Source organism: Magnolia sinica, chromosome 1 (assembly GCF_029962835.1).
Source record: "Magnolia sinica isolate HGM2019 chromosome 1, MsV1, whole genome shotgun sequence".
NCBI lineage: Eukaryota > Viridiplantae > Streptophyta > Magnoliopsida > Magnoliales > Magnoliaceae > Magnolia > Magnolia sinica.
In genome coordinates this window covers 135,457,058-135,517,399 of record NC_080573.1, presented here as the reverse complement: position 1 = coordinate 135,517,399, position 60,342 = coordinate 135,457,058, and the positions used below count along the sequence as shown (strand labels likewise).

The following is a 60,342-nucleotide window of genomic DNA, read 5'->3' as shown; positions in this document are numbered from 1 at the left end:
TTTTTCAGAATTACCCGTCTACACGATGGCCCAATCAAGCGATCGTCCTGATCACTGCACGTATAGTGCCACGGACATATACGGTGGAGATCTTTGGGTGTCCCTTCATCATACTCGCCGTGGTTCCTGTTCAAAGTTGAGGTTATACATCCAGTGGGGCCATGGACTATCCTGTAATCTATAAAGATGGATGCTCCACCGTTCTCAAAGGATCTAATAATTAATAGTGCTCCTAGTTGCATCGTTCTATTTGGAAACTTGATCGACTAATATGAACCGTCCATTAAGTCCAAAACACATTTTATGCGCTACCATGAAAAAATTGCACTAATTGGATGATCCAATCCATCCTTCTTTTGGCACTTTTGTCTGTAGCCTTCCGTTTCCCACAAATGAAATTGTTAAAATTGTCTAACAGAAGTCATTCTTTAGAATAATAAGCGGTCCATAATGGGTCCACCAAAAATTGGATTGCAAACTATTGATTTGACATATTTTTGCATCAATAGTTTTCACTGTCATATTGAAAGTTAGGATGATTAATATTTGTTAGATTTGGTTTGCATGCTAGCTCATAAAACGTGAGGTGGCCAAAAGCTACCTTATTAATTGAAATAATTATTATTTAACTACCTTTAGCCATGTGAGCAAGTGTGTCAGTTACTTGGGTAGACCTCACCGTGATGTATATGTCAAATCTACCTTCACCACCAGGGTGTGTCATTCTCTATTAAAAGGCCCGAAAGTCAGCTCCATCCGTGAGCCAGGTGGACCACATGATTAGTAATAGTACACAGGGCACTGATCGCCCTCTAAACTGTTCCATCATTGTGGCCCAAATGAATTTCGAATGGTATGCTTTTTGGCCATAGGTCTAATTATTTGTGTGAAATCTGATAGTTGGAATGACTTTCATATAATTATCACGGTGAGTCTTGTAAAATCAAGGGTTAGGTGGCCCCAACTACTTTTCCAACTATTTCTTTAGCATGGACCACCAAATTCACAAGCATCTTCCATAAGCGTACCCTGTCAAAATCAAAAGTCAACCCATTTTATCTAAGGCTGATTCCATCCGGAGTTAAAGAAATGTAAATTCCATACTATACATCAATTAGCTTTTTGAAAACTTTTAGAAAAAGTTAATGGATTGTAAATTTTATATTAATTAGGTTTTTTTTAATTTAAATTTTCATAAATTTTAAATTAAATTATCTAAATTATGGTCCAAGTTTAAATACATCATGAATAAAAATTATTCACATCTGATTCTCCGAGACTTAGATTGGTGGACATTTATTAGACGGTTAAAAATGAAATACATTCACTGGTCCTATTTCAAAAAAACACGTGTTCCACAAATTCAGCCGTTTTAATTATAGTTGATCCAGGCTGTACGGTTTTAAGTGGCTGCGTGTCAAGCATAATATGCTGAGTATCAAATAACTCCCATAACAGAAAACTTTGATACGGAACGCAGCAAAACCAACGAAGATACCATGCAGGGAGGATCGGAATATCTTTGGAGCCATCTTTCTTTTGGTTCAAGTGGCAGATTATCCTTCTCTCCAGTCCATTCATTTAGCGGGCCCTGGGATGGATAAAACACGTGTGAAAAGATCACAACGGTTGGGAAGTAACAGTGGAAAATGATGGACCTTAACTGGCATTGTCTTGGGCTAAAATTCATGGCAGTCCTATAATTGGGGTGGGCCACACATGCATGAAAACTGGATGGTTGAAACACATATGACAACGGTCTACGTCGGACACTGACAGTTCTCCAACCTGATGTTTTCCGCTCATCTGATTTCCGGGCCTTGCAAGATACATGGTGCGTTCACCAATGAACGGCTAGGATCCCTTACACGCCCGCCTGGGGAAAGGACAGGACTCGAGCTACATACGGCCGACGGGTCTTCGGGACCGGAAGCGGATAGGGTGCTGACCCCAACTCCAGATCTCCCCGGTGGTCCTCTGTGGGTCCCACCGAGATGTATGTTTTCATCCACGCCATCCATCCATTTTTCAGCTCATTTTAGGCATGAGCCCAAAATCGAATTATATCCAAAGCTCAAATGCACCACACCACAGGAAATAGTGGGATGATGATTTCTACCACTGCCTAGGGCCCACAGTAATATTTATTTGTCATCTAAACTGCTCATAAGGTTACACATATCTGGATGGAGGGAAAGCACAATTATCAGCTTGATCCAGAACTTCGGTGCCCCTCGAGAAGGTTTCAACGGTAGGCGTTCAATCCCTACTGTTTCTACGGTGAAGTTCACTCGAGCTTTGGAAATGCTTAGGTTTTGGGCTGATGCCTGAAATGAGCTGGAAAAACTGACGGACGGCTTAGATGAAACATATACATCACGGTGGGCCCACGGATCCCGGTCACATGGGATGTCGGTGGTCCTCTGGACCCAGCTCCTACCCGATCTAGGCTCGTTTTTCAACGTTAAAAAATGGTGTTGACTCGTACATTGGGACTGACGTAAATCTGTCTAGACCATCCAAATCGTGGGTATCATCGTCGATGACGCACATATCAAAGATCATGCAATCCTAACCATCAAATTAGTGGTTATTAAATGGATAATTATAAGGAAAATAATGAGTGGTCCAAATTAGGAGAGTTAAATCAGACGGTCAATATCATATTTTCTCAATGTAAATGTAATGATCGGTTATACTCCCATCTCCAGATGGGTCAATGATTTGGACGGTCTGTATTGAAGAGTAACCACCAAACTCTTACACTTGCACAAGCATTCCGTACGGTCCCGGGCAAACGAGGCCTTGGCGGACCGGCCGGTATCCTTTGCGATCCCTTTTGTAGGCGGCGTGCACAACATGCAAGCTCTGTATGACATCGACTCCGTCCATCAGGTGAGAACCATTATTTTGATCGAGGATATGAATTATAATACAGATTCAATTCTCTTATGGTCCACGCCACTTGGGAAATTGCAAGAGTGTGCCTAAAACATGTAAGTTCATGCGGTATGACCCGAATGAGTGTTGGATCAGGATGATTTATTTGTTTTCACTTAATTCTGGCGATTCAAACACGATCAACGGATTGGATCATGTTATGGTGAACCCGGACGAAAAACTACAATTGGCGTGTCATCCAAATTGTTCCATTTGTTATGGCCCACATGAATTTTAAATTAGGTTGATACTTGGCTCTTCAGACTATAGTTGAGTTCGATAAAAAGGTGGACCCACAGAGATTTATTATTGTACGCGCTGCGTGCAGCAGCTGTTGCAGACTCTTCCAGTCCGGCCTTGTCCGGCCCGTGTGTCCCAACTCCCAGCTGCCTCCTTCCCACAGTCGCAATCGCGCCATTGCCCGTTCCTCGCCAAATGACCAAAATGCCCTCGGATGTCAAAATGACCGAAATGCCCTTATTGTCCACACCAGCCACCCCCAACAAAATCCCACTGCAAAGGATGACGAAGTCATAATCAGATGGAGAGCTCCTCTCGTCTCTCCCCATTCCTACTCCCACGCTGCGTACCAAACCCTAGATCTCAAATCTCCAAACCCTAACCCAAGATTCTCCATCTCTCTCTCATGACATCTTCTTCCCAAACCCTAGCGGGCCCTTCCCGCCCTGGCCGCTTCCTGGGCCCATCCCTCGACAAGATCATCAAGAACGTTGCTTGGCGCAAGCACTCCGCCCTCGTCTCCGCTTCCAAATCCGCCCTTGATCTCCTCGCCACCCTGTCCGATTCCCCCTATCCAATCCCCTCCTCTTCGATCCCTTACATCTCCCCCGCTGATGCTAATGCCCTCCTCCACCCTCTCATCCTGGCCATCGAATCGGCGTCCCCCAAGATCACCGAGCCCGCTCTTGATTGTACACAGAAGCTCATCTCCCATGGCCTCATTCGCTGCGAGATCGCCCCCGTGGACCCTGCTGATGCTGGCTCATCCAATGTGGCCTCCCGCCTCCTTGACTCCATCTGCCGCTGTGGCGGTGTTGGCGACGACGCAGTTGAGCTTGCCATCATCCGTGCCCTGCTCTCCGCTGTTCGGTCCCCATCGCTGCTGATTCGTGGGGAGTGTCTAGTCCAGATCGTCAAGAGCTGCTACAATGTGTACCTCGGCAGCCTCAGCGGGACTAACCAGATCTCTGCGAAGGCGGCCCTGGCACAGATCGTGGCGATTGTCTGTGCGAGGGTCGAGGCTGATTCGATGGTTGCCGAGATCCGGACTATCTCAGTCGCTGAATTGCTGGAGCTCTCGGATAAGGGGTTAAATGAGCCAAGCTTTGTTCAGTCTGTGCAGAATTTCATCAGTGAGGCAGTTGATGGATATGAAGGGGATCCCATCATTTTGAATTCAAGCCCACAGTCAGAACCACGGGACGGCTGTAATTCAGGTGTGAATGGGACGGGTGAATGTGGCAATGGGGAGTCAAATGATGGGGGCGATTTGGGTGGTGGGAGTACAATTAGGGAAGATGGGTTCTTTCTGTTCAAGAATCTCTGCAAGTTTTCGATGAAGTTCTCAACGCAGGAGAATCCGGAAGACCATCTGATCTTAAGAGGGAAGGTTCTGTCCCTGGAGCTACTGAGGGTTGCAATTGATAATGCTGGTTTATTATGGCGCACCAACGAGAGGTAAATGCACTTGTGTTAAATTCCGAGTTGTTGTTAGTATTTTCTGATTTCATCGTGTTTTGTTTGAATTTGAATTTTCATGGGATTTTTGTTGTGAATTGCACTATGCTGGCATGTGAAGTGTGTTTTCTTGAATATGGGATTGGATCAACGTCTATAGAATTCTTTTAAGCTGTCCCTCAATGCATCAATTCTCATTGGGGAGAGAGATCTGATAAAAAAGAAGCGTCAATTTGCTGACAGAAAACAGCTGCTGTTGCTAATTCAAACATGGACAATAGTGAGTCTGCTAATTACATGACAATCTCCCTTGATTTTATCGATTCTTGCATTCTATGTAGGATTTAAAATGATTCTGCTAATAAGCTGAGATACATGATAGGCTTGACAGATCTAGGTTGACACTAGTCAATGACAAAATATAATGAGGGAGCCATATTTCCTTTTCTACAGACACCCTTTAAACTTCAAAACTTCCTTCCGGCCCGTATGAGTTTCACTTCTGTATGAACATTTGAGTTTGTCTTTTTTTAAATTTTTTTTTTTTTTTAATTCGTTGGAGTATGTTGGGTAAATGAGTACAGATGGCCATGATCTTGAGACAAAAGATGAAGGGCTGCTGCTGTAGTCTACCTCCATATCCCCATCACAAATGCATGAGACCCACCAAACTTCTGTTAACATCATGAAAAATCTCTAAAGTCACATAATGTGGGTTCTGCCAGTACAATAAGTTTGTCTTTTATACCAAGCAATAGGAGGTCCCAGATGTTCAGATCTCAGAGCATTAAATTGTCCCATTATCCAGCATAAGATAACAACTGATCGCGTAGAGCTGCTTTCACAACTACTCGCCTTAAATAATGAGAGAAGGTGCCCTCTTTGCCACCTCTTTGTGTCATGCCCCGAAATTTGGGTATCCAAGTAGAGTAACTCAGATCCGAATCCCAGGCCCATGAGGTATGAGATCCGTATGATTTGAATTGTACGTATCCATTGACATTTCTAACAGACCAAGGTTCATCAAACAACCATCAACATCAACCAATCACTAAATAAGATTTACATCTCATCATGCCAAATTAGATAGGTAATTCCAAATCTGCACAAAAATCAACTCAATCTTTAACTATAACAATCCAAATATGAAAAAGAACATAATCCATCGAGTCCATCCGACTCTACATGAACTGAAATAGTCTAAACTAGATTTGAAACGAAGAAATCCTAAGGGTAAATATGGATCTGGCTCATCAATAATAGCCCACCTCCTCAAAGTATTCAAATTTGGCCCCTGTAATGTTTTAAAGACCATGAGTGTGACAACTCAATAGGATCACTTCTATCCCAACTGAGATTTGCATGTTAGTACCATAACACAATTTCATGATAATAATTTGAGATCAACATCAATGAAACCTAAATGTTCATAAAACATTTAAATTTAAAGGAATATACTCCATAAATGATCAACCCAATATCCTCATCTGTAAATAAATCCAAAATAAATACCCGCGACGATATTTTAGGGAATGACCCCGGGCAGAACATTGCGTGATATCTTTTAAGGAACAACCTTGGGTAGAGCACACGTGTGTGCATGTTTTTTAGGGAATTACCCAGGGTAGAGCACCCATGCTGATCTCTTGGGAGTGATCTCAGGCAAAGCACCCGTGTGTGCGTATCTTTTAGGAAATTACCTGAGGCAGAGCACCTGTGCCGATCTTTTGGGAGTGACCCTGGGCAGAGCACCCATGTGTGCGTATCTTTTAGGGAATTACCCAGGGCAGAGCACCCGTGTCAATTCTTATTCAACACACCTTTGAATTCTACAAGATCTGTGTATCAGAGATGACTAAGTCACACATATAATCCATCTATATATATTCTCCCATGGACTCAATGTACCACATTGGAAAATCGATATTTCTTTGGAGACTAAATGCAATGACAATATCATGCCACCAGAATTATAAAACTCCTAACCATCTGTTGGACATTTTAACAATACACACGTAATACAAAAACAAAACAGATGTACACCTATAAAATGCTTTGCATACACAATATAAGAATCAACTTGTACATTATTCTAACAATGCATGCAACACAAAACAGTTATGCACATATATGGGATTGGCATTCACAAACGTGAATCAAGGTGTACATTATTCTATCAACACATAAAATACCAAAAACAGATAAGCTTATATACAATGCTTTGCATACATGAACAACGTATCAACATGTACAGTGTCAATGTGTAATTCACGGTGTGGGGTAGATCGCCTACCTTATGGGTGATTTCTAACCACAGAAGAAGGATCCGTTATCTAACATAGCTGATCTGTGAGTCATCTAACTTCTACTGCTCTGATGCGTTGAGTACAAAGGGAGTCGATTTGATTTGCTAATGGCAGGTCCGGTTGTGCATAACTCCTGGAATTTCAAGGGCAACAGTATGGTAGATACCGTACAGGTTCTAAGTCGCTGAACCGATTCTCTGATTAACAAAGAAGCTGACTCACTGATTCAACTCAGTGAGCCACGCTAATGCGGTGCAAACATGTGATCCATGAATGGGTAGATGCAAGGTCTGGCAAAGAGAAGTTTAGCTAACCTGGAATGGTGCGGATTGAATAACGTGAGAGGAAATTAGTCGATGTCAGGAAGGGCTGCTGAATGGTTTCAACTCAATGCTTGCATGCACCAAACCTATGCTTGTAAATAAGCGATCCTACACATGGAGCGTTCTATATCACTACAGATCCGTTTCTTAAACTTAGATACGAGATTTCAGCGTGTTTTGGGGACATACCTGGTGTGTGCCTTGAATCAAAATGGGGTCATTAGGTGGCACTATGGGTATCAGTCCTTGACGGAGAAGAATATCTCCTCCAATGGCGGTTTGCAGATTGGTGCACTTCAGGATGTTTTGGAAGGACGTTTACAGGTGTTTATGAGAGCAAAATCCTGGAGTCAGCATCGTGGTTTCATGGTTGAGTGGCGACGTGCAGAAACAATGCATGCCACTTATTTTTCTTCTTTCTTCTTTCTTCTTCTTCTTCTTCTTCTTCTTCCTTTTTAAAATTTTTTTATTTACAATTCTCGCAAGATGGACGGCCTGAACGCAAGCTATGTTAATTCTCATTCGTTTTTATCATATCCACTAACTCTACACTCTTATTTTTCAAAGTTCCTATGTTCCATGTGGCAAGACAAGTCCTATACTCGTGGACTAGCTTCTTCTTCTTCTTTTTTTTAAAGCTCGTGGACTAGCTTCTTTACCCGCGCGCGTTGAGAATGGCTCGAGAATCCTTGCCTACTTCTCACAACAACTGGGCATTGTTGCTTGCATTGCTTTGGAAGGGTACCCTAGCTAACCCTTGCCCATTTCACACTATAGCCGGGTTCCGATGCAACGCGTCACTTATTGGGAATGCCCTAGCATGAGTTTGGAATGTCATATTGTTCAAATTCATGATGAAAGTTTGACTCTGGGCACATACCTAATGCAACCCTCCTCTATCTGGGTTGGGGACCGGCAATGAGAGTATCCTTTATCTGGGTTGGGGACCAGCAATGAGAGTATCCTTTATCTGGGGTGGGGACTAGCAATGAGAGTGCAAAACTCCTACATGCACAATGTAATGGACTATTACAAAGGTTGTACAATCAAGAGCTATCTAATAGTCTATTACATAGGTTGATTACAATCAACAAGTTGATCATATCAATTAAAATTTTGGAGATGTTGCAAACAAACTGCATACTTGAAGTAGTTTTTCTTTCAAAGGATGTGATCCTTTTGTTGATTGGGAACAAAGAAACTAGGCATACACTTAGCGTATGTTATTTCAGATTAAGTAGTTGTAGTTTATGACTCCTCCAAAAGAAGTATTTGTATTTTATGATATTTATTTACGTCCTTATGAAACGTGCACCATTTTACAGCTTTTGGAAGAATAGATCTTATTTTATATTTCGCAAAAATCATTTGTGTCATCGATGAAGTGATAGAGCAAGCAATTCTGTAGTAGCCTCTCTGCTATTTGACTTTTCTTAGATGAAAGAATTTCTGATGTCCCTTATGTCCTGGCACAGGTTTCTTGGTGCTATCAAGCAATATCTCTGCTTATCATTGTTGAAGAATAGTGCATTGTCGGCAATGAGTATTTTTCAACTTCTGTGTTCTATTTTCATGAGCTTGTTGTCAAAGTTTAGATCAGGATTGAAGGCAGAAGTTGGGATTTTTTTCCCCATGCTTATTCTCCGAGTTCTTGAAAATGTGCTTCAGCCTAGTTTTTTGCAGAAAATGACAGTTCTCAACTTGCTGGAAAAGATCTGTCAGGATTCACAACTAATCATCGACATTTTTGTGAACTATGATTGTGATGTGGATTCACCAAATATTTTTGAGAGGTACTGGTCACACCTTGCACATGACATTTCATTCCAAAATTTGCTCATGCAATTTATACTGGAATTTTGAAAAATTACTGAATGACAAGGTGTCTCCTTTGTGGGCATCAAACCTGGTGGAATCTAATGTATTTTTATTTTCACTACACCATTTCCTTCTCGTAATTGTTTAGTAAAATGTATTAAAGCACTTTTAATTCCATCAGATATTTGCAGGACCGTCAATGGCCTTCTAAAGACCGCATTAGGTGTGCCTCCTGGTTCCACCACAACGTTGTCTCCAGCCCAGGATACAACATTCCGGATTGAATCTGTTAAGTGCTTGGTTGCTATCATTAAGACAATGGGGGCTTGGATGGACCAACAACTGCGGATTGCAGACTACTATCCATCAAAAAACCTTGAAATTGATATGTCTTCCGAGAACCAATATGCTGTTAATGGGGAAGAAGGTACTGCCAACGATTATGAGTTACATGCTGAAGGAAATTCTGAGCTATCAGAAGCTGCCACGCTTGAACAACGGCGAGCTTACAAAATAGAATTTCAGGTAAGTCAGTTAAATTTCTTTACATTAATGTGCTTTCACATTGTTTTATGTTCATTCATTTTCACTGAAAGTTAGCCTGTCTTTATGGTGACAAGTGAATGGTTTAAATGCAGAAAGGTATTTCACTATTCAATAGGAAACCATCCAAGGGCATTGAATTTCTAATAAATGCCAAGAAAATTGGTAGTTCTCCTGAAGAAGTGGCTGTGTTTCTGAAAAACACCACTGGTCTGAATGAAACAATGATTGGAGACTATTTAGGTGAAAGGGAGGAATTCCCTTTGAAAGTTATGCATGCATATGTGGACTCGTTAAATTGTGAAGGGATGGACTTCGGCCAAGCCATTAGGTTTTTCTTACGGGGCTTCAGGTTGCCTGGTGAGGCACAGAAGATTGACCGTATCATGGAAAAGTTTGCAGAACGTTACTGTAAATGCAACCCGAGTTCTTTTTCCAGTGCAGACACTGCCTATGTTCTTGCTTATTCTGTGATAATGCTCAACACAGATGCACATAATAACATGGTCAAAGACAAGGTGAGTCTTGTGAAATTGTTTCTGTTTGATATCTTTTATTTCGAGCAAATAGAACTTGACTTGTTTATTCTGACCTGCCTCAGTATTTTCTGTCCTTCTAGATGTCAAAGGCTGATTTCATTCGTAATAATCGAGGGATTGATGATGGTAAAGATTTACCGGAAGAGTATCTGGGTTCCTTGTATGATCAGATCGTGAAAAATGAAATAAAAATGAATGCAGAGTCTTCAGCTCAAGAGAGCAAACAGGCCAACAGTATCAATAAGCTATTGGGCCTCGATAATATACTCAATTTAGTCACTTGGAAACAGGAAGAGGAAAAAGCATTAGGTGCTAATGGTGTACTAATAAAGCACATACAAGAGCAGTTTAAAGCAAAGAAAGGCAAATCAGAGTAAGCTGAGTTCCACATTCCACGCAATTGTTTGATTCTTATGCGACTTTTTTTATGGGAGTTGATTCTCATTGATTCTGCAGGTCTGTTTTCTATGCTGTTACGGATGCAGCCATACTGAGATTTATGGTGGAGGTTTGCTGGGCTCCCATGCTGGCTGCATTTAGTATGACTCTTGATCAAAGTGATGACACAGCTGCTACATTTCAGTGCTTGCAGGGCTTCCACTATGCTGTGCATGTCACTTCAGTAATGTGCATGCAAACACAAAGGGATGCTTTTGTTACAACTGTGGCCAAATTTACGTACCTCCATTGTGCTGCTGACATGAAGCAAAAGAATGTTGACGCTGTGAAGGTAAGCATGTCCATTATCTGACAGGTTCATCATTCTCATTGAAAAAGCTTCACTTTGTTCTGTGCTCAGATGCTTAGAAGGTAGGGTGTACTTTTTTATTTCAGAAAATGGGAACCTTGTACACACACAGAAGGAATGAATGATCAGATATGGAGATCTGTATGGTAATTACCACACAGTTGAGCTGTTTGTGTGCCCACCATGATGTGCATGCTTCCAACCTGTGCAACAGGTGCATTCCACAACGAAGATGGGACACGCCAAAAATAGGTTGATCCAATCGTCAAGTGGCCCCACCATAGAGAACAGTGTCCTGTCGCCAAAAACCTCCAAATTCAGTTGGCATGGCCCACTTGATTATCATATTGGGGATTTTTATCCATTGCCTTAACGGGTTGTTGTATTAGCTTTCCCTTTGGCATTTTGGTAAAATCTTTGTTTAGATTAAAAAAACCTCAACCTTTGATATCTACATTTAAGGTGAATCAGGTTAGAAATCTTGCCTCTTAACATGCATCACCATAACTTGTGGATAAAAGAAGGTCCGGTTGGGGAATTTGTGTGGATGTCGTGGGAGGTGGTTTCCACGAATGATACCTATGATCATGATGAGTAACTGTGAGAACCTTCATGAACCCTTTGGGAAAGCTTTGAACTACGAGTTCTTTATTCTTCATGTACACTAGAATCACTGAAGTTATGGCCTTTAATAGGGTGGAATGGCGGAAAAGGATTCATGTAGCCAATACCAATTACTTGGGAGAAGGCTTAGATGGTGATGATGATGACACCAAAAGCACTAGCCTATATGGCGTGTTCCCATACAAGAGGAGAACCCTTTAATTTTGTGAATAATGGACCGTACTTGGGAGAAAGGAAGTTGGATAGTCCATTTGTGTTTTGACCTTCATCCTTGTGAAGGAAAGATGCATGTTCATTTGAGATAGCACATATTGATATACAACATTGAGATGTGTCTTGAATAGTGTTCATAGGATTGGTTCCTTTTTTTTATTAATTAAGGAAAATAAGACAATCTATCATCTCAAATGTTTCAAGAAGCACCTTGCTATGATGAAACCAAAAGAGGAAGCAGGGTAGCAACTAATACCCTAGCAGCTACATAGCCAAAACCTACGAGACTTCAACGACAAAATTTTAGCCTGAGCAAGGGCCCTCGACAACCGAGCATCAAATCCCAGCATGCTCCACTTGTGAACAAAGGCTTGGGTCCATGAACCGAGACGCAACATAATGTGGATAGATCTCAACTGAACATCTTTTTTTTTTTTTTTCTTTTTTTTTTCATTTTTTTTTTCATGCTTTTTACTCCTGCCTCGCCCAAGGGCCAAGACTAGGTAACCCTACAATAAGGCCCATTCCATTTGGGATAGAGCTCCATCCGCTCTTGAACACTCAAAGAACATCCACCGATCAAACCCCCCTTCATCCCATACCATGCATCAACAAAACAGAATGATCATATAACCTCCATGCCCCCCAAGTAACAACAATCCTTGCAAATGACATCATACATCAACAAACAACTGCAAACAACAGCTCTATGGATATCTCCAATTCCATACAAACATCCTTCAGCCAAGCAATACCAATCACACCACCAACAGACAACACCTTCAATCCCACAACAATGAACCCCACATAAGGCAGCATCACTAACAAGTGAAATCAACAATCCCAAAAGACAACAAGAACCTAGGAATGGCCACAAAGCAAGTGGGAAGCCCAAATATCTGGCCCACATGCCAGACTGTAGCACTAAACCAACCAAATCCAAGGATCAATTGCCAAACACCCCAATCGCCCCTAACCTTGCAATGTCCAAGGCTACCAAACCCCGAATAATATGCGGAAGCTTTGCTCTACATCTGAATAGCTTGTTTGGATTACCACTGCTCTGTTCTTAGTATTGGTATTGTTACATGTATCGTTGGTTGGGGATATGGAAACATGTATTGATATCACCGACAATGTTTTAGATATCGACGATATCGGCTGACATATCCCACGATATATCTTGTATACCACCTGTGCGATACAAAACACGCACAGGTATGATATGTCCCATATGTTCAATCCAGTGAGCATTTTCAATTTTTGATCCCTTTTTTTGTTGAAATTATGTTAAATTGGTGTCAAATGGTTATAAATCCATTGGTTCTTCATGTTTTGCATGAAAAATCATGGAGTTAGAGCTTTACTTTCGATATTCATTGGTTCTTCATGTTCTCAATGCTTTTTTCAAAAATTTCCTTCAATCAGCTATCAATTGAAACTAATTTCGAAATATTTAAGAGTATTTGTATTTAGAATTATTTAGGAGTATTTGATGAAATGATTATTACATACACTCTAATTTCGAAATTTGAGTGTAGGTGGTCCGATTTGGAAAAATTTCGGGGGAATTCAAAATTTTGCTAATTTCTCCCAAATTGCTTGCAATCAATGTTGCACTCCAAACATGAAATCAAGCATGTAAGAGTGTTGATCTAATGATTTGTTGAGTCCTTGTCAATTTTCGGAGAATGAAAATCATTTTTTAATTAAAAAACAATAATGTATTATTAAAATATTATTATTTTTTTCGAAATTTTTCTTCAACAAGCTGTCAATTGAGACTAATTTCTAAGTATTTAGGAGTGTTTGATGAAATAATGATCACATACACTCTAGATGTTATGCATTTAATTTGAATATAGTTGCATTAGTTTAGTCAAATAACGCATAGCTTAGTACCCTATACAACGGAAACCTATTATGTATGTGCAATTTTTTTTTGAGATGTTATGATTTAAAAGTATGTATTAAGGTCTTTTTTTTAACAATTCTTGAAGTTTCATTAAAAAATTCAACCATTTTCCCAATGTTTTCCCATGTTTACCAAAAAATGAGATAAATTACCCAATACAAATGATATATCCCGTGCGATAAACAATATGTATCTGTATCCCAAGGATGCGATACATAACACAATACCGATATTTCAAACACTAATAACTGATACTGGGAAATTTATTGTCGACCGAGGGAAACATTGGGAAAACATGGGGAATTCCTCAGTGAAACTGTAGGAGATGCTACACTACACATATTTGCATATTTAGGAATCAAATAATTGAAAAAAAGACACATTGTCATGCCTCAAAATTTGGAACCCGAGTACGGTAACTATGATCCCGAGTTATAAGGTGTGAACTAATATTCCATGCATTCATATATCACACTGGCATTCAAATCATCATTCATTCAAACCAAATCATAACTAAATTATCCAAACCATGATAAAAAGAACTTAAACTTTAATTTAAACTTTATAAACCCAAAACCCCAAATCCACTATTATTGATAAATCCTCATATCACTCTCTACTTTAAATCCTTTATAATTTCTCAAATAAGAGTATATACTAAAATCTAAATCTATTGAAAGTAGTTATGTAGGTATTTTTCATCTCTAGCTCCTCTCTCGTCCTGTAAACTTGTAAGAGTAATCAATTTGGGTGAGCTAGAAACCTAGTGAGATCATATCCACCGCAAATTTGAAACAGACATGATGGAGACTAGTAAACAATGGTTTAATGCATAATAAGATGAAATGTCAGTTTGCATGAATACAATCACAAGCAAGGTATTCCGTAATGGTAACGGTGACCATAATAGACACCACCATTACCTTTATGATATGGGTCATAATGGCTGTTACGGCCCCCCGTAACGGCCGCTACGATCTCTCTCTTTTTTTTTTATAAATTGAAAAAAAAACCCAAAAAACATGTATTTTCCCTATAATGTTGAAAAAAAGTATGAAAAAACTTGTATTTGCTCCGTAACAGACCATTACAGGGCTATTATGGCCTTTACAGGGGACATAACAGACTGTTAATGGAGGTTACATGTCATTTTTTTTCCATGATGGCTGTTACAACCATTACAACCTCGTAACGTGTAACGGTTGCCACCGCTACCTTTATGTAACGGCCTTTACGGCCCTGTAATGGCCTTTATGGCACACCACCATCACAAGTAAGAAGTATGATGTCATGATGCATGAATCATCCAAGACATATAGTCAGGGAACCCCCGCTTAATAATCCCACCGATGCATGCAATGCAAGTCATCTTGAAGATGATCTTCCAAGGAACCCCCCGCTCGACAATCCCACCGATGCATGAAAATGCAGGTCATCCTGAAGATGATCCTCTAAGGAACCCCTCACTTGATAATCCCACCAATGCATTAAATGCAAGTCATCCCGGAGATGATCCTCTGGGGAACCCCCGCTTGATAATCCCACTAATGCATGGGATGCAAGTCATCCTGGATATGATCCTCCAGGAAACCCTCGCTCGATAATCCCGCCGAATCAATTCATCCTTGTTACACGTACAAGGGAATCCCCGCTTGATAATCTCACCGCAATCATCTTTGTCATTCAAGCATACATTTTTAAGCATTGGCAATCATGATGCATGTAGACACAAATATGACTTTTAGAGTAAATTCAATAATGAAACGAGAGATACAATTGTTAGAATACATTCACGATTCAAGAACAACACAAGGTGCAAAGATGAATTCGAGAAAAATTTAACATCTTGAAGGTGGCGTAGAGTATGGCCGTTGATTACTCTATCCAGCAGGCCAATCATTGGTCGGTTTTTGGGATTTAAAATTAAATTTCTGAAATGTACGACAAATCTTGAAACTTAACGGCCCATCTTGAAATCCAATAGTCGGATCGTTTTTAAATTATACATTAAGGGCCCCACGGGATTTCTAGTGTTGTCTAGGCATGAGCGTATGGTCTATCTCTTGATCGAACGGTTTGATGGCTTGATCTATCCATGGAGAGTTATCTTGACGGTTGGAATAGTGATTGATCGAGCGTGTTAAGATATGTACATGTGTATTGGTAGGTACATCTATTTGTACACACGAGCAGGGTCCTTAGATTAGAATTCCGACAGTAGTTTAAGCATTTACAAGGGTGACGGGCAAGATGAATGGATCTGATTCTCGAATGAATATGTATAAGAACGGATGTGATGATCTCGAAATTAGTTTACTATGATCAGTTGGTCCAAAATCGAAGTGGACGATCATATATCTTTATCTAGTGATGATGAGTCACTTCAATGGTTGGTTTGATGAACGATCGAGTATAAGATGATATATGAGGGTTCGAAGTTCATTATAATGTGTTTGTGAGTTTAAAGGTGTATACATGTGCATTCATCTAAGCATCTCTTAAAGAAAAAAATTTACTTGCTAAATTACGCATGTGGGAGTTCACTTGTGTACCTACTCGTGCACGAAAATTTTTGGGTTATTACACGCATACATGATAAGTTTCCCTTTAATGGGGGCTTAAAAGCATGTAATGTTGAATTAGGGAAGTATTGGGGAAACATAGGGAAAATGGTGGAATTTTTCAATGATACTTCATGAGATGCTAAACTACACATATTTGCATATTTAAGAATTAAATAATAGCAAAAAAGACACATTTGCATATTTAGGAACCAAATGATAAGTTTCCCTTTAATGGGGGCCTAAAAGCATGTATCATTGACTCAGGGAAACATGGGGAAAATGCAAGGTGTTCCATATCGGTTACGAGGCGCCCGTAAAGGCCGATATGTATAGGTAACGACCATGACCGTTATGTTATATGGGCGTGAAACGGGGCAATTAGTTTTTTTGGGACCGTGTCGGCTGTTATAGTGGCCGTAAAGGGGCATAACGACTGTTACCCCTGTAACGATCGAAAAACAACCACTTTTTTATTTCTATTTAATCATTCCAGAAACTCTCATAGATCATTTTATAATAGATTTCAACCACTCTTACTATAGTTTTTATGATTAAAACCGTAAATTGAAGTGATTTAAGTGAATGGAGGCTCCAATGGTATTTTTTTTTCAAAAAAAAATTGAAAAAGTAGTATTTATGCCTTTCTTATGATTTCTGTTGTGTAAACGTTAGAGACATATAATCATATTCGCAAATTCACTAGACAGTTCAGTACAACACTCTCACCAAAGAGTGGATTGTTACACTATCATAAACATATCCAAAACAAAAAATGAATACATATTTGGAATATTTATATTATTTTGAATTTTCTAAATAATTTTTTTCAGATTTTTTGGGCAAAAGAAAATTTTCAATCGTTACGAGGGCGTAACAGTATTTACTGCTGATACCAGCATGGATAATGGTGATGACCATTATGGCAACCGTTACCGATACAGAATGCCTTGCGAAAATGTTGGTTCCATACATCCATCCATCCATGCATGCATATACATATGTACAAACAAACATGCGTGATCCATCCATCCAACCATCCATGTATTCATGTATGCATGCATACAATGACACACACACACATGCATGATCGATCCATCCATCCATTCATGCGTACACACACATATACATACATGCATCTATCCAATCATCTATCCATCCACCCATCCATGTATACATACATGCATGCATCCATCCGTGCATGCATACATATACACACATACAAAAGTGCATTTCATCATACAACCATGCACTCATAAAAAGTTTAAGAAGTGGGTTTTTTATAATAAACATATTTTTGGTGATATCAATACATTGGCGATGCAAAGCGACACTTGGAATTTACACAGTCGATAACAATGGCAATATTGATACATTGGTGATATCGGAACTTTGGCAAAAGTTGACAACATATCAGTGATATATCACCAATGCCTACAATTTCTGTTACTACCAGTGTTATCAGTATCACCGAGCTGGTGTTTCCGATAGTATTGGCAATATTATCAAATATAATATCGCAGGTACTTGGAACAATGGTCTTGAAGGTCTTGCATGACTAAGGCATTGTTTTTTTTTAATTTTCTTTTTATTTTTTATATCATAGAGATGTTGAAAGAAATTACAGACATTTAGAGAGAATCAAAACTTGTTATCATGGGAAATATGACTGGATATTTTTCTTACCTTTATTTATCAGTATTATCTTCACCTTAGATATTTTCTTACCTTTGTTTATCAGTATTATCATAACCTTAGATAGTGTTTTAGCAGAGATGTCATTGAGTGGATTTTTTTTCTCCTGGAGAAGGCTGTGACCACAAATTGAGGCGGACCCTTTGGCCATTGCGTAATTGTCTCATCCTTGGAAGATTGCTAGTTTTTCTATCAACGTAACCTGCAACAAGTTTTTTTATACCACAAATTAGCATAATCTTGTTATTCATACACGCATGGAACTAGGTGTTTTATCAGAGATGTCATGTTTATCCTTTGATCAATGATTCCAGCTTTCTGTTTCCTTGCCCTATTAATCTGTTTAGGAGATTTGGACTACTGCTCAGTTTACTTTAATCTTCAATATTCATATGAACTCTTGAAATGTTTTCACCTTCATAGTTGCCTTCTTACTCATTTTTGGTTATTATTGTTTTCTGTTTTAAATTGAGTTCTTACTTCTTTTTTCTAAACAGACCATTATGACCATTGCCATTGAAGATGGTAACTACCTACAGGAATCCTGGGAGCACATATTAACGTGCCTTTCGCGGTTTGAGCATCTACAACTGCTGGGAGAGGGTGCTCCACCCGATGCTTCCTTCTTCGCAATACCTCGCTCTGACGCAGATGAAAAACCACAGAAATCACCAGTTTTTCCATCCATAAAGAAAAAAGGAAATGCTCTTCAAAGCCCAGCTGTAATGGCTGTCGTTCGAGGAGGCTCTTATGATAGTACTACTGTTGGAGTTAATGCCTCAGGGCTGGTTACTCCTGAACAGATCAATAATTTTATTTCCAACTTGAATCTGCTAGACCAGATTGGGAATTTTGAGCTTAACCACATATTTGCTCATAGCCAAAGGTTGAACAGTGAGGCCATAGTAGCTTTTGTGAAGGCTCTTTGCAAGGTTTCCATGGCAGAGTTGCAATCTCCAACCGATCCTCGTGTTTTCAGCCTTACAAAAATTGTTGAAATTGCGTAAGATTTCCTTCTACTTCTTCCTTTTTTTAAAAAAAATTATTTATTTATTTATTATTTCCAGACAAATGTCTTATCTTCTCAAGGAGGCAGAAAATGAGCCTGGCAGATGTTCACCTAAAGATTTTTTTTTTTCTTTTTTTTCTTTTTTCCCTACAGGCATTATAATATGAACCGCATCAGATTGGTGTGGACTCGCATATGGAATGTTCTTTCTGACTTCTTTGTCTCAGTTGGATTATCAGAAAATCTCTCTGTTGCAATATTCGTGATGGATTCATTGCGACAGCTGGCTATGAAATTTTTGGAGCGTGAGGAGCTGTCAAATTATAATTTCCAGAATGAATTTTTGAGACCTTTTGTGATTGTTATGCAGAAAAGCGGCTCTGCTGAAATTAGGGAATTGATTGTTCGATGCATTTCTCAGATGGTTCTGAGTCGTGTCAATAATGTAAAATCAGGCTGGAAAAGTGTCTTCATGGTATGTTAAGTTTTTGGACGCTTGTCATTGTTTTTAGATCCACTTTGATCTTTAGAAGGTTCTTTATATATATAGAGTCATGCTCCCCTGCGCACATACGCACGTGCGCACCTTTGCACACGTGTCATGGTTGTCTAATCTGAACGGTCCATGTGATGCGGAATCCCATGAAACCCCCTGTGACAAATTTTCACCCTGATCTAAAATTCTGGTGGGCCATAGCAGAGAGAAATGCAAATCAAGGGAGGAAACTGTTTTCATTTTTCATGGCCCATCAAACTTTTAGACCAAATCGTGGGGGTCTCTCGAGTTGCTGATTCACATGAACGGTTTAGATTTTGGATCCACATCACGTATGATGGGTTCTCAAAAAAGTTCGTATGTAGTACGTACGAACTGGTTCGCAGGTGAGCGTTTCCGTGTGTGTGTGTGTGTGTATTGTCGAACTTGCCTGAGATTTAACTGAGCAGGACTTCTAATAACATGTGGCTCTAGAAACCTGAAAGCTCTCTCTTCTGCATCTCATCTTTCTCATGTCTCTGACATTTAGAAATGTCATCATATTTCCAGGTTTTCACTACTGCAGCTGCTGATGAACGCAAGAATATTGTCTTGTTGGCTTTTGAGACCATGGAAAAAATAGTTCGAGATTATTTTCCCTACATAACTGAGACAGAGACTACAACCTTCACTGACTGTGTTAGATGTCTCATTACCTTCACAAATAGCAGATTCAATAGTGATGTCAGCCTCAATGCTATTGCATTCCTTAGATTCTGTGCTGTTAAGCTTGCTGAAGGAGGAGTGGTTTTCTATGAAAAGAACAATGAAAGCGGGTCATCGATATCAGTAGATGGGGATGGTTCAGATGGACATACTTTTACAGATAAAGATGATCATGTCTACTTTTGGGTGCCATTGCTCACAGGTAATTTTCTGCTATGAATAATGTTTTTAAGCTAATGTTATCATTTTTTAACAGTTAAGCTAATATTGTCTAAGCTAATGTCATCATTTTTTAACAGTTAAGCTAATATTGTCATACTTAATGGAGATCTGAAATGCCATTGTGCACCTTTTTCCTGCAAATGCCTTTTCAGGATTATCAAAACTAACAACAGATCCCAGACCGGCGATTAGAAGAAGTTCTTTGGAAGTGCTTTTTAATATTTTAAAGGATCATGGACATCTTTTCTCCCGCACATTCTGGATAGGTGTTTACAGATCTGTTATTTTCCCTATATTCAATAAAGAACAACAAATGAAGAGACGCGTAGATTTGAATGGTGGCCAGCTTTCACCTGATCGTGACTCCTCAGGAAATGAGGAAAATTCTTGGAGTTCCGAAACGTATGTGGTGGCAGCACAATGTCTGGTGGACATATTTGTTAGTTTCTTTGATGTTGTGCGGTCGCAGCTACCAAATGTTGTTTCAGTTCTCACAAATCTTATAGGAAATTCAAATCAGAGCACAGCTAGCACAGGGGTAGCTGCGTTGTTGCGTTTGACAGGAAACCTTGGCAGCAAACTTTTAGAAGAAGAATGGAACCAGATTTTTCTATCACTTAAGGATTCGGCCGCATCGACATTGCCCGAATTTTTGAAGGTTATGAGAATCATGGATAATATTGATATACCTGTTGTTGCTCAAGCATATTCAGATGCAGAATTATATTCAGATCATGGATTTGATTGTGACGATGTGGAGGATGACAGTCTGCAAGCAGCTTCTTATGTAGTTGGCAGAATGAAAGGTCATATAGCCGTGCAATTACTCATTATACAGGTACGTTTGCACCCCCCCCCCCCCCCCCCCAAAAAAAAAATAAAAATAAATAAATAAAATTGTACTTCGTATTCCCAACTAATTGGGGTCGGCTACCTGAATAATCTGATTTTTGGCCCAATGGCCTGACATCAAAGGGCACACCTGGTGGACGGGTTGGATCTGATGCCACGACACCACAAAGGTCAACATTACCATAACTTCTGGTAGCATTGAGGCTAGACTCATGTGTGGGGGGGACTTCCCACATGTGACTAGTTGTAAATTAGATTTTGGTGCAACTAGATGCATTTAGGGCCCACTGTGGTGTCTGTGTGTGGCATGCGACATCCAACAAGGCTGCCCCATCATAAAACGGAACGCCCAAAAATCATGCTGAAACAATCATCGGGCAGGCCCCCAATTTTATTTGGAGGTTTTAGTGCAGTTGCCGATTTGTTTCTATGGCACGCCCCACCTTGTAAGTGAATTGGCCTAATTGTTAGGGCGTTCCATTTTCAAGCTGGGTGGAAGAAATGGAGGTGTGCCTTTGGAGTTTTATGTGATTGTCTTTTAACACTTAAACTGAAAGGGAAAATTTATAGGATAGCTATAATACCAGCCATTTATGGGAGAGAATGTTGGGAAGTTGAAGAACAACATGTATAGGATGAGTGTAGCTGAAATGAGGATATTGAGATGGATGAGTGGCAAGATGAGGGATAGAATTGGAAATGAGAGCATGGGAGGGAACTTGGGAGTAGCACCAATAGGTAATAATTTGAGGGAAAGTAGACTTGGATGGCGTAGTTATGTCATGTGCAGCGAAGATCAATAATTGCGCCGGTTAGGATTGAATTGGTGCAAGTTGAAGGCTCTAAAAGGGCAAGGGGAAGGCCCAAAAGGATGTGGTTGAAGGTAGTAGGAAAGACTTGATGAGCTATTTTCTAACTAGAGGTATGGCCTAGGTAATAATATGAGAGAAAGTATACTTGGATGGTTTACTCATGTGCAACGGAGACCAAGAATTATGCCGGTTAGGAGTGAGTTGGTACAAATAGAAGCTTCTAGAAGGGCAAGGGGAAGGCCCAAAAAGATGTAGATGGAGGTAATAAGAAAAGACTTGATGGGCTAGGATCTAACTGAAGGTATGGCCCTTGATAGAGTGAAATGGCAGAACAAGATTCATGTAACTGATCCCATGATGGTGATGATTGTCAAACTTGCTTAGCAAGCAATAGAAGGCCTATGTATGCAAAGTTCACAAGGACGACTACATGGTTATTTTTTCTGATTAAAAACTTAAAGAAGAACTATGATATCTCAATCAATAGTCCTTGTCATATTTTTTGTACTTTTTTGCCAATTGCTTGGAGAACTTGGAGGTGATCTTCATTCCCAAAGTTGTGGTACATACATCTAGAAGTGATTGTAATCAACCTATGTAATAGACTTTGAGTTAACTCTTGACTGTAATTGACCTATGTAATAGTCTATTATATTATACCTATGGGAGTTTTGTACTCTCATTGTCGGTCCCTAGCCTAGATAAAGGAGGGTTGTGTTAGGTTGGCACTCAGCATGTTAGGTTGGCACCCGGCATCAAACTTATGCCATAACTTTCATCATGAATCCAAGTAAATATGACATCCAAACTCATGCTAGGGTATTCCCTGTAAGTGGCGTGGTATGTCAGAACTTGGGTGTAGTGAGAAGTGGTCAAGGGTTGGTTAGAGTGTTCCTTGGAAGTGACGTGCCGCAACAACACCCGGTTGTTGTGAGAAGTAGGCATGGTTCCGATGCCATTTTGGACGTGTGGGTAAAGAAACTAGTCTAGGAGAAGTTATGGCCATGGTAGGTACGATTCAATGGAGGAGTGTTAACATAGCTTGCATTTAGGAGACTGAATAGAAAGGGGCCATAACTAGAGAAATTGATGTGTGTGTGTGTGTCTGCCTCTCTCTCTCTCTCTCTCTCTCTCTCTCTCTCTCTCTCTCTCTCTCTATATATATATATATATATATATATTCGAAAGGTAACAAAACTTTTATTCAAAGAGAATGATAAAAAAACTAAGGCGGAAACAACAACAACAACCCAAACAAGGAAGAAAAATTGCAAACATCAATGACCTTTAAACAATAGGCTCATTCCACATCTCAGTTGACCATTTCAACCACCTCTAACACCGACCCACTCATATTCCTAATGTAGTGATTGCTCTTCTACAGCAATTAAAACAACCCAAGATGTATTCTATAGACGTTGGCATCACCCACGGAATTTTAACTGACGCTGCATTATTCGTGCACATCAGCAGATGTTGCGATTTGGGAAGCACCAACAACCTTCCATCTTAGCAGTTTGGTGGGCTGTGTGGGAAGAGAGCAACAGGAGGTGCTTTAATGACACTTCCAAGTCGATAGAGGATACGATCAAAAGGGTTATTCAGTTTATAGTTGAATGGGCTTTTGCTGTTGACAAGCCAAAGGGTTGTAATTTGCTTTTTTTTAGGGTGCAATTGATCGACTATCTCAGCTGGTCAGCCCCCTTTTGTTTGTACTTTCTTTTCTTTTTATAAAATTTCTCGTTATCTGTCAAAAAAAAAAAAAAAAAACAACCTTTGGAGTTTATCAGATGTGTGCACCCTCTTCCTACTCACTAACCACACAAAAGCCACTATCTTGGGAGGGGCTCTATAGAATATAGGAAGTTTGGTCTCTTTTCTCTCCTCTTGTAGGTCTTCGAAGCATCTTGTAGAGAGAGCAAACCAAGAAGCAGCCCGACTTGTCTTTATTCCACACCAGTGCATCTCTTTCACCCAATGAAGGAGAGCAATGAATTCTTCCACACTTTAGAGGCCTAATGAAATCCCCCGCTTCCTCATCTAACAAATTCTTGCGTTAAGGGGGGAGAAACAACTAGAGAAACAAAATAAGCAATAGAAATTTTCGCTTTTGGATATAGCCGAGCTAACCTTTGAAACTTCGACTGGAATGATCTCCCTCCAATCCATACGTCCTCCCAAGAGCGAATTTGTGCAACATCTCCAAGAGAGAAATCCCCTCAAACTTCGGAGTCACCCTAGCAAGTAGCATCTGCTTTCCACAAACCCAATACCCTAGATAGTGAAGAGTTCCTTACCCACCAATCCCCTTCCTAAGCCCCGTACTTTCCTTTGTCCATAAACACCCTTTTTTCGAGCCGAACCTCCATATAGCCATTTTCCTAACAACATAAGATTTGCACGCCTCTTCCTATCTCAAAAGGTGGAATTTATTCTTTCTTTAGCTCCACTCCACAAAACGTCCCGTCTCAACTTTTTCAGCTTGTCCAAGACAGATTTCGGACATTTGAAGAGAGACATTAAGTAAAGCGGCAAATTTGACAATGTTGCTTTTAATAACTTTAATTGGCCACCCAAAGAGAGATATTGACTTTTTGACCTTAACAGCTTCTCTACTCTTTCGATTACCCTATCTCATAGATGCTTTGCCAATTTGCCAACGCAAAGGGAAAGACCAAGATACAACAACAAAGGAAAGACCTTACACCACACTTGAACACCTCTGTTGGTTTCGCAACTTCATCCTTGGACAAGAGGACACAAAACAACTCACTCTTGTGGATATTTATCTCTAGGCTAGGGATCACTTCGAAGCATCTTGCAATGTCTTTCAATTGTCCACCATATCTTTGTTTGCATCACAAAACAAGATGGTGTTGTCAACGATCTGAAGTGAAAAATCTAAGTTCCTGTATTTGCCACCCACCACTTATAAGGCCAATTGATTCACCTCTGTCTAGCATTTTACTAAGGGCTTCTATGATCACCATAAACAAGAAGGGAGAGTAGGTCGCCCTAGTGGAGGCCTCTCAATGCCTTGAAGAAGCCTTTAGGGGACCCATTAACTAAAACAGAGAACCTGGCCGACTTACAAATGATACCCTCCCAATTGCCCTAACATGGTCAAAAGCCTTCTTAGTATCCAACTTACAAATGATACCCTCTTTTCTTCTCTATGCCGAGAACCAATGCACTCTTAAGCTATGAGCGCACCATCTAAATTTGTCTACCCACTACAAATGCACATTGGGCTTTATAGATTACATTTGTTAGAATCATGCAAAACTCGGAAGCTAGGATTTTGGCTAAAATCTTATATAGACCCCCAATGAGACTCATGGCCTAGAGTTTCTTAAGCTATCCACTCCTTCAACTTTTGAAGTGATAGCAATGAAAGAAGCCCCTAACTTCAACGAGAAGCGGCCTCTCTCGAAGAACTTAGTTATAAAGTTGACCAAGTCACTCTTTACTACGTCCCAAAAGCTTGGCAGAAGGTCATTTGAGCTAGGGCCTTATCCCTACCCAAAGACTCCACCTCTACTTTAATTTCCTCCTCAATGAAGAAATTTGGTTAAATGCCAGATGATCCAACCGGGCTGCATCTGCTTGTAACCCATTAGCAAATTCTTGTAAAACCGAACAATGAGTCGCGAACTTGAGATTTATCTTCAAGTCTTCTACCATCTACAACAACACTGGTAATCCTATTATTTCTTGCCCGAGCACTAGTGATGTTGTGAAAAAAAATAATTTGTGTGTTCTCATCACTTTCTCTTAGTCATACTTCTCTGGAATGCTTCCTCCATTTAATTTCTTCCTCAAGATGGTTCATGTAGTTGAGAGATTGGTTGACCCTCATAACTTTTTTGGCCTTTGACAATTATCCATCTTTCCTGCGCATCAAGAACATGGATGTCCTTGAGAATGCTCTCAACTTTAGGCTTAATTTATCTTTGAAGTGTTTATCTTGCCATCTAGGAGTTTGAGTTTCTAACTTGATTTAAACTCTGCATATCCCTCCATCTCAAAAGACTCCCACCCAGGGTATGCCGTAATGATAACAATGGTCATAACTACCACCACTGTTACCATTATGATACAAGTTGTAATGGTCGTTACACTCTCTCTCTCTCTCTCTCTCTCTCTCTCTCTCTCTCAAAACCTAAAAACAAAAAGAAAACTATATTGGCCTCGTAAAGGGCCATTACAGGGCTGATACGGGTCATTTGTCCGTAATGTCGTTAGGACCCCACAACACGTAATGGTCGGCACCTTTACCTCCCACCATTCCCTCACCAAGATAGAAAAGCCCTCCACTTCTAGCTACATGAGCTCAAACCTAAAAAGTTTTGGGCCCCAATTGTCCTTCACAACTTCCAATGAAATCGGACAATGGTAAAACACTAGCCTCGAAAGGCCCTTGTGCTGAACTAGATGAAACTTGTCCACCCATTCAAAAGAGACCAGTGTTCGAATTATCTCCCGTATTATCGAAATATCTTCAATATTATCTTTATCTCCTGCTCAGCAATACCGATAACACTGGTAGTGATACCAATAACGCTGGTAGTATCAGAAATTCTAGGTAATAGCAATGTATCGCTAAATATCGTCAACGTATCAATATCGCTAATGTAATCGTCAATATTTTCAACTATGTAAATTCTAGGTGTCGCTTGTATTACCAATGCATCAATATCGCCAATGTATCACCAATATTTTCGACTATGTAAATTCTAGGTAATGCTTGTATCATAAGTGTATCAACGATATTTCAATAATATCTCCAAAGAATTGATATCATCAAAATTTTGTTTATTAGAAAAATTTTTATTTCAATTTTTTTTTTCATGGGCACATGGATGTATGTAGTGTTCAATTTGTCATTGATAATATTGATAATATCTTGATATTATCGATATCGCAACATGCGTGATATTGAGACCATAATCTTCCATTTCCTTTCCAATTGTCGATGATTTCTTGGTGAAATATCATGTGTTGTTGATATTTTGCAACATCGATGGAAGGTTGGATGGTTAAATATGCCGGATGGGATGGTTAGACCGATTTCTTACAACAACACATGTTTTTAAGGCCCCATTAAATGGAAACTTGTTATGTATGCATTCTTTTTGCAAATTTTTTATTTCTAAATATGCAAATATGTAAATTTTAACATCTCTTGAAATTTCACTAAAAATTCCACTGTTTTTCCTATGTTTCCCCACATTTCTGGTTATCAGCAATATTATCGGCGATATCAATATTGTTTCTGTATCCCTGGCTAGCGAAACTTGTAGCGATACCGATACTTTGAACACTGGAAGAGACTAAGAATCTGTCAAGTTTAGACATGATAGCCCTATCCTGCTTGTTTGTCCATGTGAAGTTTAACATCTTCCAATGGCATATCCACCATGTCATTCATGTCAACCCATTCTGAAAAGTCCCTCATGCATGAGCGATACGATCTCCATTCAATTTCCCATAGGTGAATCTGATCATGTTAAAGTCTCTGCCCAAGCACGACGGAATCATCCACCCATCTCGAATTGAGTTGAGCTCAGCCCACAGTAGGTGTCTCTTTGCTGCCTGGTTCAACCCATAGACTGCTGTGAACAACCACCTGTATCCCGACGCTACATCACACACACACACACACACACACACACACACACACACACACACACACACGGTCCTAATCCCCTGAATAGAATCCATCACCTTCTGATCAACTAACTAAAGTTTGGTTTCCTGTAGCGTGATGAACTGATTCTTGGCTCTGTGATAAATATCTTTCATTTGGTTCTTTTTTCCTGCACCCCAGACCCTTAACATTCTTGCTAAGAAGCGTCATTGGGTAACCATCCTTGCTCTTCTTCCCTTCTTCGTACTTCTATTACTCACCTCTGAATCATAGTTGACAAACGATTCGAGACATAGTGACATACCGGCTCTCTTTGCCCCTTGGAAGACCTCTGAGTCTTCCCCTGATGAAGAGCTTGGATCTTCCAGTCCCCAAGCTCTGCAAACTGGAATAGTGTGATGAAATCCTCCCTGCATTCTCCAGAGGGAACACCCACCTTGCCCATATGATCAATCACGTCCTTCATCCACCCGATGCCCTATCCATTACAATGCGTCCCCCTTCCTTCCCTGCTAGTAACCTGTTGACTCTCATTGGAGAGTTGAAACTTATTGCTCACCTCCTCACCACAGCCTCTTGTTGCTTGTAATGTCATGGCATCTAACACCTTCGAAAAAGTCTCGCACAATAATCACCCTGCAAAATCGAAGCCATGCACTCTTTTCCCACTTCATTCTCCGCATCTCGAGCCAACACCTCCAAGGCCTGACCTTCTTTGTTGTTGTCACCCTACGAACCTTGAGCCAGAGCTTCATCTTACACAGGACACAACACCATGGCTGTTGAAAGAAGATAACTTACACTGCCCGACCTGGATGAAGGCGATCAAAGCAAGAGGGATGAAACCCACCAAACTTGTCAAATGAAAGGGGTGTGTCCTCACACATGTGAAGAATCAAGTCACTAATCACAAGAATGAGTTCTCGCACAAGCAGAGTGGCACTTGTGTGAGAGATACATGCCTTGAGCCCCATCCAGGCCACATGGAAGCACTGCCTCCTTGCCACCGGTCCTCTGCGTCGAAAGCATCACCACATGTGGCAAAAGGCCCCTTGTCGAAGACTCCGTGCCTGCTGTCTATGCCAACACGTGACACAACCTTGCCCATTTTCCCTCTAATTGCCTCTGTCACAATGTAGGTGTCCTTACATGTGTCCTGCACTGTTTGACTATCTCATCTGAACCTGGCACAAGTCATGACATGTGGCTGGATATATGAAGCTCAAGCATTAGGCCTACCAGCTGCCAGGCATTGAAATGGACTCGTCCCACTGCCACTTTGCTACAACCAGCTATTCAGACGCATGTTGCAGGAAAGATACCTTGTTTCAACATTGAGGTCTTGGTATCGATCCCTAGTGGGGGTGGCTAACAGTGAAGTCTGAACTGACAGTGGGGTGTACTAACAAGCTAACAAACAAAAAAAAAAAAAAAAATGTTGCAGGAAAGAGTAATAATAGAAATGGCGAAGTAATAGAGTTAGATTAAGATTTTGAAGATTTAGATGTTAGGAGAGTGAGTAATGGGATTTTATTAATAAGACTTGTGTTAGGAGAGGAGATAATCAATGTTATTAGTTTATATGTGCTGCAGGTAAGGTTAAGAGGATAGAATCGAGAGATGATTCTGGGAGGATATGGATGGACTAATGTAAGAAATTCTTAACAAATAGAGAATATTTGTAGTTATTATTCAAATGGTCTTGTAGGAAAAGGAAGTAAAGGATATGGTTTTGGGAAAAGAAATGAGATGGGAATGCTATCCTTGATTCTGCTATGGTATACATTATAGTTCTAGTAAACACATACTTTAAACAGAGAAATGAGCATTTAATAACTTTCATAAATGGATCATATACAATTTAAATGGATTTCTTTCTGCTTAGGAAAGCAACACGATTAATATATAAGGATTGCAAGGTTATACCAGCAGACTCTGCTGCAACATTTGTTAATGGTTATGGATATTTACATTAAGAGATGGAAGAAACAAAGTGAAATAGGTGTCCAAAAACTAAGTGGTGGAATTTAAGAGGAGAAAACAATGTTATTCAGAAAGAAATTGATAGAAGAAGGAAAGTGGAATGTTGAGGAAGAAATGTTGTGGAATGAAATGGTTGGGTGTATTAAGAAAGTGGCAAAAGTTGTTTTGGGGGTATCTAGAGGGAAAAGCTGATCATATAAGGAAATTGGTGTTGGAATGATGATGTACAAAAAGCCATTCACGAGAAACATTCATGTCTCAAAGCTTGGCAAAGTACTAGAAATGATGAAAATTTTGCACAATATGGAAATGCTAAAAATATTGCCAAGAAAGAAGCAAATGAGGCTAAACTTAAGGCTTATGATGATCATTATAGTAAATTGGGGACAAGAAAGTGAGAAAGATGCCTAGTGTTTTCAAGCTCTCAAAAATGAGAGAGAGGAAGGGTAGGGACTAGGGATCCCGATCTTGTTATATGCATTAAGAGTGATAACCAAATGGTACTAATGAAGGACAATGGGATCAATGAAAGGTGGAGAAGCTATTTTCATAACTTCTTAAATGACATCCACCCAGAGAGCACACAGATAGAAACTCAAATGACATCAGAGACCATTGATACTTTTGTAGATATCTTTTAAAAAAAGGAAAAAAAAAAAACTTTTGTAAGATTGAGGTATCTGAAGTGAAAGAAGTTTTGAGAAAGATGAAACCAGGAAAGGTCCTCAGACTAGATGCAATGCCAATAGAGGCTTTGAAGTGTGTGGGAGATACTCGATTATGTTGGTTAACAAAGTTGTTCAACAAGATTGTAAGATCGAAGAAAATGCCAAACAAATGGAGGAAAAGTACCGTGTTACCTATTTTATAAGAATAAAGGAGGCGTATCGAGTTGCACAAAAAGTCATGGGATTGAACTTATAAACAATATTATGGAACTTTGGGAGAGAGTGATTGAACAAAGACTATAGCAGTAGAAGAATGTATGATAAATTAGTTTGGTTTCATGTTTGAGAGGCATACCACTGAAGCTATTTTCCTACTAAAACAATTAATGGAGAAATATAAGGGGAGAAGGCAGGATCTCTGGATGTTCTTTATTGACTTCGAGAGCATATGATTGGGTCAAGAGAGGGTTAATCTGGTGAGTATTGGGAAAGAAAGGAGTTGAAAGATGATACATGAACATGATTAATGATGAGCGAGCGACAACAAATGTGAGGAGCACTAGTGGAGAGACGAGTGAGTTCCCAATTAGTGTAGGCTTGCACCAGGGATAGGCATTGATCAGTACCTTTTCACATTAGTTATGGATGAGTTAATGAGGCATTTACAAGAAGAGTTCTCATGGTGTATGTTGTTTGTAGATAACAATTTTCATTGACAAGATGAGGGAGTGCATAAACATAAAGCTAGATTTATGTAAAGGTGCTTTAAAATTTGAAGGATTTAAAATTAATCAGACTAAAATAGAGTATATTGAATCCAATTTTAGTAACAATGGGAGTGAAAATGAAAATTTAGTTAAGACTGTTGACCAAGAAGTTTCCCAAAATGACTACTTTCAATACCTTGGGTCAATAATTCATGAAAGTGGAGGGATTGAGTAGGATGTTGCCATAGAATTCAAGCTGAGTGGAAGAAATGGAGGTGTGCCTCAGAGTTTTATGTGATCGTCGTTTAGCACTCAAACTGAAAGGGAAATTTTATAGGATAACTGTAAGACCAGCCTGCCTTATGGGACAGAATGTTGGGAAGTTAAAGAACATGTTCATAGGATGAGTATAGCTGAAATGAGGATGTTGAGATCAATGAGTGGCAAGAGAAAGGATAGAATTAGAATTGAGTGCATTCGAAGGAACTTATGAGTAGCTAAGATAACGGAAAGTAAACTTAGCTTCGTCATGTGCAACGGAGACCAAGAACTGCGCCGGTTAGAAGTTAGTTGGCACAAGTTGAAGGCCCAAAAGGACGTATGGTGAATTAATTCAGTAATCTCATAACTTAGGCCCTGAATCCATGCATTAGGTCCTCGGCCGAACCCTCCTTGTTGGCCCCAAATCCATGGGTTCCGCAGGCTGCCCACCCCGAGTGTGCCCCTGCATCCCACAGGACACCACTCGAGCCCGGTGTTAAATTGCCCCCGCATTAGTACTGCATCAATGTACCAGCATGGTGCCTATGTGCAAGATCCATACTCATCAAATGGGTCCCATAGTGATTATGCGCTCCACGGAGTGTTACACTCAGTGGGTGCATTCATACATGCATGTTGAATTTAGAATGTTGGTCATCTTTTATGCTAGTCCCTTTTTTTTTTCCTGTCCTGTTCTTATTCTTGAGCTAGATAATTTTCACCAGGGCCAAGATCTAACACAGAGATACTACCATGTGCGGTGGATCAATTCTTTGATCCTCGATGACTTCTTTGCCGTGGACCCTCACCCACCCCTTGCTCCATACGCATATCACCAGCCCGCTTTACTAGACCTATATTATTAATAATGTTCTGAGGACATCTTAAAAACTTAGAAGTGATTTGATCTGGAAGATTTCGGTTTTAAAAAAATATACAGAATGAAATTATTGATCGCTTTTGAGACAACAGGGTTAGTGTCAAGCTGTTAGCTAATGCAGGATAATAATGATAGCTGATCTCCTTCAGTGAGTTTAACCTGTGCAGGACTGTAATGATAGCTAATCTCCACATGAGTTTGGATGGGAGAAACTGAAAGGTTTGAAAAAGAATTGCAATGGCATGTCAGGGTGGAACCATTTTGCAGATATTCTCAGCAAAATATTGTTAGTGAGCTTGCCCCTTACCCTAAAGGGTTGAGATTCAGTAGTCAAAGAGACTGTTTATGATTCGAAAGGAAAAAAAAAAAAAAGTATAATCTTGCAGAACGACCAGGGAATGCCTGTGCCTTGCAGGTCTGGCCTGCCTCACTGATACCTTCTCTTTGAGGGAACCTAATGGTGCCTCCCATCCAAACTTGGCCTAATCAATTGTCTACTGTAAACTTCATTCTTGCTGGCCATATTGATATGTAGAGAAATTTTATTATTTGATTTGGGGAAGACTTTCTTTTTTTCAACAGGTTATAACAGAGCTTTATAGGACACACCAACACTCCTTATCAGCAGCCAACATAAAAATCCTTCTGGAGATATTTTCATCAGTTGCATCCCATGCGCATGAACTGAATTCGGAGTCCATCCTACAGAGGAAGCTGCAGAGAGTATGTTCCGTCTTTGAGATCTCGGAGCCACCTGTGGTGCACTTTGAGAATGAGTCGCACCAAAGCTACCTGAACTTCATCCAAGCTCTCGTTAAAGAAAGCCCATCTCTGTTCGCAGAGATGGGAATGGAATCTCAACTCGTAGCACTCTGTGAAAAGATCCTGCAGATGTACCTGAACTGTGCGGCACAGCATCTCCCAGCCAACCAGCTGACCCTGCATTGGGTACTCCCATTAGGGTCTGCGAAGAAGGAAGAATTGGCAGCGCGGACTCCTTTAGTTGTGTTAGCATTAGAGGTATTGGCAAGTGTGGAAAAGGATTCATTCAGGAGACATTTGTCGCACTTCTTCCCGTTGTTAGTGAATCTCATACGCTGTGAGCACAGCTCAGGAGAGGTGCAGCGCATTCTAAGTAACATGTTCCTGTCATGTATAGGCCCGATAATAATGGATTTGTGATACATGCCTCCCAATCCTGAAATGCATTTATTTTTCTTCGCCAATCTCCCTCCATGTTTTGATCTCCTTCCGTGACTGGAGCATGAGTCGTGCTTTATTTTTGTAGATTATGCAGGCAAAAGAGGAAGATGGTTTTCTGTATATACAATCATTGAGCGATATATGTTTGTGTTTTTTTTTTTTTTTAACCCCCTCCTTCAAAGCTTTTCAGCTTCAGCGCTGTTTGGACCAAGAGATATAATCAATTTTTTATCAATGTTAGAACTTTGATTGGGACAAGAAATGTGTTTTTTCATCCTTTCACACATAGGTTCTGCAGTAATCATTGAGCTATATCATATCATTCACCAGTAGAGCCACATCACATCATTCACCACCCCACATCACCCTGTATAAGCTGTTTTGGGCCGATATGTTCCCAGTTTATGGACCGTATCAGTCAATATGTACTAATTTCAGACAATAAACCTTATCAGAATACCCAAGGTAGAAGAGTAAACATTTTCTTACATATGAGATTAAACAATTGAAACATTCGGAACAATTAAAACTGAACCCATCAAGATGTGATTTTTGGTTTACTTTGGATTTGTTACAAGGTATGTGAATAAGGCCCTTGAATCCCACTTTCCCCACCTGCTAATGTGGCACCTGATTAAGGTCTATCAGGTACCATGGTAAAAAGGTGAGGCTGGCCCGTTCATCAGTTAGTTCATGCCGGTGAAAAGGAACTGGTCTATAGTAATGTATTCGATGGCCCCGCCTGAATGCCTGATAGAAAATCATGAACCTCATTTACAATACGTTGTAAAGAGACGCCTCATTTTCATTGGCTTTTGCCCATTATAATACAGTACAGAAAATTTGATAATCAGTAGTCTGGGATGTAACCACCTCTAGTCCTCGGAGGAAAAAATGATAAAATTATCTTTATCCTTCATTTGTCATGGCATCCGGTGGTAGACTCCAAGGAGTTTCAACACCTGGTCAAGGGTTCGAGTACCCATAGTTGGTGAAATCCCACTACTGCGTGAGCGTGTTGCAGTGTGTGCTCGTGTTTTTTTTTTTTTTTTTAAGTCCTTGAGGAAAATAAGATAAAAATATCTTTATCCTTCATTTGTCATAGCATTTATGCATAGCAACATCAGCGCACATGCTGACATGGCACGCGTGCAAGAAATCTGAGAGGTGTGCCCCCACTATGAAGATGACCCTACATGAAAAAACAGGCACATCTACTAACCAAGAAAAGCCCTGCAGAGGCCAGCAAAAAATTGCATAGCATCAGATAACCATCTAAAAAGAACTAGCACTGAAATCAGCACCAGTAATTTAGTCGTCTTGGTGAAAATAACTATAACAAAAGATAATTGCAGTGAACCTTCAACGAGTCAATAAAATCATCCACCCTTATTTAATTACAGGAAATTAAAATTTCCTAATCCCTGTCATTTAATACTACCATAGAACGGCCATGTCTATATAAATTATAAACAGATGCAGCCAAAAATCGACTTATATCCACAAGACCCGTCCCAGAAACCACACAAATGACGAGGACACTATACAATCAATCCAGGAGTGGACACTATAAAAGAATCGGTTTTGGATTCTACATTTGGATTTTTGGTGTGTGTGTGTGTGTGTGTGTGTGTGTGTGTGTGTGTAATTCTTATAGGTTGCCGGATCCTTCAATCTGGCATCCTTCAGCCCATGCTCTCAATCGGGACATGATCCAGTAGTGAATTGATTTACAGACAGATGATAGCTGTACAAACGGCGACACACAAGCACTCTTCTGCTTTCTCCGACTCCAACTTGTGGAGCAACTTGACATTTTGACTTTCAGGTCTCTGGTGAGCATGACTACTGATGACCTGCAACATTCAATTATCACTAAAAAAAATCAGTAAATATCAACAATCTGTTGCAAATGCACGCATGCCTGTAAGCATATGATACTCAATGGAACAAGGTATGAATTGTACATTTGACATTTTTATTTTATTTTATGACGACAGGGTGTCCCCACCCTTTTTTAAGAAGAGACTAATCCCTGCGGATGCATGCAATCACCCGCAAACCACATGCATCGGGTAATCCCAGGGAAGGGAATCAAACTTGCATTTGTGGGGAGCAAACCCACAACACTTGCCATTCGCCCAAACCCCATGTGGGTTTGTAAATTTTACAAATAAGATGCTGTTTTGCAGAAACTGGCATAAAAAACAAAATAAGTTAGGCTCCATGACTTCAAATCTTTGTTAAGGAAGCATTTGGATGCTTAATTGAATAAAATTGCATAAAAGCAATTCGATTAATAGGGAAAGGAAAAAGGCTGGGGTGAAACAATGATAGAACTCTCACTTGCAATTTCATGCATTTCAAATTGGTCTCAAAACAATTCTAATGGTTATTTGGAGCCCTAGACCTACACTGAGGGACTAGTCCAAGGATGGTCAATCCCTTTGTATTGAGACATTTATTGCAATTCATATTAACTAGTCATCCAAAGAAACCTAGCAGATAAATAAAGAAATAAATAAAAGAAAAGCAAAGAAGTGTGCTCTGGTGGTCCTGTACCCACTGTAAAGCTTATGATAGTACTGGGTAAATGTGGGGCCCACCGAACATGTCAAAACTAAGCTTGATCTAACACTCCAGCAAAGCACGACAAGCAAGATGGAAACGGAACAACCATCCTTGATTTGCACCGGAGCCCACATGAGTTGCAAAATAACCTGATGTTTGGCCTGACCCTTCCAGGCCAGATGAAGTGTCTGAATGGCCTTGATTGCATATGCACAACAGGACAGGCCCCATATTTAAATCAACAGTACACATCTACTCTAAACTTGTTCCCCATGGCGTGGCCCACCTGAGTTTTGGATCAGGCTGATTATGGGGCACCAGGCATATCTTGAGGTCACGTGTCTGACAGACAGGTTGGACGTCCTGAATAGATAAGTGGACCCCTCTTACATCGGGTACTGCCATAGCTTATGGTGGTATCGACACCACTGGAGCGCGCCCCAAAAAAAGAATGCACTAGATCATGATGGCAGTAGAGAAAACATCCTTCTTTTCTTCTTCTTCTTCTTCTTTGTGAGAAGGAGTATGATTTTTGTGATTTCTTGACAGGTCAAACAACATTTTATAGAAAAAAGACATGAGAGATGCATGGGTAAATAAAGGAAATTTGTTATAATTTGCTTGAACATAATCAGGATCAGCATCTATGTAGAGTTGCTGTTTATTACCTCTAGAATGCAAAGATGATAACATGCAAGGCTAGACTCAAAGCCCGCCACTAAGTAGCAGCCTGATGTTCTTAGTCCTGCTGCAATCTAAGGATACCTGTCCAAGGTGAAAACCATTTGGGGAATCATCTTTGATGAAACAAATTAAAAACTGAGTGCAAGTTGGGGAAATAACAGAAACATCTAGAATCTACCTCAAGATACTATTCATCTACATGTTCCCCTCAACATGCTGTTTGGTCCGAACCACTGCCCTGAGTGACCTGTGGAGAATTAGCAGGTACAATGAACTGTGGCCGTGCTGGAATGGATGCTGCCACACCTGAAAAATCCAAGAGAGAGCCCACTGAATCATTATACAAGAGGAAGACCATGATTTTAAATAAGAAAACAGTAAAAAACTTCCCAACATTTTTATTGTGGCAAACCTTAATTTATACCCCTTACTGGTTGTTGGCGGCTACTCATATCTACGTAAGCTTTTCAACGAATGATCACCCACAACCTGCTGCATGTGACTTTCACATGCAGCCAAGGTCATAAGCAATGCTGTCAAAATTGTGCGATTTGTGACATGAATTGTACGATTCATTTCGTATCGCACACCACAAGATATGAATCACAGGTTCAAATTGCAAATCCCAAAAAATCAGAACCGAATAACATAAATCATATTGAATCAAACAAATCATAAGATTAATGGAGACTACATTTAAAATTAAAATTATATCTATATATAAACGTTTTTAATACATTTTGCTCTTCTTGTTTTTATCCTTTTGATTTCAAAACATGTAAAAGGCCCTCCCCAACTAAAAAAATCCTCTTTTTTGCCCTTCCACAAAGGAGATTTGGGGATTTTGATCTTCCAAAACCCAAAACAAAGACATCACTGTCTTTTTCTTTGATTGTTATAATCGAATTACACTACAATGTGGTTCTACACTAGAAAAGGTAAGATTATTGAAGCACTTGTATGTTTTTGAGGTGAAGTTCTTGAACACAAAACATAAAGGTGAGAATCCTTTAACATATGTATACCTGACACAAGTTCTCAATTGCCAATATCATGATATGTATTATTTCTCTTGTGCACATTGATGGGAAATGGATGATTGATGAGTTCTTAAAATTTTCTGATTTATTTATTTTCTTCCTTGTTTTAAGGAAATCAGAAAATATCTTATGATTTACAATATGATTTGTGATTCGAGATTCAATTTGTAATATAATTTGCAATGCAGTAACAATTTTGACAACAATGGTCATATGACACCATTTAATACACAAATCAGGCCTGTCCACTCGTCAAGCAGGCAACACATGCATGCTGAGTCGGATGCTTAGCAGATCCAATTTAAATCAACCATTGTTTTTCTGGTCTGCTTGATGAGTGGACTGGCCTGATTTGTGCATTAATTTCCATTGTGGGGCCCACCTTATTGTGCAGGTCAAATGTCAGAAACTCATGACATGTTCGTATTTGAGCTTGGTTGCAGCGGAAAGTCACATGCAGTGGGTTGTAGGTGATCATTCTTGTTATTTCATGCAAAAAATCTCATACGGTGAAATACATATTTTATTATTATCAAATGACTGTACTTGGTGTTAAATGAAATAGGACCCAAAGCATGTTATTTGATGCACTCTGAAAGAGGAACTTGGTCCAATGGAGAGAATGCTGAGAAGAAACATTGCCTGTAGGATATTGCGCCTGAATTGCAGGTGCAGTTTCTCCATTGACATTTGGCCCGCTGAATCGGAGGATGTGATGACTGGGCATTGCATAACCCTGAACTGCCGTATACCCATGCCCGGTGGGAAGGGGCTGACTGCCGAACTGCCCAAATGGGTAAACGGCCGTGTTCACTGTTCCCGGTACACCATATATCTGAATATATTGCTGCCCCATATACGGACCATAGACATTCTGCAAAACATAACACAATACAATAGTGGCATTGAGCTAAGTTGCTTTTGTTAGTATGGTCCACACTCTTACTCTCAAATACAAGTTTCAAAAGCTAGTCATGATTTTAGAGCTCTCAACCTGTGGATACACATATTCGGGCCCAGATGTCGTGTACCTGTAACATAAACCATTGCATCCATTGAGAATATCTGGTTTTGGCATATGAATGTTTGCAGTGCAATTATTTAGGGGCAGTTTGGTTACTGAAAAACCATTCCGACAGTCTTGTCCATGCAGGCATATGTCATGGCTTGTCAACAACAAATTATTTGGATATGGCATTAACTTCAATGAACCAAAGATAAGGCTGTCCAAAAAACTAACTGTTACAGTGGATTGGGCAATCTGGATACAAAGTTGGTTTTAGCCTATTTTTCATAAAATACACAAATGAGTAAAGAACTTTTGTACACATGCATAGGCACATGTACCATATTTGTCACATAAGCCACACATGTAGATGTGCCGTAAGTAAGACCACTTATCTTCAACCACCCCACATGTGCCACATTCAACCTTCAGGCACCCTACACGTGCTAATACCCATGTGCACATGCCACATGTGCCACAGTGGATGTTAAAGAGAATGAAATGTGCTATCATACATTTTCAAGTAACCCATATGTACCGTATATGCCATTATTAATTTACAAGTGCATTCATTGCATGTCCACCTAAGAGCCACAGATGATTGTCCAGACAGGGTGTTTGACAAACGACGGACAATACAACGAAATATTCTATTCATACAAGCCTGTTCAGACACCCTCGGTTGGACTGATGTGTTAAAAAAGTTTCATCAAAACACATCATTGATGTATCAACTTAGTGAGCTCATTGTTTCAAGGAAGGGTCAATGTTCAAAAACTCACTGATTGACTTGGCACTCAGCCCAACTGAATCAATTTGGGATCCAAGTACAGAGTGCAAATTTGGATCTAACAGAAAATTGTCCAAGCAAATGATCGATGGGCTGATTGTTCATAATATTGACATTTTCTCTTGATTTTTATATTTGGCAAGTCAGACCATGAAAAGAAATGACCAATTTCATCAATTCAATCAGCCTCTTATAAAAAAACAGCAAGTTTTTCACTGACTCATCGGCTCGAACTTGGGATATCAAAAGGCTGACTTCTGAACTGAGACCGAGCTCTTTCAACAATGGGGAGGACAACTCACCCATATGGAGGATATGCATATCCTTGTTGGTAGCTATAAGAAACTGGTTGGTGATAAGCGGGACTTCTGACATAAGCTCCTCGGGGTTCTTGCACACCTCCAAAGTAGGGGCCTGCTGACCTTGGGCGCCCTGCAAGTAGAAAAAGCAAGGATAAAAGTTTATATATATATATATATATATATATATATAAAAGATAAGGATAAAAGAGTATTTGCATATAATCTTATTAAAAAAAATATTTGTATCCTAAATATCTAATGGATAGTGAATAATACTGATGGATGTACACAGAGCTCAAGGCATAAGGAAAAACAAACAAGTCAGTTTTCTGTTTTGGAAGAAAATTACACTTAGGGCATGCTTGGGAGCATGGATTTGAAACCCCTGAATTTGGAACCCCCTGGATTTGAAATCCTCCTATTGTGTTTGGCACCCTAGATTGGTAATAAACTTTAATCCAAAAGTAGCTATGCATGGTATATTTACAGGGGTTTGAAATTAATCACTAAATCAACTTTAATATCTCTGATTAGTGACGTATGTAATGTTTGACACAATGGTTGTAATAAGCCCACTGAAATATATGCTTTGCCCAAAAATGATGAAATTCAAAGTCTCGGATGGGCCACAAGCACAAGATCATGTCCGAGTGACTAACCAACGATTTTTAACCATTGATTTACATGGACAATGTTTGGACGGTGTTGATCATCATATTAAAGTAATTATAATGATGCAATTGATAATCTAATTGTTTTGGGATATCATTAGTGGGCCATGTGCCCAATAGAATAATAGTCTAATGACATACATGTTACACATGCAACTCTTGAAAGGATTTTAGATGTAATCCAAGCTCTCACCATGGATTTCAAACCCCCTATTTGAGGGGATTTGAAACCCCCAGTTATTTCTTCTTCTTTTCTTTGAAAGGTCACAATATATTAAGATTTCTAGAGAAGTACAGAGAGAGAGAGCTGCGCTGCCGAGATAGCGGGGCAGCTACACTCCAAAAAAGATCAGATTAAATCCCTCCAGATTATCTACACTAGCCGCCCATTCAACTACTAGCCGCCTAGCTCTAGATGCTAGAGAAGCTGATGAGTTGGCAGTCCCACTGAAACATTTACTATTTCTTTCCTCCCACACAGTCCACCGGACAGCTAGAAGGGACATTCTCCATATCTTGGTCCTCCTTTTGCCCAATCTTGGACCATGCCAAGCCTTTAGGAGACTTCCTATCGAGTTTGGGAAGGGCCAGGAGATATCAAAACGCGATAGGAATTCTGACCAGATTCGACCAATGAAGGGGCACCATAAAGTAACTCAACCAGGGGATTTGAAATCCCCTCAAATCCCCCCAAATCTATGGTGCCAAATGACCCCTTGGAAGCTTCGGGTTGTCAACAGAGTACGTAACTCCTCGAGGGAATTTTACCCCATGATTAGGTTACAAAGTTACCCATTTAGTTGTTTTCCACTAAGGATTTGGAAACACTATATACTCTGGTGACAAATTATCTAAACTTTCCAGGTTGAATTTTGATTGCTATCTTGCAGTCTCAAACAACTTTTGGAATGACAGAATGCACTAAAAGTGATTTCTGTACTTTTATGTACTGCTGCAGTAAACAAGGACATTGATCACAAGTGGAACATTCCCGCCCCACATATCTTGCAAAAATTTCTAACATTCCGCAACTCTTTCAGAAACCGCATACAAAAGCATTCACTCGTCATAGGACACCCACATTTCCCATTTTAACAGTTTACAACTCTAGAAAATCAACCAACCAACTCAAACCCACATGGCAAACACCTTCCGTGCTGAACTGCAGCCGCTTCCATGCAGTAAGACAACAACGAACTTTGGACATCTGTAACACTATATCAATCTTATGGATTTCAATGTTCCTTGCTAGCTGGTAAGACGAATGTGTGCAGAAACAGGGATGTTATCATCCATTAAAAAACAGCCCATTTTATAATGCAATGTCCAACAAACAGCATCTTCAACAATCCTTTCAAACCGTACTCTAAATCTACTACAGGTGTGGTTCAAAAGAACAGAAACATACACATTCACATTAGCCTATCCTGAGAGACAATAAAGGCATGTGTCACTGTCTAGGGTATGCTAATGGGCATATCGGCTTCGACACACCCAGTATTGGGTCGAGATGCATTAATGTTGAGGCTAAGGATAGAGTGGGGTTTTCGACTATATCCATGTCTTTTGAAGATCAAAACGCACATCATTCATTGTAGGACAAATTTAGATTAGTGCAAGTATTTAGTACATTGAATGTGCTAATATATGATATAAAGTATAAAAATATTAGATATGGACCTCATGAACATGCGACTAGCGACTCCAACTGTCACGGTACACGGTTATTCAGCTACAGATATGGGCAGGAGTACCCTTGCGAATGCAGGCAAGGATATCCGGGATATGACTACGGGTAGACGTATCTGGAAGTTGCATATATACCTGACCGATATCCAGCTCCAGAGCTACATCAACCATAGATAGCGATGATTATGTACCCACAAATGGGCAATATTTATCCACTTCAAAGATGAAGACTATCAACGATATGTGAGAGGGTATTTTTAATGGTATCATTCTACTATGACCAGGGCACAATATTGCTGATTGGAAAGGTAGTAATACTACAGCCATCACCATGGAGATAAAGATGATGACCGAGTTACTGCATAACTCTATGTCAGTATGAGGCATAGCCACGTAAGTGTATTAGGGACATTGTACAAGTATATTTTTACTTCCTCATTGGCTTTTGAATTCATTGGTTGCATACATGTCATCTATAATTTATAAATTATATGAACCGATTTTGAATATAGCTGCATCATTTCTGTCAGACAACGTACAGTTTAGGACCCTATACAACGGAAATTTATTTTATGTATCTATTTTGTCATCTTTGAATTCTAAGTATATAATAATGTCTTTTTTAAATCTCCTAAAGTTTAGTTGAAAAATTCAACTAATTTCCCAATGTTTCCCAAAACAGCAAACATTATTCAATACATGTGATACCAATATGTTTCTGCATCCCAAGGGTGTGATGCATGTGCCGATACTGATGCTTAAATCATTGTATGCAATCCAGGCGATACAAACCCTTCATCCAGCTTGGAAGTAGGATTGGACAAAAAATCAAGTTGTTTTGCCACTTAGGAGCATCCTGGTGAAAATCAAGGGTAGGTGTCCCTTCCCAGTTTGTTTCCTTTTCTATAGACCAACTGAGTTTTGGATTGGGCTGATTTCTAGGCCCTAGAGGTTTCTAGAAGTGACACATCTGATGGACAGATTGAATGTCATTAACACATCACATGGAATGGGTTCTTGAATGGTTCCCATGGGTTCTCATGAGAACTAATTTGTAGGAGAAAAAAATCTCTATATGTATATGTATATGTGTACATAGTACATACATACATATATGGGAAATGTTGAAATCCCCACCTTCAAGCGGAGGTTAGCAATGTCCCCAAAGCTGCTAAATATCACATGGGACAAGCAATCATCGATTTGTGCCATTCATTCATTCATAGAAATGGGGGCAATACATGGTACAAAAAAACAGGTCCAATCATCATTTGAAGCATCTATTTGGTAGATCCCACCTTGTATATCTTATGATTCCAAAGTAGCACTTCAGTATGAGGATTCTAAACGTGATCTATGGCTCATAAAAATGGATGGTGATAACAAATTCGCCTCATTCAAAGGGTTAGAATCATCCGATCGGTGTGAATCTTGCACCATGGCTTGCTCCCAATAATAACCATTGAATGGCCTATCTAGATAGATGAATGGTTGTCCAACTTGTTATTGATAAGCTTTGGGGATCTAACATCCTCATGAAGGTGGGGACATTAGCATTTCCCTACGCACAAACATGCATACATACATATATAGTAACAGTAGGATTGAAACGAAGAATTAGTTAAGATTGCTGACCAAGAGATGCCCCAAAATGACCATTTTCGATATCTTCAGTCAATAATTCAGGAAAGCAGGGAGATTGAGAAGGATGTTGGCTGGGTGAATGAAGTGAAGATGCGTCTTTAGAGTTTTATATGATTGCCAAATACTAATGAAATTGAAAGGAAAATTTATACGATAGCTACAAGACCAGCTGTGCTTTATGACAGAATGTTGGGCAATCAAGGAACAACATGTTCATAGGACAAGCATAGAGGAAATGAGGATGTTGAGATGGATGCAGGGCAGGACAAGGATGGAATTAGGAATGAATACATTTTGACGGAACTTAGGAGTACCACCAATAGGTAATGAGATGAGGAGACTAGACTTAGATGACTGAGAATTAGACTGGTTCGGAGTGAGTTGGTTCAGGTTGAAGGCTCTAAAAGGGCAAGGGGAAGACTCAAAAGGATGTGGGTGGAGGTAGTAAGAAAAGACTTGAGGACTTATGGTTTAACTGGATATGGTTTGTGATAGAATGAAATGACATAAACGGATTTGTGTAGCTGACCCCATTTAGTTATGATAAGGCTCACACGCACAAGAAGGTACACACATGAGAAGGTTTCAATTCCAACCAGTTGAACCACAATTTATGGTCCGCCAAGCATATAAATTATTGATGCATGTGACATCCAAACCATCCAATAGGTTCCTCCCGCTGTGAGGATCGCCTAGTGCAGAAGTAGATCCATCTACTCATTAGGTGGGCCACATCATAGAAAACAATGTATAGAGGAGTCAACCTATTGGCCAAGCTTCTTCTTTTTTTTTTTTGGAAAGACAGAGAAAAATATATTATGGCCAAAACCAAAAATGAACAAGAAAAAACAAACAAGAGAAAAAAGAGAGAAAAAACTATACAGCCCCACCCAACAAAACTAACCCTACGCAAGCACTAATGCCACCCAATCAGAAATGCATTGCAAAACCCAACTGAGGACTCTCGAAGCTGAATTATTCTTGTTCCTAAAGGTCCGGTTATTTCTTAACCTATTGGCCAATCTAGATGTCGCATGCACACAAAAGGTACTTGATCCCCCCCCCCCCCCTCTCTCTCTCTCTCGCGCGCGGGCGCAGTGTGTCTTTTATGATTGATTTATGTTCAGGTCATGGTTGTAACATCCCAATTTTCATGGCCCAAGTTTATACTCGTGCCCGAGAAAACCTGGTTTTAATTATATGAAACTCGGATGGTTACATTCACAAGAATAAAATCAACTGTCACTTTTATTAAAAGAATTCAATAAGATATCAAGTGCCCTCTCAATGAGAATTTATTACATTATCAGAGTTCGCAACGGAAGTATAAAACTAAATAGTAAAATTATCTTCGTATTCTTCCAGTATAGTCTTCTATAGGGAGATGGTCATCTAAGTCTTTTATCTGTACATCACCTGCATCAACCATACGGTGGGGAGAGGGTCAATGCCCTACTCATAGTGAGGGTTTTATCCTTTAAGCTTACATTAATTTAAATCGTTAAATTTATCCTGCCTTTTACATGTCTTCATGTTATTTTATCTTGCCTTTTATATGCCTTCATATTACTTTGAATCTTCCTTGCTATTATATGCTTTACCATCAATTATTTACCTTTGGCTTGCAGGATAATGTTGATTACAAGTGATCCTCATGAATTTATGTGGGGCCATGAACACAAGTCTTGCCCTTGCCTTATCAAATTTATTGAGTTGGCCCTTGCCACTCTTCCATTTGTTGAGTGAGCCATTGCTACTCTCCTTTTATTGAGTTGACTATTGTCACTCTCTTATTTGTTATGTTGGCCATTTTCACTGTTTGAGTTAACCATTGTCACTCTTCTCTTTATTATATTGGCCTTATGCTATTTATCTTTAAGGCTTGGGCATATGTCTTGATATTCCAGAACCCTCATGATTCAATTTATGTTCTCTATAAGTGCAAGTGATGCGGTCAAATGTATCACAACTAGTGATTTAAATAATCTATCATGGATGTAATGCGCTTTGGGTAGAGACCCTCTTGGTCCTCACGTAATTCCATGGATTTTAGGTAATGGTGCACAAATCGATGTGTGTAATTCACAAATGCAGTGTCACATCACTTCCGGGATTGGATGTCGCAAATAGTCGCTCCATGAACAAATCATGTTACGTAATTCATCCGACTCATGTGTTATGCGCCTTGAGGTGTTTACGTAAATCCACGGTAGTGTTGGCCATGCCGGCGAATATCCGTAGTTATGGGATGCGGGTCAAGCCGGATATCATGAAACTGCTTTCCACATTGTGGTGATCACTATGTATAATGAGCCGCACATGCTTTGCTAGGCATGCATCTCATGTAGGTTGTTTGCGCATTCTGATATCCTCATATTAGTGGACTATGGGACGTATCAGAACTCTTACATTACTATTATGAATATCTTGAATTACTATTAATCTTAAAGGATAACCGTCAATATGAGTAGGGCATTGACCCTCTCCCAACCGTATAGTTGAAGCAGGCGATGTACAGATAGAAGGCCTAGATGACCATCTCCCTATAGAAGACTATACTGGAAGAATCCGAAAATAATTTTACTATTTAGTTCTATACTTCCGTTGTGAACTTTGATAATGTAATAAACTCCTATAGAAAGGGAACTTGATATTTTATCGAATTCTTTTAATAATAGTGACAGTTGATTTATTCTCGTGAATGGTTACCTTCATGAGTGTAACCGGATGTCATCTATATATATATATGGTGCGATTTTTAAAGCATCCAAGTTTCACCTTATTAACACCCGGTTTTTCTCAGGCATGAGTATAAACTCTAGCCGTGAAAATTTGGGACATTACAATGGTATAGAGAGAAAGTCAACTGGAAAACAAAAAAAGAAAAAAAGAAAAACATTACCTTACTTGCCCATAGTCCCGAAAAGGTAAAAATTCTATCATAAGCTTGGCTAAGAGGCATTTTAATTATCCAAGAGGAAACATCGAAGGGGATTGTCACGCCCCAAAATCCGGGTACAAAGTGTGCACCCTCAGACCCGAGTTTCAGTTCGTAACTCGTACACAAAGTGTACTAATTTAATTCTTTAATCAGTTTGATCAGAGGTGATAATTACATTCAGTCTAAGTTTCACCATAATCTCAGTCACACATACATAACACTTGGCACCAATCAACCAGGCATGTATAAATCTTGATGACTCTTAAAATAAAATAAACCTTAAAAATCATTCATTTAGTATGTCATTATACTATAATTATGTTTATTCTATACTAACATTGTTTCAATGAAATAAATTTAAATAATTTCTTAAAATCTCAAAATCAATACCGGCATGCATTATACGTTAATTAAACTATGCTAGCAAATAAATCACATAATAAAAAATAGTCTAATGCCGCCACTTCATCTTCAGATAAATATGGTCATGTTTCACATGAGTCGTATTCAGGTACGATGGATCCTTCCGGTTCTTGCGCTATGTAATTTGCTAATAGCTCCTCTGTACGGTTTTTTCATCAATAAAAAGGTAAGCTGGCCACGCTTAGTGAAATAACCTAGCATGGTTCATAATCATAGCAATTAAAATAATAAAAAATGTATGTACAATGATATGGATGCAGATGGTGTATGAATGCATCAGATGGGATGATCGTCCATCTGCTTGGGTTGGAGGTCGTCAACTCGCATCCATCCGTTGGGTGGGTTTCCACCTTTTGGTAGGCTTGGGCATAGTCAGCATTTGGTAACACTCTACCAGGATCGACATTTCTTCCAAGGAGGGCCCCTAAGATTTACCATGCATTATGCAAATGCAATGAATGATGGATGATATGTAAATGCATATTTTTCATATTTGGCAAAGTTGTCTTGATCAGAATATTCACATATGAATTTAGTATACAACTATCATAACAAAATACTCAAATCTGTATATCAATCAATCAAACAATCACAAACGATTTATTTTAATTTTAATGAATCATGAAACGAGTTGGGTTACTCACCTGAGTCTGGTAGTATAGACTCCGCAATGTAATTAGGTTGGTTCGAATTCCGAGTTCCTATCAATTACATCAACAATATTATTATTCATCTATTTTTATTACATGGTGGAGCCCACCTTTGATTAACAACCTGGGTGGTCAAATCCTAAATGATCAAATAATTAAAATTTTTATTTTAGATTTCTATCTTTTATTTTATTTTTAAGATTATAAAATTGATTGAAAATTGATCGGGGTGGCCCATTGGATGATTAGATCATTCAGATTCTTAAGGTCTTGTCATGTTTTGCCTCTACACATTGGATGAATGGTGTGGATCTAACTACACATACACCAATGGCCCATCTCAACCTTTTATGCCAAGTGATACCAACACTTGCGCAAAAATCTAAGATTCCCTTATTAGACACTTCTAAATTTGACTAATGTGGCCCATCCGATGGTCAGATTGATCTGAAAATTAGGGCGTTTGTATATTTTGGCCTTAGGGATCATATGATCCATACAGATCTAATTTAATTCGATCAGATGCACACCAATTACAATTACAGAATTTTAGACTCCCCTCACCTTTACATTGTATCTACCCATAATTCAATGCAATGAACGTATGACTGATACACACCATTTATTGCATACATCGAATCAAATTACATCAAATGTGTAAAAATACTAAAAGAATGACGATATACATACCTGATCTAAGCTATCCAAAATTCTCTTCCTCCCTTTCTCTGTTGTCGCAGGTAGCTTTTTTGTTAATATCTAATTTCGATTAGAACTCTTTTTACGACCTACATTTGAGTGTTTGAATCTTGAGAGATGCGAGGAGGGTTAGAGGTATATTTAAAGTAGAAGGATTAATGATATAGATAAGATAGATTTAAAATAAATATAAAATAAAGATAAGATTAAAAAAAAATAAAATCTTTTATTACTATTATTAAATTTTCACGACCGTTATAGGGATGACCTTTCCGGTCTTTGATCGCATAAAACACCAAGACCAAATTACAAAATTCAATCACAACAAGCAACAGAAAAACAAAGATAAATGGTCTCAACAAGAAGGATTATTTGTATGATCAAGAATTACATACAACTACCCAAAAATAATAACAACTTACAAGATAAGATGATCTTAATGTGAAAAAAAAAAAAAGGTTAATTACAGCTTCCCGATCGGGAAAACCAAGAGTACAAACAACCGGAATTCGGAAGAATTGATGATAGCTACCATAAGGCAGAAAGGGCCGAGGCCGCCCAAGAGAAGCCAAATTACAATTTGTCCGTCTACCGTCAATAACCGGACTCGGATCAGCACACGCTCTCCTTGCCGATTCAGGATCGCGGAAAGTCACCTAAACCCTCCATACAAATCACCCCCAAAAGAAAATCCCAGTCATCTCCAAAGTAAGAAAACTGCTCTTTTTTAACTTTTTTTCTTTGTGTAATTTATCCAATACCAAAAAATACAAAGATTAAACCATCTTTCTATAAATGCAAAAAAAGAAGAAGAAGGAGAAGAAGAAGAAGGAAACACTCACAAAACCATAGCCTTTCGACCGCCCGGTGTTCTTATCGGAGATGACGACCGCCTCAAAGATATCACCAAACTGCTCAAAGTGCCGGCGCAGCATCTCACTTTGTGTCTCCCATGCCAGCCCCCCAACGAAAACCTTGGTGTAGGTGGTATCACCGAAAGGGGAATTGAAGAACTGGAAACTTGAGCTCGATCCGGATCCAGAACCTGGGCCAGGAATTGGCCGAAAAGCCATGGCTTTTCCAATAGAAAGGGCCTCAATTGAGAACTGCGAGAAATCAAACAAATACAAGAGATCAGGTGATGTTTCTAGGGCTCATGTAGGACAGAAACCCTATTAAAACCCCAGGTTTGGGGTGATTGGATCAAAAGGGGAGATGGGACTTGTGCAATTCGCTGGGATGTGACATGGGTTCTTTTCAAATTTTAGAAAAGCTGATGAAAGAGAGCTGTAGAAGAAGAATCTGAGGAAGATTGGAAGAGAAAAAAAATAGGATTTTCTAAGAAGAAGAGCAAAAAAAAAAAAGATCTGTCAGGAGAGAGAAAAGGAAGAAAAAATAATTTCTTAGGATTCTCAAACAGAGTAGAGTGAGAGAGGGAGAGAGAAACCTGTCTCTTTCCAGAGCTCCGTTTTTTCTGCATAAACCCTAAAACCCTGGTTTTTAGTTTAAATTAGAAAATTTGGCTCGAGTTCGAATGGCTTTTAGTCGGTTTCGTAGATTAGAGGTTGAAAAAGCTTTAATACTCTAGAGGAGTGTGATGCAAAATGCACAGGCACGGAATCACTTCGAAATTGATTACCTGGGTCCCAGTTTAGATGTATCGTGGAACAAAAACTGGGCTGATTTGCTTGTCTGACTACGAGATTGGCGGGCATTTACTGGACCATTGGATATAAAAAGCATCCAATGGTCCTTTTGCAACCAAAACAAGTGTCAACAAACCAGAGGTTGGGATTATTCGGACCGTGACTGGCTGTCGGTTCTACAGCGTACCCGATTTAATTCAAGTTATCGTGTACCTTGTATACAGGACTAGAGTGCATGCGTATCAATCATGGTGCTCTGCCGAGTAACAAATAAATAAACCCATTTAGATTTCTCTTATTAATGGTTTATGAAGAATTGCACTGAGTATATAATATTAACCGTCTGATTCTTCTCTTCTAATATTGAATACTCAGTGTTTTGATTTTAACTAGCATTTTGTGGCCCTTTATTACATGGTTAGTTTTTTATATCAATTTCATTTCAGAAATGGGGCCCATACCTTGGGTGCTTTTGATAACTGCACGTCACAACCGCATGAGATGATGAGTCACCACTATTTTTTAAGTATCGTGAAACTGACATAGCAGTCTAGCTATTATTTTCTGTTACTAAGGCCCGTTTGGATACCATCAAATAAGTTAATTTTCTATTTACAGTAAATTAGAATAAGTATATTTGATTTAAGATTAATGATAATTTTTTACTTCAATTTAATAAGTACAAATCAAGATAGCTTATTTGAGTCATAAATAGCTTATCTTAAATAACTTACTACTCAAACACCCCCTAAATGGTAGTAATCTTCACTTGTTGTTAAAACTCCATTCTTCTCTGTTACTCCTTTCTCATGGGTTTTAGTGAACTTTTAAATATAAAGTTATAAACCCATGCCTTTTGGTTATATTTATATATTACCCTTTTTAAAGTATTCATAAATAAGCTTGTATGCCTTTTCAAACTATTCCAAATTCTCTCCTTAGAAAGCACAACCGCTAACAAAAATATGTTATTTTTTTCTACCTTGGTTCTTACCAAAAGAGCAAGGATACTAAGGGGTCATTTGGCACCATGGATTGGAGGGAATGGGGCGATTGAAGGGGGTTTCAAATCCCCTTGATTGTTTGGCAGCGTAAAGTAAATGAGGGTTTCAAATATAGAGGGTTTGTAATCCACAGTGAGAGTTTGGATTACACCTAACATCATTGCAATGGCTGCAAGTGTAACATGTGTGTCACTGTATACTATCATTCTATTAGGCACATGTCCCACTAATGATGATCAGCATCGTCCAAACATTGTGTAGCACCATCCAAACACCGTCTATATTAATCAACGATTAAAAATTGTTGGTTAGTCACTCAAACATGATTTTGTGCTTTCATCCATCTGAGACTTAGAATTTCAGCATTCTAAGGTAAAGCATATATTTTAGCGGACTTATCACAACCATAGTGTCAAAAATTATATATCTTACTAATTAAAGATATTAAAGTTGATTTAGTAATTAAATTCAAACCTCTATAAATATATCATGCATAGGTATTTTTGAATTAAAGTTGATTCACACTCCAAGGATTGCTAATCCATAGGGTTTCCAATCCATGCTCCCAAACAGGCCCTTACTTTTCTTAGTTTCTACCAAAGGAATAAAAATACAAATCAGCCTATAGATGTGTTTTTTAAGGTAGATGTGTTTTTTAAAGTAGAATTCCTTCGGCCAATTGGTGACATGGTGCATATTTTCCCTGCTGATATGGAATGCATGAAGCTAGGTTGATTGTTTCCTAACCATTGGTCAAGACCATTGTTGTGATTGGATAGAAACGTGTGCTCCTAAATAGGTGGCACACATGACCCAAGTTGGTTGATCTAGACCATTGACTAATACGGATCGTGCAGTCTAGACCATTCACATGAAAATATACCATTAGTATGTATAGCTCATTTGTGATGAAGCTTTTTGACTAATGGATAAAAAAATAAGGATTAAATTACAACTACTAAGAAAGTAAGGGATATTTGGTTACACGATAGACAAGAATATTTGCGATAGAAAAACAATATCCAATAAAATTACTTTTTCCTTGGGCAATTGAAATTTTATTGTACATCATAGGAGATTTTCAAGATAAATACGGATATTAGCTTCTTCTCTTCTTCTTCTTTTTCCTGTTTATTATAGCATTTTCTTTCCCAGTATGATGGACCCAGGCACACTAACCCTCGTAGCATGCTAGCCACTTTTAGAAGAAGCCAAATCATCAATCAGGACCATTCACTAGGGTTGCCCCACTTTTTACTGCCCAACATGAAAAGTCCACACCATTCAAAAAGAACTTTTTCCTTTGATCGGTGCAATAAAAAATGGATATGTAGTAATCAATGCAAATGCACATTTCGCAATTCTAGCTCTTCCAAATTTTATTTTATTTTTTAACGAAAAAAAAAAAGAAAAAGAATTTGCCATGCCCGCACGCGTGTGTAATAAAACTTGTGTACATACCACACGTGCCAATATGGAATATAAGTGCACCATCTAATCCATCCATCAGGTTGGTAATATGTTTTCCCAAAAAAAAGATCTGGTCCAATCAGTATGTCGGCCCCAATACTGGAAAACAGCAGATGGGCTAGAAAACTGCAGCCAAGTTTTTCAGAGCCGTACATTTATTTTGCAAACTGTGGCCCATGTGACATCTAGCCTGTCTAGCAAGTGCACCTTACTGTGACCTCTTGGACGACCCAAAAATCAGGCTAATCCAATTATTAGGCGGACCGCACCATAGAAATCAGCATACATGTATTTAATAAATAAGCATGGTTCAGTTCCTTATCTAAGTGGTAGACTCCGACGAGTTTTAACACGTGGTCTTGGGTTCAGCCCACATTTCATGGGCTAAAAAATAGTTAGAATGATCCGGTAAATGTACAAGTGCAGTGACGCAAGCACTGGAGCATTTTCCCCTTTGGTCAACGGAAAAGTCCAAAAAGGGAGTCGAAATCGGTAGTGACCCCTCTAGTAGGGACCTTGCACTGGTCTCGTTGATATTTGTCAAAGTTTCATGGACCCCACCATGATGTATGTGTTTTATCCATGCCGTCCATCCATTTTTTCTTATCATTTTAGGCTATGATCCAAAAAAAGAGGCAGATCCAAAACTCAAATGGACCACACTAAAGGAAACAGTAGGAATTGAACTGCCACCATTGAAATTTTCAATTGTGAGCCACATAAGTTTTAGATGAAGCTGATTTCTGTGTTTTCCTTTAATCCGTGTTTATGTGACATTACGAACAGGTTGGATGCCAAATAAACTTCATGATGGACTTTGAGAAAATATCAATGGTAGGAATTAAGATCCTACTGCTTCCTATGGGGTGGTCTGCTAGAGTTTTGTATCTGTGTCATTTTTTTATCATGTCCTGATATGAGCTTGTAAAATGAATGCATGGTGTGGATAAAAAAGATACATCATGGTGGGGCCATAGAGATTTTCTAGGGTGGACAGTATTAAATAAATAAATAAATAAATAAATAAAAACTAGCAAGAATCAGTTGAATAGCGGTAAACATAGTCGAAAAACTCTAAAACTCAACCCAACTTCCTGTATAGCGAGGTTGGGTCAACTCAAAAGCTTGACCTAGTTATTACTCAAAACTACATTAATAATAATTAAATTAAAATCCTAGCTCACCTTGGGTTGGACGAGTCATTGAGTTGAGCCAATGAGCCTTGTCATTTTGGTCCGGTACAGTCTTGTGAGTGAGTTTTGTTGGAATATTTGGTTCAATCAAATAAATTATTAAAAATAAAAAATCAAAAGGAAAATAAAAGAAATGAGAAAAGGAGACTTATAGAGTTGAGTTGGAGCATAGCATTAGTCATTTGGCTTGAAATCAAATTTGTTCCCTTAGATTTAAGTATAACAAGTTTCTAGAGTAATCGACCTCGAGGATACAACCAGTGTTCGAAATATCGATATCACGTTACGTATCACACCCTTGGAAGACAGATACGTATCGGTTATCGCACGAGATATATTATTTGTATTGGATAATTTATTACACTTTTTGGGAAATATTGGAAAACATTGAAAAATTAGTTGAATTTTTCAATAAAACTTTAGAGATTGTTAAAAAAGACATCAATACACAATTTTAAATCATAACATCTCAAAAAAGAAGTGCACACAATAGGTTTCCTTTATATAAGGTCTTAAGCTATGTGTTGTCTGACTAAACTATTGCAATTATATTCAAATTGAATGCATAACATTCAGAGTGTATGTGATGATCATTTCATCAAACACTCCTAAATACTTCGAAATTAGTCTCGATTGACAGCTGTTTGAAGGAAAATTTTAAAAAAATAATATTTCAATAATATTTTATTAATTTTTAATTAAAAAATAATTTTTATATTTTGAAAATTGACAATGACTTAACAAATCAATAAATCAGCCCTCATGCATGCTTGATTTCATGTTTTGAATGCAACATTGCAAGCAATTTGAGAGAAATCCTAATATCCCCAAATTGGACCACCTCCACCTAAATTTCAAAATTAGAGTATATGTGATGATCATTTCATCAAATACTTCAAAATACTTCGAAATTAGTCTCAATTGACAATTGGTTGGAGGAAAATTTCAAAAAAAAAAAAACAATAATATGGAAACATGCAGAACCAATGAATATCGAAATCAAAGCTCCAACTCCATAATTTTTCATGTAAAACATGAAAATCAAGTGGATTTGGAATCATTTGACACTGATTTAACATAATTTCAAAAAAAAAAAAAGGATCAAAAATGAAAATACTTACCAGATCGAACATGTGGGATATATCGGTACTACTTGTGCGTTCTATATCGCACATGTGGGATACATGATATATCGTATCCTGGGATATATCGACCGATATCGTCGATATTTAAAACATTGGATACAATGACTATGACCTGGTCCTAACGGTGCACTCACTATATGTAAACTTGAATCACTTGCAATTTAGCTAAGAATTCGCTGAGTTAGCTCAGCGATAAACTTAATAACCAAAAACTTGTAAAACAAAAAAGAAACTGAGTTTTTTTTTATATGGGAGATGAGTTTTTTTTTTGTATTTTTGTATTTTTGTATTTTTAAAAGTAGAATGCAAATTTTTATATAGACTCCGAAGTGGTGCATTAAGCACTCTTTCAAAAAGATTTGGTCAATTGGATTTAAACTCAATATGTGCGATGAATCAACCAACTATATATCTCTATTTTAAAATGAAAAGACGTAAGTGCAAGTACACTCTCGCACAAAATAAAGTCCCATGAATACCCATACACACACACGTGCACCCACAACACAACTTGGCTTATTCTGTCCCATTCCATCGCGCACGCGCACACAAAATCGAACTCAGGCTTGCCTCGATGCACACGTGCACGTGTGTGGACAATGAGATATATTAGAGCTATTAGCATAGTTCCTCACATGACCAAATTCACCTATCCCCTAAATCCAATGTGAAACTAAACCCACAAATCAAAAGCAATATAAATTTTAAATTTAAAAGAAAGCGCGCGCATGCGCTCGCACACACACACACACATATATAGAAACAAAATACCACAAATTTCATAATAACTTGGATTGAAATCTCATAGAGTCTTGGTAGATTTTAGTCAAGTAACTGTGTCTTAGATCCATATTCATAATAACTACCTAAGGATAAGCACAATCTTATCATTGCAATTCTGTTAGTTATATCAAGTGTGCTTGACATCCAAGCCATGCTAATGGTGAATCTACATTGGATATCACAGGGTGTAAAAATAAGGCTGGTGTGATTATTAGGCTTGTCACCTAGGTCCAAAACGAATGGATGGTTTGGGTTCAAACCTGACTGTGATGACCTGATCTAACATACAAATGCGGCTCACCTCATGATTGGATTCACCTACTTTTTGCACCTGGTGATCTACGCTGCTGGGTCTAAGCGTGGCCTAAACTAGCTTCGGTTGCAGGTGATCATGCCTCTTTGGAAGTAGATAAAGCTTCTGAAGATGTCCAAACAGCCAAAAATAATAATAATAATCCAACTTTGCATAGAAAAGGACCGTCCACTAAGGGCGTGGATTAGGTGTTACCTAGGTAACAATTTAGTGGGTGTTACCCTTATCGTAGGGGTCAAGTTGATGATGTGTTGTATATCCACTCTGTCCATTTGTTTTTTCAGTTTATTTTAGGATATAATCCCAAGCATTAAGCACATCCAAATCTCAAGTAGACCATATGACAAGAAATAATGATGATTGAATGCTCCACCATTAAAAACTTCCAAAGACGCATTGTAAGCAGATGTGTAATTTTTATTTATCATCTATCCAGTTGGTAATGTCAATCAGAACTGGATGATGAAGGTAAACTATGGAAATTAGCTTTATCCAAAACTTTTGTAACCTACAAAAAGCTTTTAATGGTCATTCACCACTTTCTCCAATGGTGTGGTCCGCCCAAGATTTGAATTTGCTTAAGTTTTGGTACAATGTCCTTAAATGAGTTGGGAAAACGGATGGGTGGAGTGGTTATGAAACACATTCATAAGGGGTGAGACCTACATGGTAAGGGTAACACCCACAAAGCTGTTACCCAATGCACTCCCATCACAGAAAGGATAAAGTTGAGGGGGAGTGGCTTTTTTTTCATAAAAAAGATAAAGTTGTGAGAGGGAGTGCTTGTTTTTTTTCCATACAAAGGTAGAGTGATGGATTAGGCATTTTATGTTAGTCTTGTATAAAAATACAAAAGTGTCAGCCTCATTACCTTTACTGCCATTTGGATACCACCAAATAAGTTATTTTATCTACTTATAGCAGTAGATAGATAATTAACTTATTTTAGATCGGTTTAGTCTATAATTAGTTATAAGTAACTTTTTTACTTAAAAGTTGATCACTTTAGTTAATTTTTTTTTAGCTTTTCTACTTTTCATACATTATTAAAGAGAGAATCAAGAGAGATGGAAGAGAGAAGAAGCTAGTGAGTATATTATTTATCCAACATATTTATCTACTTAATAAGTAGAAACCAAGATAAGCTATTTGGACATAAGTATCTTATTTTAAGTAACTTACTATGCAAATGGCCTTTAATGGTAGGTGGTGGTGTGAGTTGTCAAATCAACCAATGAGTTGTCAATTAAGAGAAAATAAAAAAGATTATACTCGTGATTGTACAATATCTATGTATAGCCAAAAATAGGGTTGCTAATCTCCCTATATATTTGTACAATATCTCTGTAAAGAAAGTATGAAAGAAATACGATAATAGAAAATCTGACATAGTATCAAAGCTAGTCGATTTTCGGCTCTTGGTTTACATCTAACCCTTGTTCATAGCCTCCTTCCGCCGCCACCTTCACATATGGGAGACACCGAAACCCCGACGAAGTCCGGTGACTCTTCCATCGACCATAATATGCTCCTCTCTAAAATATTCACCATAAAAATGGCCGAAGCTTTGTCCAAAGCTCAGGCCCCGACCGTGCTTTCTGAACCTGCGGCTGTTCTGATCGGCATCAAGTTGGATGGTTCCAACTATGCTTTATGGTCCCAAGTTGTCGAGATGTACATCTCCGGCAAAGACAAGTTGGGCTACATCAATGGCGAGTTACCTCCGCCATCTCTGACCGATCTGTCCTTCCGCAAATGGCATACTGACAACGCCAATGTTAAAGGATGACTGATTAACTCCATGAATCCGACGTTAATCGGCAATTTTATTCGATTTCCCACGGTTAAAATGGTTTGAAATTCAGTTGTTACCACTTATTTTAATGGTGGCGATACCTCTCAAGTCTATGATCTCCGGCGGCACGTCTCACGTCTCCGCCAAGCAGGTGGCTCCCTGAAAAAATACTACACCTATTTGCAAGGCTTCTGGCTTGAGATTGATTTTCGACGTCCCAATCCGATGGAGTGCCCTACCGATATTGAACGTTATAATAATCTTCTCCAAGAAGATCGGGTTTATGTATTCTTGGATAGTCTTGATGATAGGTAGAACAATATTCGCAGCGACATGTTGCAGATGCACCCGTTTCCCACCGTGGAGCAAGCGTATGCCCATGTCCCCAGGGAGGCTCTTCGCCAAGTGGTGATGAACACTGGCGACCACGAACCACCTCTAAGGGCGGTGCTTGCTTCGAAAGGCCTAAAACTTGGATTGTCTGGATCGGCTTCTTAGCATACTGAAAAATCTTCCTCTAAGGCCTGTATCGCATCCGATGGTCTCAAATGCTCTCATTGTGTCAATACGAAGTATACACATGAAAACTGCTTCCAGTTACATGGTTACCCCGATTGGTGGCATGAGCTTCAAGCTAGAAAAAAACGAGACAGTATGGCTGAAGGTGCGGGAAAGGCTGTTGTGGCAGTAGCCGAACCTTCTCTCTCTCTCTCTCCCGCCTACTGCCTCACCTAAATCGGACTTCTCTCTTGCAGATCCAGGTAACATCTGTTATGCCTTGCTTAGTCGTCGCCATGATGTAGACAGTAGTGATTGGCTCCTCGACTCTGGGGCCACGGATCATATGACGTTTGATCTCATAGATTTCTCCCATCACTTACCTCTAAGGCGCACCAGCATTGCAAATGCTAATGGAGTGACCTCACCTGTCACATGAGCCGGATCTGTAACCCTATCATCCTCTCTTCATTTATCTAATACTCTGCTTGTTCCTTCTTTATCTCACAAACTATTATCTGTTATCCAAGATACTACAGATCTAAATTGTGTGGTGCTAATGTTTTTCGATTTTTGTCTTATTCAAGATATTTTCACCAAGGAGATAATTGGCCGTGGTACTAAGAGGGGGGATTATACTATATGGAAGATTTTAGTTTGGGTCGTGCGCGTCACATGTCTTCTATACTTGGTTCCAAGGCTCAACAGATTTGGCTGTGGTATCGTCGTTTGGGACATCCGTCATTTGGGTATTTACGACATTTATTTCTTGATTTATTCTCTAATGTGGAGACTTCTGAATTTCACTGTGATATTTATATTTTAGCAAAAAGTCATCATGCTATTTATCCATTAAGTATGAATAAAAGTGATACATCTTTTGCTTTAATTCATTCTAATGTATGGGGACCCTCTCCTTTATCTACTATATCTGATGTATGGTGATTTGTGATATTTGTTGATGATTGCACTCGGATGACCTGGCTATATTTGATGAAACATAAGGATGAAGTGTTTCGTATCTTTCAGTCATTTTATGTTATGGTTCAGACCCAGTTTTTCGCTCAGATTTGGATTATCCGCTCTGACAATTGTAGTGAATATGTTATTCACCACTTTCATTCTTATTTTCAACATGGCCTTATTCACGAGACCTCATGTCCTCAGACCCCTCAACAAAACGGAGTCGCTAAACAGAAGAATCGGCATATTCTTGAGACTGCCCGGGCTCTCCTTCTAGGCGCTCATGTTCCTACACGACATTGGCCCGATGCAATTACCATTGCCATACATTTAATCAATCACCTTCCTTCCAAAATATTAAATTTTAAGACCCCATTACAGTCTCTGTTAGCCTCAGTCTCTCTACCTATGGCCCTAATGCTCCCTCCTCGCATATTTGGGTGTGTGGCGTATGCGTACCTCCTTAAGAACCAGCGCACTAAACTTGACTCATGTACCCTTTGGTGCCTCTTCTTGGGCTATGTTACGCATAAAAAAGGCTACCACTGCTATAATCCTACTACCAAGTGTACCTATGTGACTATAGATGTCACCTTTCTGGAATCCGAACCGTTCTATCCTTCTTCGGCATCCACTTCTTCTCTTCAAGGGGAGACATTAAATGAAGAGTTGAATTGGCCGAGTTTTGACTGGCCTGAAGATTGGAATGACACACCAATAATTGGCGAGAAATCGACAAATACATCTTCAGGGCCTGACATATCCTTTGCATCTAGAGGGCCGTCGGCAACTGAACTCACATCATCAGGAGAAGAACCTGAATCCTCTCATCTCTCAATGCCTGCAGACCCATCTCCTGAGAATATTCCTGAAGTAAGTAATTTTACTACACCCTCATTTATGAATAATGTTTACTCCCCAAGTATAGGGTTGTGATGTAGTAATAAACTCGGTAAGACCGAGGTCGAATCCACAGGGACTGAAACCTGTACGTTATCTGAAACTAAGTAGAACTAGAACTAGACTAAGATGTGATTTAAACCAAATAGAA

General features: G+C 39.1%; 2 protein-coding genes across 10 annotated transcripts; one reads left to right on the top strand and one right to left on the bottom strand.

The window, feature by feature from the left end:
* Positions 1-3,311: 3,311 nt before the first annotated feature.
* Positions 3,312-33,529, top strand: LOC131219200 (brefeldin A-inhibited guanine nucleotide-exchange protein 1). 9 transcript variants are annotated; one of them, XM_058214240.1, is made up of 12 exons: positions 4,792-4,918; positions 8,743-8,810; positions 8,951-9,060; positions 9,277-9,610; positions 9,724-10,146; positions 10,248-10,540; positions 10,624-10,897; positions 18,421-18,926; positions 19,086-19,407; positions 19,978-20,335; positions 20,508-21,193; positions 32,751-33,529. In XM_058214240.1, the coding sequence occupies exons 3-12, from the start codon at positions 8,954-8,956 to the stop codon at positions 33,348-33,350; spliced, it is 3,903 nt and encodes a 1,300-aa protein (XP_058070223.1). In that variant the 5' UTR covers positions 4,792-4,918; positions 8,743-8,810; positions 8,951-8,953; the 3' UTR covers positions 33,351-33,529. The 9 variants fall into 9 exon arrangements, with proteins under 9 accessions (XP_058070233.1, XP_058070204.1, XP_058070195.1 ...); XM_058214266.1 differs by having other exon boundaries at positions 9,267-9,610; XM_058214221.1 differs by lacking the exons at positions 4,792-4,918; positions 8,951-9,060 and adding an exon at positions 3,327-4,638 and having other exon boundaries at positions 9,267-9,610.
* Positions 33,530-34,738: 1,209 nt separating this feature from the next.
* Positions 34,739-50,074, bottom strand: LOC131219189 (uncharacterized). The gene is made up of 9 exons (XM_058214203.1): positions 49,929-50,074; positions 49,324-49,587; positions 49,014-49,137; positions 39,765-39,894; positions 38,661-38,697; positions 38,309-38,540; positions 36,805-36,932; positions 36,611-36,707; positions 34,739-35,227 (listed from the first exon to the last, which is right to left on the bottom strand). Exons 1-7 carry the CDS (start codon positions 49,959-49,961, stop codon positions 36,835-36,837), a joined length of 918 nt encoding a protein of 305 aa, XP_058070186.1. The 5' UTR covers positions 49,962-50,074; the 3' UTR covers positions 34,739-35,227; positions 36,611-36,707; positions 36,805-36,834.
* Positions 50,075-60,342: the final 10,268 nt, after the last annotated feature.

Bases quoted from the DNA above. Each gene is read 5' to 3' on its own strand.
- LOC131219200 (XM_058214212.1), top strand. From the start codon at position 3,587: ATGACATCTTCTTCCCAAACCCTAGCGGGCCCTTCCCGCCCTGGCCGC. The intron at 9,611-9,723 runs GTAAGTCAGTTA...GTTTAAATGCAG, and splicing joins CTTACAAAATAGAATTTCAG to AAAGGTATTTCACTATTCAA. The intron at 19,408-19,977 runs GTATGTTAAGTT...TCATATTTCCAG, and splicing joins GCTGGAAAAGTGTCTTCATG to GTTTTCACTACTGCAGCTGC.
- LOC131219189 (XM_058214203.1), bottom strand. From the start codon at position 49,961: ATGCAGAAAAAACGGAGCTCTGGAAAGAGACAG. The intron at 49,138-49,323 runs GTGAGTGTTTCC...TGGAGGGTTTAG, and splicing joins GGTCGAAAGGCTATGGTTTT to GTGACTTTCCGCGATCCTGA. The intron at 38,541-38,660 runs GTTGAGAGCTCT...TATGTTTTGCAG, and splicing joins CCGAATATGTGTATCCACAG to AATGTCTATGGTCCGTATAT.